At 35.4% G+C, this 72089-nt stretch overlaps 1 pseudogene; it reads right to left on the bottom strand.

Moving 5' to 3' along the window:
* Window positions 1–22724: 22724 nt before the first annotated feature.
* Window positions 22725–40776, bottom strand: LOC117717324 (large ribosomal subunit protein uL11-like; annotated as a pseudogene).
* Between the last annotated feature and the right edge of the window lie 31313 nt (window positions 40777–72089).

Below are 72089 nucleotides of genomic sequence, written 5' to 3'. Positions count from 1 at the left end.
GGAATGGAAGAAGACATGATAGATGTGAAGTCCTGGCTTTCTGTTTAAAATATAGTATGTATGTGATTTAATATTCATATATAGAAATAAAAAGTTATATGGGCATTGGGCTCTTAAAATTTATGTGTATTAGATTTCTGTGTATGAGTGCTTTGCCTGCATGCACAGAGTTGCATGACTTATATGCTGCACAGAAGAAAATGTGATATCCAATGGAACTGCAGTTACAGATTCTTGTAAGCAATTCTGTGGATGCTAGGGAGTGAACCCAGGTTCCCTGCAAGAAGAGCAACTGAATTTAACTGCTGATTCATTCTTGCTGGTCCCATTGTGTGCCTTTTGGGGGGCTTAAAGTCTCCTTCTACATCCACCAAGCTTTCTGGTTTGTAAAATAGCAGGTCTGCTGTAGGGGTTATAAATTATAACTTAACTTTCCTCTCCACATTTTTGACCATTCAATTATCTTCCAAGACTAGAGAACTCTTATAAATTAGAGGAAAAAAAGGCCCCTCAAAACATTTTTTCATCTTATCATCTTACTTCTTTAAAAACAAAACAAAACAAAACAAAGAAACAAACAAACAAAACCAGTAAGCTAGTAATTTTATAGGGAGGATCACACAAAAGCTATGGCAGCAGTGCAGGTAGAGATGTCTCAAGACATTACACTGCCACCATACTGATTGCAACAAAAGCTGAGTTAACCTTGCTTTCTGTGCAAGCTGTTGATTTTCCTCACTGTGTTAGCACAGTAAGCAATCAGCCTCTGTGAGACTGGGGTGCATATGAGAAACCACTCATTTCATAAATGCTACAAACAATTGTTGCAACACTAGCAAAGTCACATTGGCCATGTTTGCCAGTTGAGCTTATAAATATCTCGGGCTTTCTGGAGAAAGAATCATGTGAGTTTATCACCATGGAATGTTGACAGAGGAGCCAGATTGCTTCCCAAACTGTATGGAATGCAAATGAAAGGGTTCATATCTGATTGTGTTGGAAAGAAAAGGAACATGTTGGATGATGCATATCAATGAATGGAAATATTCAACACATAAAGCAGTTTGAATTGCTTTAGTGCTAAATGAGATTGTAACAGCATAAAATGCAGTGAGAGAAGCATATTTAATTAGAAAATTAATGGCATAAATTTGAGGCTTGAGGCAACAAACATATTCCTTCAGAATTCTTAGATTTCATTGTGATATTTGAATGGCTTGGCAATTTTTATTCTTATGAGCATAACATTTCATATTCTCTATATTTTCTATGTTCACTGATTATTTCCTACTTAATGTCTAATAAAATATGAATTTAATAGACATTAGAACTATTCCATTAATAAATATACTGTAAAATACTAATTCCTATATGCAATTTGTTATATTGAAAAATCCAATAATGTAATTTTAAGATTCTTTTACTTTATTTTGGGCACTGTTGTGTATTATCCTTGTTGAAGCCTTATGTGTTTTTATCTGTGAGAAGAAAGTCAATATTAATACACACTTTTCATTTTTTATAATTTTACCTCTCATATAACAATACAATAGAAGAAGAAAGGGAAAGAATAACAGTAGAAGTAGTACTAATAATACTTTGAGTAAATTGATTACATTTGTGACAGACCATATGAAAAAAAAACTGTATAATTTTTTTTGAAGAATTCTTATACTTCTGAGTCAGAACAAATATATTTTAGAAATATAATTAGGCCCAACTCTACAGATTATATTCTTAAAGATTTTGTTATCACAATGGACAGAATTTCTACACTGAAATTGGCACGTGTTCTGTATATTCTTATCTCTATCATTTCATGATAGGTTGGTCTGTTCATTCATCTGTTCATTAAACTCTCCCCATATAATAGATCTGTGCTAGAACAAAAAACTACAGTGAACAAGAGATAATTATTGGTGACCTTATTAAAGCTTAAAGTAAAGTATTTGGAATTCATATTCATATCATATTTATACCATATTTACTAATTTACTAAAAAGACTGTGTTTCAAGTGGATGAACATCTGTCACATTTGAAGTTCTGTGCTAGAGAAGTGAAACATGAGACAAGGGCCTATTTTCTCCAGAGCTTCAAATTACATATATCAGTAAAAGAAAATGAACTGGACCGCACTGTTTGTTGTTCAGGAATACACAGGCTATTAGGAAGATTCTTACAGGGTTACTCAGAAGACAATAACAGAGATGTGCCTTGAATTATGAGTGGACTCTAGGGACACAAATCTGAGAGAAGAAGTGGCAGAAAATTTCAGAATAAGAAATATGAGAAAATATATTGAGACAAGAGAGAAAATTATGGTTGTGATTTTAGTTAGGATGCATGAAGAAGAAAGGTAAAACATTTGAAGAAATGTTTGACACAACAGGGAACTGGTCCCTAGTTTTATAGAGACAATTGATTGATATTACTAAGGTGTGCGGGATATGGGAGGGAATCTTGTGGAGGAAAGAGTGTGATGGAGAACAATGCTCCATGGACTCTTGTGTCTCCTAGAGGAATCTTGATCCAGACCTCTATGGCCATTGTAGCTTCCAGCAAACCAGTGAGACAGAGCAAAGGACCCAAACCCAGGGTGATGGCTACTTCTTCTGTCTTCACAAAAATCCCCCTTAGTGATCAACCCCCTCCCCTACAGTATCAAGGGCAAATTAGCTTCAACTAATTGTGTCCTTGATTATATAACCATGCCCTTATTGGCTGAAAAGTTATATATAAGTTATTGTACTAGCAATATAAGTTACATCTGCACCCTGATGCTAGTCTCTGGAGTCTGACATCCCAGGCATCTTTGTATGCTCCACCTCTGCTCCCTGTCCCTCTTTCCCTGTCTCAGTTCTGACACTAAAAAGATGATATGATCAATTCTAGCTCACTGAAATCATCACAAAAATCGGACTGTATGCAAAGAATGAGGTGAGCACTACAGGCAGACTGGAAGAGAAAAAGTAGAATCTATTGCAATTGAGTAGAATAAGATATAGGATGTAAAGACATTTTCATTAGTTTATTTTTCTCACCTTTTCACTGAGCTTGAGTATACATGGATAAACGCAGTTTGATGTGGAAATAAATCAAGCCAATGTTAAAAAATGCATCTGGCAAAGCCGATTACATTTATTCAGTGAAATATGTAAGCGCATAATGTTCTATACTATAAGGAAGAAAAAGATTTAATCTATTACGTATCTTATTGCATACCTTCAATTAAATAAATATTGATTTCCTTTATTAGTAAAAACATTTTGTGAAATTTCCACATGTATATATATTTGTAATAGATACAGCTTTGTAATGGATTAAAATGTTGAAGCCTGTCTTGCAGATTGAAGATCACAATAGAAAACCATACATTAATTACAGTTTTATAATATCAATACATTGTTCTCTTTCATTTAGCAATTTTATTTCCATGACCTCATTCTAAGCTAGGAAGTCTTAATCAGTCTTGTTGTTTTATCATGTATCAAAATACACATAATCATTCCACCTAATAATTATTCGAGGACTTATCTGGTACATTCCTAGAGTGAAAACAGGCAAAGTCCTTACTGTCTACAGTTTACAAGAATAGCTTCAAGTGTAGCAAACAAGTCAGAAATAAGAAAATCTCTCCATGAGAGATGCATGTCCAACAGAAATTAAAGTAAATGTAAGTTTAGAGACTAAATAGTTTTGGAAATGTTGGATAGGGGTAGGTAGCACTAAGCTTTCTCAGAAGAAGCACCATAAAGTTGAGATATGACTAACCAGAGACATCTATTGTCAGAATCAGAACCTTCCAAAGATGAGAGGCTAGCTGTTGTCCTTTAAGAGAAAATGAAGCAAACATGACTACAGGAGAGAAGCAAATGACAGCATAGATGGAAGCAGACCATGATAAGCCTTCTGTTCGTGTTCTGAAATTAAATAGGAAATCATAATATAAATTAAAATTATTAAATATGGTCTGTATGTCTCCAGGTGTGAACACCAGGCTTAAAGTGCAGGCTTTAAATAATCTCATAATGAGCAGCACAGATCCAAGACAAGCTGGCCATTATTGTGACCAAGTTCATTTCCTATAATTCACAGCTTGGCTAGTTTACAGATTAGACAGTTCAAAAGTCAGTTCTGTTGAACTTATTTCCCATGAATAACTTCAATTTCTATTTGTAAATTTCTGCTAAAGTTCTTGGCATATTTTTCCACATATACGTAGAGGCTGTATTTCTAACTTATACTTAAATGGTATTGTTTATTCGCATGTGATGCTTCCCTCCATACAATTTATAAAAATCTATACATGTAAGTTTCATCCAGACCTATCCATGAGTTTATGACACCACAAAAAAATCCCTAGGGTAGAAAAGGACAAAAATAAATACCTTTCTTCCACTATCTTATTCCAAGTATTTATGCATACCTGTCATGGGATAATATGCCCATGATTGTGAAAAGGCAAGAAGCTCAAATATAAAAAGATTGTGCAAACCCAAGTTATGTATTTTCCAGGCTGGGTGGCTATAGTGTCTCCTCCCAGGACAGCAGTCGACATGTACAATTGTAGATTTCACACATATACTAATACAACCGCAGCCATGCCTCAGGCAGTATATTCTTAGAAAGCATGAAAAAAAAAAAAAAAAGCAGAAAAAAAACGCATATCCTTTTGTCTACCACAAAAGGTACAGCTGGCCAATTATGTCACTCTTTATAACATCAATTACTGTGTTGAGAGTTCTTCTTGTCCTATCTGATTATAGTCCCTGCTAGCAGAGGAGAAGCCAGCGGTGGGGGGTGATGAACATAGCCCCCTATATTTTGCCTTAAAGTTGTTATTTTGCTCAGTTTTCCATTGACAAAATCACAGAGTGTTTGTTACTAGAGAACATATGAGTTTCTCCATCAGGAAACTGCAAAGCTGAGGGAATGTTGTTGAGAGATTTTCACTGTGTGCATAATAAGCAACCAATAGTAATCACTGAATTAAGTTAGTCCTGATTACCTTTGTTATGACAAAATAGGAATTTCATACCTATCTTTGTGAGTGGTCCATTTTCTATAGTCTCAACTCAGCAGGTATAAAAAGGCCAAGCAAACTGTCATACAAAGGAGCCAGGCAAACACATTCTAACTATGTCTCTGACATTCGAGGAGTGTAAAGGAGTGTATATACGACAACTTTTTAAATATTATATACATATATGTGTTATAATCTCTTTTTTAGAAGTCATAAAAAGTGAAATGTTGCCAATCTAACTTCTTAAACATGGATAGTGTAAAAAATACATCCGTTTTTCTATAATAATGTTTTTCAAGGTGAGTTTTAAAGAGCACATGTGATGGAGAATGTATCTTGTAATGGTTTCAGTCAAGATTAATAAATATAACCCACTTTTTTTTGAAAAGCTTGTAATGCAGTTGTAGAATAACAAAGAAATTGTATATTGTTTTTTGGTATTTAACATAAAATTAATGATTAAAAAACAAAACTGTAATTTGATCATAAGGGTTACCATGTTAGTGTATTTTATTGAGATTATTTTTTTACTGAAATAATAAAATCTGTACTAATGTACTGCCCAGAAATTTGGGGTGAATATGTATTGTTTCAATCACAATTTCTGGAAAGATCATGAAGCTTTGTGACAGCATGCTTGCTTAAAATTGCGTAAATGAAGCTCTCCCTAGCACCACTAAGGACTATAAACACACACACACACACAGAAAGAGAGAGAGAGAGAGAGAAAGAGAGAGAGAGAGAGAGAGAGAGAGAGAGAGAGAGAGAGAGAGAGAGAGCGCACATGATAGTCATTTGGTTGATTAGATGTCCATCATATGGACATAAGAAAAACACACATGCAAAAAGTACTAGTAAGCTTCTACATGCATCCAGGTTTGAATAGTTAGAAGCAATAACATAGGAACCCCACTGACAAAAATAACCATGTTTAGAATCTCTGAACCCTGCTCTTTATCTTTGGTTTCTAGAAAATTTGTTCCTTCTCTTATACCAGTGCAATCATAACTGGAAAATATTTTCATCAAGGTGAAGTAAAAGCTACCAGAATTGAAGCAGTCTGCATTATATTGACAGTTCCATTTGAGAAAATGTATTGAGCATTCCAACCCTAAATCTACAGCACAGTTTATGCATCTATATCTGATACATAATAGTAAGGAAAGGTTCTAAAAGAAAGAATACCTGGAAGTCTGCTGTGAAACCATCTCTCCTAGGAACGGATACACAAATAAGACCAGAGCAATGGTAATATCATTTGACATGTTAACATGAAAGGAGGAAATTCTATCGGGAGCAAACTCTGGACAGAACTATAGGCATGTAGTGATGACTAGGAGGAAAATAACTTTGTTACAAGGATAATACACCTTCTTGGTGTCCAGTGCCCATTGGTCAGCCTTGATACTTTATACACACAAACAGCAAAACCAGACTCAGTTGGTCATATACACACATGCATACAAATATATACACACAGAGACACACATACACACACACATACACAAATACACTGCATACACATGTGTGTAAGAGTATATACATACATACATATATATGTATTATGTATATATTTTCATATATGCCTGGCATGCATATGTTGGACATAACAATATGCATGGCATGCATATGATGTATGTAGCAATAGTAAAGAAAACAAGGCTGTTAACTTGGAGGATTAGAAAGGGTTAAAGGGAGGGTTGGGGGGGGCTGTAGGAGAAAATGAAAGGAAGAAAATGATATAATTATTTTCCAATTAAAATACAAATTAAAAACTGAATACCATTGTGTAGAAGAATGATATTCGGCATTCATCTCTCACTCTGCACAAAACAAACTACCTCAAGTGAATCAAAGACTTCTGTGTAACACGAGAAACTGATAGGAGGAAAGTAGAGCTTGACTATGCATTACACAGACATGGGGGGCATTCTAAATAGAATTCTCTATGCTCAGGGAAAGAACAATTAATATCTGCACCTTATGAAACCAAAACCGACTGTAAAGACAAGGAAATAGTCCATTCAGTGAGGAGGCAGCCTGCAAAATGGGATAAAGTCTTTATCAGCTGTACTTATAATAGATGGCAGCTGGGATACACTAAGAACTCAAAAGCCAAAACAATAGGAAAACAGCAGAAACTCAGATAGAATATAAGTTTAAAATTGGTTATTATAGAAACAAACAGTTCTGGAAAGAAGAAAATGAACAGCAAACACATTTATAGGTGTTCACCACCATTAGGCATCAGGAAAACACAAATGAAAACTATTTTGAAAGTCCAACTGACCCCAGACATAATGGTTGTCATCTAGAAGTCAAATATTACCAAATGTTACTAAAGTTGTGTGAAAAGAGAAACATTATTCACCGCTGTTGAGGGTGAAAACTGGCATAGTTGTTGAAGAAATGATTGAAAAAATTCCTCAAAAAGCTGGGAATAGGACTTTTACATGACTTATCAATCCCATGCCATGTAATTAATTACCATATAACTTAGCAATTCCATGCCATGTAATTAAAGGCTTTATAACACCTCAGAGATACTTGCTTACATGTGTTCATTACCACTCTAGTGACAACACTAAGAATATGCCATCAACCTAGATATTGATTAACTGATGAATGAACAAAATAACTTAAAACAAGAAGTAATAAATATATTCCTTACATCATACATGGGCTCAATTTCGATGGGGTTAATTTTCTTCAACATGAAATCCGCAATGAATGATGGACGTCACCACTCTCTGACAGCAGCTCAGTAGTTTATGTCAGTGATCATGAATGATTTCCTAAGATTAATATGGCTGCATCATCAATGGTGTCAGGAATATTAATATTAATGAGAGTTCTGACTGGAAAACCAATTCTAAGGACAATGAACTCCACGTGTCTTAACTTCCACATGTCATGAACCCTTCCCTCCAATCATCATAAAGATCTCATCATAAACAGATATTATACAATTTGAAAACCAGAAGGTGAAATCTGTAGTGTTATGAGTGATCATTTCTCATGGTATATGTAACGTTCAATGCCAACATTTTTACATAAACACTTGAGCATTCTGCTTAAGTTTCTAGAAATAAATGAACAATTAAAAACACAGTCATGTCTAAATTCAGTCACCAGGGACATGATCACTTCTTCTGGTCTCCATGGGCATTAGGCCCCTCCCATTGCTGTATGTCAAGGCTATCCTCTCCTACATATGTATCTGGAGCCATGAACCCCCCAAGGTACACTCCTTGGTTGATGATCTAGACTTTGGGAGAACTGGGTGGTCAAGCCAGTCTCTGTTGTTTTTCCAATGGGGTTGCAGTCCCCCTCTGCTCCTCCTGTCCTTCTGCCAGCTCCCCCATCACATTTCCCGAGTTCAGCTTTATGGTTGGCTCCATGCTGCCACATCTGAATTGGTCAGCTGCTGGCCGGACCTCCTCAGGAACTGCCACACTTGGTTCCTGTCTGCAAGTGCCTCCTAACCACGACAACAATGTTGGGTTTGGTGTCTGCAGACATGATTTGTTCCCAGGTGGGGCCATTCCCGATTGGCCCTTCCTTCAGTCTCTGTTCAATTTTTTGTCCCAGTTCTTCCTTTGGACAGGAACATTTCTTTCTTTCTTTCTTTCTTTCTTTCTTTCTTTCTTTCTTTCTTTCTTTCTTTCTTTTTCTTTCTTTCTTTTTCTTTCTTTCTTTCTTTCTTTCTTTCTTTCTGTTTTTTAGGGGGGTGGCTTTGTTTTCTTTGGGGTTTTTTGAAATTAATTTTTATTGGATATTTTATTTATATTTCAGATGTTATCCCCTTTTATCATCCCCACTCACCCAGAAACCCCTTATCCCATCCATCCTCCTCCTACCTCCTACTTCTTTGAGGATGTGCCCCAACCACCCAGCCACTCCCACCTCCCTGCCCTCGAATTCCCCCAAAGTGGAGCATCCAGCCTTCACTGGACCAAAGACCACCTCTCCCAACTATGCCCAACAAGGCCATCCTCCCCTACATATACAGCTAGAGCCATGAGTCCCTCCATATGTGCTCCCAGGCTGGTGGTTTAGACCCTGGGAGCTCTGGTTGGTTGGTATTATTGCTCTCCTCATGGGGCTGCAAACCTTTTCTGCTCCTTCAGTCTTCTCTCTAACTCCTCCATTGGGAAGCTCATGATCAGTTCAATGGTTAGCTGTGAGCATCCACCTCTGTATATGTCAGGCTCTGGCAGATCTCTAAGAAGATAGCTATATAAGGCTCCTGTCATCATGCACTTCCTGGCATCCAAATCAGCATCTGCCTTTGGTGACTGCATATGGGATGGATACCCAGGTGTAGCAGTCTCAGGATGGCCCCTCCTTCAGTTTCTGACCCGCATTTTGTCTTCATATTTGCTTTCATTACAATTAGAAAAAAACATTTCTTCGTTAAAAAACGTTGAGATGAGTGGGTGGCCACATCCCTCAACCAGAGTCCATGACTATCTACCAGAGGTGGTCTCCATACGTTCTATCCACCCCTTCTCTACCTATTACTGCTAAAGTCAAGTACTTTGGGTCCTGGGAGCCTCACATTTCTCTGGTATCTGGGACCCTCCAGTGGCTCTCCCCAGTTCCTCATCCTTCCTGCTACATATTTTTATTCAATTTTCTGACCCTCTGTATCCCTCTCACATCTCCTCCAGTTTCTGATACTGCTGCCCTGATTTCCCCCTCCTCCTTTCTCCCTCCCTTGTCTCTCTCTCCTTACACCTCCCACAATCATCCTGTTCCCCCTCAATGCAGAACTGAAGCATTCACCCCATGGTCTTCCTTCCTTCTATGCTCCATATGGTCTGTAGGTTGTATCATAAGCATTACTTTTAAAAGAAACTTTAATAGTTATATAGGGTACACCAACTATAATTTTGGAATTCTATGGGCAATGTTAGGAAGACTAGTGTAAATTAAAAGCCATCCTGCTCAAAAGGAAATTTTTAGCCAGTATTGCCTAAGAAAACCCTGTCACAAAACAACAAAAACTTCATATTTTATACAACTGCACATCATAATTAGAAAATTTTAAATAGTTCACATGAGATTTCTTTGCTTTATTCTTCAACTCAGAATAATTAAATATAGATTCACATAAAATTGTTAATGCCTTCAGCAATGCTTTAATGTAACTGGACTGTCTATCACTGAAGTTATTTATATGTACAAAATATTTAGGTTTTAACCATGTGTGAAGACATGATATGATTGCATGCACTATGAGATTTTAAACCAGCTTTATATTATTCTCCAAGATTTATAACCTATTAGCCCATAAACATTAATGGTCTATGTTGTAATCAATCTTATTCTTAAACACAATCACTAACATCTTAATCTGGTTTTGAGTTCAATATTGTGTATTTTGCTGTTTTTCTAATCTAAAGACTTAAATTTACTTATTTGGGATAAAATGCTCATTATTCCCTGTAGGCTTATATTTTCCAAAATACACTTTTAATAAGGGTTCTCAAATGCATTGCCCCCCTCCCCTTCTAGTCCACCATCCAAAGTTGCAAAGAAAGGATGGTAACTAGGACAAGGGGATGTGACTTGTTTAGAATTAGTTCTTTGGTCACTTCCTATCTCCATGGTCAGGATACCAGAAGTCCAGGTCAGTAGTGTCAGAATACCAAACATGAATCAGTAACAGTGGCAAGATCCAGCAGAAACAGTCAGTCTTCCACCAAACCAGTGTGAGTCAGCAGAAGCAACCAGAATCAGCCAGGAAACCAGAAGTTCTCTGCTGTGCCTCTCTCAAAGAAGATCAGCGAAGACTTGAGACCAACAAAGTTTTGCAAAGCTAGCTATACAATCACCCCCTCACTGTACATTGAGTCCTAAATATACTCTCTCCAAATATCATGTCTTCCCACTGGTCCTGCCTCAGATAAAAACACCATGTCAGTCTGTCTCAGCAAAACACTACCTGAGTCTGCATCACATGACACATGCCTCAGAATCTTTAACTTCAATTCTCCAAGTAATATTCACAGCAATCAACATCAGGATATTTAACTGATTCTTTTTTAACTGGACAAGACATTGATAGGCAGAATAGAAAGGCAGGGTGGTTGAGGAAAACTTCTGCTGAGAGGATTGAAGACTTGTAGAATATTTAAAAAAATCTAAATTTAAAATACACATACATACAAATTAATGTATTCTAAACATGGAGCAACTTCCTGAATCTTCAGTTTTGAAAATTTTGTTTACAAAGAAGCACTGGCTTCATCCACAATTGTTTTAGAATTTTAAAGGTGACTCTAGCATTGTTTTCTAATTTTTTAATTTTTCCATTATCCTTCAAGCATTAAAAGAACGTGCAATTTTTCCATTATTCTTCAAACATTAAAATAATGTACAGTTTTTCTTGGGCTTAGTTTCCAACTCAAATATAAAATATAAATATGGTCTCAGAAATCGGCAGCTTCTCTGCCTGTGTGGGATTTTCTCTGATAAATGCTATGTGAGGATGACGATGAAGACAACACTGAAGTGTTTAATTGCTTTCTGAATAGACAAGTACAAATGGTGACTGTCTTCAGATTTAGAATACATCAGCTCACTCTCTTTTATTTGCTGCAGTCAATCTGTGTCAAAGTGATTCAAGTTTAGTCACCACTTAAATAACATTTCGGGAAACAAATCACATTAGGTTGATGAGATTTCTTTTCACTTCATACCACTCTTTTTTCAAGATTACGGATTGCCCGTCTTGACACCGAGGTGTCCACAGTGATTAACTTGGCTGTTTACTCAATTATTTCTTTCCAAAATTAGTAACTTCAAAGTGCTTTTATATTTAAATGACTAGCACCCCGGCAACACTGCTGATCAATCATTTCAGGCTAATGATTAGAAACAGTGACTGCTGCTCTCCATGATGTCCCAAAGAGTGTGTCAAACATAGCAGGTCTTCTATTTATTATCACCGGATTTTACCATGAGCCACCAAGTAGAGGATAGCATAGGTTGAACAATAAACAGAGAGTTTATAGTCTTCACTCAAAGTCTGTTTTGAATACTTTTGCAAAAATTACTAGTTCATAATTTAAAAAAAAAAAAACATTATTTAGTAAGTCATTGCTATTTTAGGATTTGTTTTCTTCTTAAAATAGACACTTTTTTCTGTGAAAAGCTGTATTTTTATGATTCTCTAATTCAGAGCAAAAATGATAATTTGCTAAGTGATTCTAAAAGTCACTTAATTGTTACAGAGAATATTGTGTGTGTGAAACAAAATGAGACAGTTAACATCTGATTGTAGAAACCATAATTTATATGTTATATAAATTCGTTTAATTTAATTAAATATTTAAACAATTAATTCAATCAAGGAATAATAAATGTTTTTTATTTCAGTGATACAAAATAGTAGTGACTTATGGCCTTTTGAACAATTAATGCATCAGTAGGTTTTTAATACAACAGCAGTCTCTACTGTCTTTATAATTTCCTGAGACCCACATTTGTTTTCTGTTTTTTTTTTTTCTCTGTGAGATTGGGGGTGCTATGTAAAGTGTACGTCTCAGACTTATGTTCTTCCTTCTCAAGTTCTGGATTCCAAATATGTTATTAGACTTGACATGGGACTCACATCTTAGCTGTTTCTTAATACTTCGTCGAGAAGAGTACAAGGTGGACATCAATGACATTTTGATGGATTTCTGTTTCTTAATGGCACTTTGTTGTCTTCCTTTTCCGATACTAATAATATGCGACTACTCCAAGGATCATACATGCAGTTCATCGATGTCTTATTCTAAGCGATTTCATTTTACTTTGTATTACCTCACCCACCTCTGACTTCATGGTAACTATATTTAACTAACAGTTGAATTAGAAATGGGTTTTCAGTTTTTAAGAGTTTTTATACAAGTGGTCTGATAAGCTGCCTGGCATCTGACGTTTGAACAGTGAATATTATCTACTATGTTGTCAATTACCAATTTAATTGCTATATGATTGATTTTACTATGAGTTCTTTATATAATTCAATGAATAATTTTCATTGTCTCTGGATATTGAAGTCAGAGAAAGTCTATCCCTGTACTATAGTTGAAGAGCAATTCATCAATGTTTTTAATATTTGCATGGATTCTTTCTTTTATGTCCTCACTTTATTAGTTTGTGTGGGGCAAACTTTATCTGCATATCTATATACTTACACAGTTGTTTCAACATTACTTATTAAAACATCCATTTTATCCTAGTGAGTAAAGGTGTCATTTTTCATATGCAAACTTTGAATGTACTTGGAATTACTGACGGTCTATTTATTTTATTACACAGATATGTTTACCTATTTTTTTTGGTCTGTATCACACTGCTTTAGTTTTAGAAGTATACTTCATTTAGCTATAGGCTAAGTTAGTTCTCAACATAGGTTTATTTTTGAAAATTATCTGATTATTTTAATACATTAGAATGTACTATCACAATGGTTTACTCTATGTAATATATTTTGGTATTTTATTAATGTTACTAATTTTATTCCTAGAACTTTTATTAGTAAAAAAGAAAAAGGACTTATGCCCTAGAAACTAAAACAGTTTTTTTGAAATAAAATTATTAGAATTTTTATATTAGCCATCTGTTGTAACAGAAAGCTGAATAATTCAGAAAGTATATAAGACCATTGTTTTCTTTAAAAAATTCTCAGGGGTTGATCCAGTTCACTTTAAACAAAGATGAACAATTCCTACATAATTAAGAAAAATAATTACACCAGGTCAAATATATGAGTTCTCAACATTTCCAAATTAATTGTTCATTCTGGGATGCTAGTAATTGAATATGTTATCTAATAATAGACTATTTAAAATAAAAGTCTCAAAAATTATTTTTGTTGACTGTATGAATACCAGTTAGGAAACAACCGTAGAGAAACTTTCTCTTTTTAGAGGTATTTCATCTAATCTTTTCCTACCTTCTGGTAAATTAATGGATACATATACTGGAATTCAAAAGATAACAATGAAGTAGAGAGAGGTGGCTGAGGTTTGACTATGAATGGAACAGCTCATATATCAGCCTGAACATTGGTTTTATTATCAGTACACTTGTGTACAATTAAGCAAAGCTCTACAACTCACAAAATGTAGTACTTCCTGTGGTATAGAATGAGAAAAATGTAAATAGTAAACAACTCTTTGAAACAAATCACCCATTTTTTTCAACACATAAAGAGACAAAGATTCATAATGATAGTAGAACACACAAATCTAAAGAAAGAAAAAGGCAGATCAAACAATACCAATATGAGAAAGACATCAAGTTCCATTCATAGAAGCACAGGTCTTCGTAGGTTTGGCTTCCTGACATTTCAAAGACAATGGATCGAACCTTGAAAACATTACACTAAATCACATAAACTATAACAATAGGTTAAATGTTGTATGTTTTTATTTATACAAGCAATCTGTAAAGATCACACACACGTGTAAAATGCTTAACACTGGTTGTCCACAGCTGAGAGTCAAGAAAAGAGGTATTGCTTTTTAATTGTCATTAAAGTTCTTACACATTGACAAACCTATGAAAATACTCCATACAACAAAAGAATGTCCATTCATATACATATATGAATGACACACACACAAACACACACACATAATAGTTTTTAATTTTTGATGATTTCATGCATGTACAAAATATATTCTGTCACGATCACCTCCTATATTCTTTTATCATCTTCCCAACTCATCCTATTATTAGGCATGGGGGGGGTGTTTCTATTTAGTTCTTCTTTTGTAGCCCATTGAATGTGAGTGTAGAGGTAATCATTGGAGCAAAGTGTACTCACTAGTGGTTATACTACTAAAGGAATGATTTTCCTATTACAAATATTTTTTGTTAAGGGATTGAGGGGCTATTTCAAAGAGGGTCATCAATCAGGATATAAAGTGAATTTTGAAAAAGGAATATGTATGTCAATATATGTTATGCAATATATATTCTTAGCATCAAATATATTTATAGCAACACTATTCATACAACTGCATATAGAAGTTGTACACAAGTCAAGTGTCCTTTTTACACTAAACACATTTAACTTTAATGAGGTAATTGAAATACTTCCCTACAGAAAAAAATAACATTCTACCCAAATCCTCATAACTAAAGTAAGTTATATTATAGCAATATTTTAAATAAAAATTTAGGCAAAACATGATGAAAATGTAAAAATCTTAAATAAAAATATTTCATGTTACTCATCTTTTCTTTTGCATGAAATTCCAATATGACATCACATAAAATTGACAATAGAATAAGTGTTGATTTGTAATACACAGAGAAGTGCTACACAGTAATGAAAGTAGAGTCTTTATCCTCTGTAAGAGCATCAATGAATCTCATTGATATTAAGTTATATAGAACAGTCAAGACAAACAAAGAGCATACTAGTAATTATATTACTTTTAAAATTTTTTAAATGTGAAATAAATCTAGATGTTAGAAGAAAGGCTATCTGTTCTTTTCAGTAGAGAAAGTGGGATTATTAGTAGTTCAGGTGGATTCTGTGTTTGGTCAGTATACTTTTTAAGTGATACACTTTTAGAGAAGTTAACAGAACATTTACATAATTTACATGTTTTATATATACCGTATACTTTAGAAAATTTTAAAAGGAAATTATGAAATTTTTAACATTGTCTAGGTAATTGACAATACTGTAAAACAAATATAAAAATGCCACAAGTCTTTTATTTTAAAGTTATCCAAAAGGAAATTTTATTTTTTACCAATAATTGAACAAGAACAGATAGCTCTTTGATGTTTTATATCGCTAAATATCAATGAGACGAATTGATGCTCTTACAGAGGATATAGATAGTTACTCCACCCTCATTACTGTATAGCACTTCACTGTGATGTCATATTGGAAGTACAGGTTTTTTAAAAACTTACATGGATACTGAAACAGTCAGATGGAGAGTACCTGAATAAGATTGGGCATTGGTGCTTGTGGGTAAAATATATATTGGGTGTACACAGAAGATACAACATTAAAGATTTCAAATTTCAGAACTACACTCATCTCTCAAAAGAAAACAGAGATATAATATAGGCTAGGGTGTAGAGGGAAATTTTTCTCGCAAGTTGGGAGGAGCTAAGGTGGGAGGGGTAAGGAGAGAAAGAGGAGTAGTAAGGAGAGGAAGAGGAGGAGTAAGGGGAGGAAGAAGAGGAGTAGGGGGAAAAAGAAGGAGGAGGAAGATGAGGAGAGACGAGGCAGAGATGTACTGCCATTGATGACCACGCATGTACTGAGAGCAGTCCTGGGTAACAACTGATATATGGGTTAGTTAATTGGGAAACACCTCCAGTTGTGTGGGCATATTGTTATTGAACATTATCAAACTTATAAAGCCTTTGGATAATCTAAACATTAGAGTCTTATTTATACCAGGCCCACATGGATGGCAGGATGGTTTGGGTGCAGCCCAGCCTTTTAAAGACAGCATGGAAGACTAGCAGAGCCATCTCCCACGTGTGGGTGGCAGGGCTGGTGTTTCTGACTGGCCATTTCTAGCTGTGGCGCACATGTGGCAGCGGAACATGGAGGCTGAGCTAGGCAGAGCCACTGCAGCTTAGATAGTTGACTTGACCAGCGGCCATTTTTAAATAATTACCTCAACAGTAGGGTGTCTTGTCTCTGCCAGCACTCCCCTTCCACATGATCTCTACAGAAGACTATTATAGGTCTCAAATGATTTCTTGCTGAAAAAAGAAAGAAAGAAAGGAGGGAAGGACGGAGGGAGGGAGGGAGGAAGGGAGGGAAGGAGGGAGGGAGGGAGGAAAAGAAAGTGAAAAACATTTGATGCCATTGACAGAAATCATGCAAAATTATGGTGTCTGTTTAGATGTGGAATGTTCTAATAAATATTACAGAAAATTTACTTATAATAAATTAAGTAAGTGATTTGAATCTTTGCCCCTAAATTTGAACCAGGTGCTTTATTACAAACAAATGTCAGATAGAACTTTTCAGATTTAATCCAGATGTGTTTTGCTTGAGTGTCAACTGGTCCATTTGAATTTAAATGGTTTTGCCTATGGGACAACTGTAATGAAGTTCTATGTGATATTTAGAAAATGACAACAATTGTTTCTAAATTTAATCGTTTGCAGAGTCACCTGGGAGTTGTGTTTTGGTTTGTTTTAAAAACTATCATCTTAGAAATCACACTTTAAAAATTCTTGACAGCAGTAGAAAAAATGTAGGCTCTAAAGCACTTAGATTCCACTGGTGTTCAGTTTTAGTTCATTACTGTTTCTATTATTTGTAGTGGGGAGAAATAATTGACTCATTAGGTGCCCCAGGAAGCACGGAACAGAACAATTTGAGTCAGACTTTGTTTAGTAGCACCAGATTTATGAAGACTGCTTAGGGTATCCAGAATCCTATACTTACCTATTCATAGGCTTGGTGGTTCAAACAAACAAGGTGGTTGGATCCAAAAGACTGAAAGTAAGTTCTGAAAAGGAACCTGTGCTTTAAGCCTCTTGTACAAACACTGCTAGTGAAACAAGTTACCTTTCTGCTAGTTTGGTAAAAGTATCTCCTTTGACAACAAAAAGCATGCTTTCTTTAATAAATACTCTTCCATATTATTGCTTCACAAAATAAAACTGTTTTCAGTTTAAATAACTATGTGCACTTACTTATTGTTAAATTCAGCTGCTCTGCTCATAGTTTCAAACCAAGCAGTTATACTCTACATTTTATGACAGTTAACATCCAACCAGTTGAAAATTACCTCTCTGATATGGCAACATTTAACTGTCAGGTTCACTCCTCCAAAAGAAAAGAATAAAATACAAATGTATACTTTCATGTGCCATATGCAATTAGTGTGCTTTCTGCTCAATAAACCTGAGAGTGGAAACTAGATTTTTAAAATGAGTTCTAATGACTGTTCAGTGTCTTGTTGCCTGCACTAATTTTAGGAAACGTTTAGTCTCTTCCTTTTGTATGCTTCTAAGCTGGCACCCAAAATATATGTCAGTTCCATAATCAATTGGTATGCATAGTTCATAACATCTTCAGGCTCTGCTTTGATTTGAAGACAACACTCAGAGTACAGCATCTCTCAGCATTGCTAACTGCCCTCACTCACCTTGCATTCTCTCTATTAGACTTGTGCCTACCCTATTTGTTTCTACCCTGCCTGGACTCTCCATCTATACTACCCATATACTGCAAACACATTACCTCACACAGCAGTAATAGATGGCAAGAAATAATCAATATATCAAGGTCTGGCTGGCATCAATAAAATAAAAACAACAATGAAACAGTACAAAGAATCAAGGAAACATAAGTTCTTTGAAAAAGTCAGTAAGATTGACAAACACTTATACACCTTAACCAGTGGTAGCAGAGGAGGCTCTGAATCAACAAGAATAGAAACGACATAACAACATACACCGAGGACATCCCAAGAAAATTTAGGACAACCTTTTAAAATCATTTATGCCACCAAATTAGAAAATGAAAAAAAAATAAGGATAATTTTCTCAATATACCATTTACCAAAGTTAACTCAAAATCGGATAAATAATTTAAACAGATTTAATATCCTAGTTTTTAAAAAGCAGTAATTAAAAACTTCCTAATTAAAAAATGTCTAAGATCAGAAGGTTTTAGTGCTGAATACTCCTAAACTTTCAAGGAAGAGCTAAAAAATACTCCTCAAATTATTCCACAAAATAGAAACAGAAGAAATATTGCCTAACTTGTTTTTTTTATGAGATCATAATTAACCTGATACCCAGACCAAATAAAGACCCAATGAAGAAAGGAAGCTATAGGCCAATTTCCCTTATGAACTTAAATGCAAAAATTCAAAATAAAAATATCTTTAAAATGAATAAAGAATATACTAAAAAGGTCCATCCTGATCAAATAGGCTTATGACAGAGATTCAGGGATGACTAAACAAATGTAAATAGAGAAAAGCCATTCTCTCTCTCTCTCTCTCTCTCTCTCTCTCTCTCTCTCTCTCTCTCCATTCAAACAAACAAAACAAAAACAATGATCCTATTGTTAGATTCAGAAAAGGCCTCTGACAAAATCCAACACCCCTTTATAATAATTGTCCCGTGAAGGTTAGACGTAGAGGTGAGTCAGCATGTTCTGACTAGAGGCCCTTCTTGGCACATGCATGCGCAGCAGGTGCATCAGCATTTACTAACCCCAAAACCTGCCTGACATCCAGAGTAGGGCAAAGACAGAACATGTGATCGGTGCAGCCCGTTGGCTGGTGTCACATCTGAGGGGACATGGGCAGACAGTATGAAGGCATTTTTCACTAAATCACCAAAGAGTCTGCTTCTCATCTGGCTCCCTGGATCTGTGTGGTTGATTCCGCTCCTTCTTACTCCCCACCCCCAAAGACTGGCTGGGGAGCCAAGGGCTAGGGCAACAGTTAGGGATCCAAGAGGTATTCCTAGATGAGATAAAGGCAGTTTATAGGAAGTCCATAGCTAACGTCAACTTAAATGGTGAAAAATTTAAGAACCTAATCCTACTAAAGCCAGGAGAAATAAATGTTTCCTACTTGAACAAGGAATTCTGAAACTTGTCTTTGCAGAGTGAAAAAAAATAATACTTAAAATACATTGTCTTTCAATCCTTTTTAACATGTTCAAACTATATATAAATATTAAAATTGTTTCCGAAACTGATTATTTCACAGACATATAAGAGATTATATTGTACCCTGAGCCCATTTGCTTGCAGGAACAGATTCTGAGCATGGAAGTTATCAAATAAAATACAACCACGAGAACGTCATAACTCACTGATTTCTCTTTATAGAAGACAGGCTAGGTAAGACTGAAGGTCCAGACACACAGGAAGAATTAAACCATGTGGTTCATTTTTACAACATGGTTTTATGTTAGCCTACAAGATGTTGCTAGGTCTACTCAGGTTGTTGGCCCTGCAGAGGTGAATACTTCAGTTAAGGTTTCTATTTCTGTAGAAATGAGCAGATGAATGGTGTGATGAGTAAAAATCAACTCTTCAATTAGGTAAGATAAATACCAAGAATAAAATTTCAAAGGAAAATGGCATAGACACTGTGATCAACTGCATGGCTTTTCACACGTGCAGCTACATAACAATTCTGAATGCAGAACAGAAGTGGTCCGTGCCTGGTGTTTTCCTCCATACATGTATATATGATGCTCATTATTGCAGGTGAGAAACCCAGTTTCTTTGAATTCACAACCATTGTCTGGTTATGATCCCTATAACAATGTGCACACATCAAAGCAGAACTCATTTCAAAGGCTTTTTGAATTAAATTAAATATCTGAAGCACCACAAAAACGCCTGCCTAAAAATAGCCTCAGCTTGCTGAACGCCTTTCATCTAATGCTGTGTTCTGACAAAAAGGTAATCGAAGTGTTCTTGCATGACTTCTCCCTCTCATATTCATGTCATCTTACTGGTGATGGTTCTGCCTGACTCTGGCTGCTTCCGTTATCGTCCTGCATTGTATTATTTGAAATCAAATTTGAGACAGTAAATATTACCCGATACAGAAGATAAGCTTGAATGAAGGATAAGGCTACTTTAAGCTATTTAATCAATATATCATTTATAAATTAAGCTACAGAACACAGAAGGAAGAACTACTATGCAAAACTAAATATATATTCATTTTGACATTTTTAATGTATATTAAAATATATTATTAATCTGCTGTACATCATGAAAAACCTGATACTCTTCAGTTCAGCTGTTGCTTGCTTCTTCTGTGAAGTATCATTTTGTTAATGACCAAGAAATAACATTAAATCTTACCAACCTGTGAATGTTTACAATCCAATTTATTCTCTTTGGTTGCTGGTTCAGTCTCTGGGAGCCCCCAAGGGTCCAGGATAATTGATTCTGTTGGTCTTCCTGTGGAGTCCCTATCCTTTTCGAGTCTGGATAACCAAACTATAATCCACAGACCTAAAGAATACAAATAACAAGGAGGGCCCAATGGAAGATGCTTGAATCTTTCTTAGAAGGGGAAATAAAATATACATTGGAGGTGGCAGGAGAGAAGGAACAGGGTAGGAGAAGGGATGGGAAGAGAACAGTCAGTGGACCAGATTTAGGAACAAGAGAGGGATATGGATAATAGGTGTGTGTTGGGGGGGGGGCGGTATCTCTATGATAAGTCAGAGACTTGTGATGTTATAGGTCCCAAATAGTCTATGGTGGTGACACTAGCTGAGACTCCTAGCAACATGGGATACAGCTTCTGAAGTGGCCACTTCCTATAGCAGGGAAGGACTTCCAGTAGCTGTATGAGGAAAATAACCTACCCACAAAACTTTTGACACAAAATGTCTCCTGTCTTCAAGATGTGCAGGTACAAAAAAGGAGAGACTAAGGGAATGGTCAACCAATGACTGGACCAAATTGAGTCTGCACCATCCTATGATCAAGAACCAATCCTTGACATGATTTATAATACTTTGTTACACTTGCAGAGAACAGCCTAGCATAACTGTCCTCTGAGAGGCTCCATCCAACAGCAAATGGAAACAGATGGAGAGACCCACACTCAAATATTAGAACAAGCTCGGTAAGTCTTGTGGAAGAGTTGGGAGAAAGATTAAGGAACCTGAAGCCCAGTTTTAATTTCCAGCACTACACACTGTAGGTATGGTGACACACACATAATGCCAGTAGTCGGGAGGGCAAGGGAGGAGGGTCAGAAGTGAAGGTCGCCCTCTGATACAAATAGACTTCTTGGCTAGGTGAACCAGCTATCCCATCTCAAAATGAAAAATGAATGTAAAAATATATTTGACCCCTCAGGATCGTCATATTTCTGGTGTTACCGTATGGGGACTGTACATATACAATTCATGAGTAAACCTCCACAGCTTTGGCTAATGATGTTAATGCCAAAAACTTCTTTGAAAATATTAAGATCAATCCTATGATAGGTTGGAAATTAAAAGGCATGCTGTGCTCCCAGTCAGCAGGGAATACAAAATGGCTTTACCTTTATAAAAATGTCAGCATGGAACTCTCCATGGCAGTAGATTAAAGGTGTCATATAATATGCCCCTCACATGCAAAGTCAATTAATGCCTTACTTGTAAGTGTCACTGAATGCTAATTTTAAATGATTTTAGGATCTTGTACATTTTTATTGATGAATGTGTCAAGGAGGTGCAAGTCCTGAATAATTGTACAAGCCTTGGTACACCACAAACAGAGGCTTGTAAAGTGGGCTTACAAAGTGAAGAGACTAAATGTCAGTTTTGTTTCAATGTCCCATCAAGAATAGATGTCTGGTCTGAGCATGTATGGTATCTAAGCATTGTGGTATTATCTTCAGTGTATATGTTTATTTAGTTATTTGATATGGTCAGTGTTTTACAAACTTTTCAAATACAAAAAGGGAGTCATTTATATGTGTGTTTGGGGCAAGCAAACTATCCCACAGTTGTTTATGAAGAGATTGTTTCTGCTTCATTATTATAATTTCTCTTGCTGTATTTTCTACTTATAAAAAAATAGAATTATGAATTTTCTGTACTCTGTTGAGTCAGAGAAAGTACTTTAAGTGGTAATGGACATAAATGGATGCAAACATTACAGAATAACATTTTTGAGGGTTATCAGCTAATCCTTTATTGAAATTTTCTTCTTGATTCTTAATTAGCTGGACACATCACTGCACCACTGTTGATGTCATCCATGATGTCATGAGGGTGGTGGCCATCCACATTGCAGCCCACAAACTGTGCAGTACCCAATATCTCCTTAGTATTTCCAGAAAGTATTCTGGCCAGAGACCAATGTCTCATCTGCCAGGCAATGTTGACAATCTCATCAAAAGTGATGTTTCCACTGTATTTAATATTTTTCTGCTTCTTCCTGTCTCTTGGTGGTTCCTTGAGGGTTTTGATGATCAGAGCAGAGGCAGAGGGCACCCCCTTAGTCTGGGCCTGTCTGTTCTGGGTCTTCAGTTTCATTGTAATCCTGAGACCTTTCCAGTCACTGGTAGCCTTGGCAATGTCATCACCAACTTTTTTTTTTTTTGGATATTTTATTTATTTACATTTCAATCATTATCCACTTTTCTAGTTTCCCCGTTGCAAACCCCTATCCCATCCCCTAACTTTTTTTTTGGAAACAGACCCAGGGGACCAATCTTAGGGGCCAAGGCAGATGTGGCACCGACCTCGTCTCCAGTGCACTTCAAATAAATGACTTTGGTCTAGTTGGGGTCAAATTTGAGTGGCAACTGGTGTTGGATGAACCCAGATTTGGGATTACCAAAGAAAGTTGCACCATAGCCTCTTCCGAGCAGAAAGCTGAAAAGGTAACTTTTTTTTTTTTTTTTTTTGGCATATGCATGTGAAGGCAACTTAAAAGAATCTGGAATCATTTCAAAGAGCATTAAATTCCCAGATTTGACTAATTCATTTGGGAGACTGACCTCAAATGTGGGTAGCATAACTCAATGTGCTGAGATCCTTGATTTAATATAAGAAGAAAGGGGGCACCGTCATTCACCACATCATCCTTGCTTGTGGATACAATGTGACCATCCATCTCAGGCTCCTGTTGCTATGACTTCCACAAGATTTTCCAGTGTACCTTAAACTGAGATCCAAAATGCAAACCTTTCCTTCCTTAAGTTAGTTATGTCAGACCTTCTTTGACAACATTGAGAATGGGATGTGATACACAAAATTGGCACCAGAAGTGGAGTTACTGTGGTGATAACTCACACAATGCTCTATTTCTTAGGCCGTTGGAATTTTTAAATATATTTCCCATTGTTTTCTCTTCAGTTGAAAATTTTTTTCTCTCACATAATATATTCTGCTTATGGTTTCCCTGCCCTGAACTTCTTCCTCTTAATTATGACCACTTCCTTACACATCTAGAGCCTCTCCATTTGTGTCTCTCATTAGAAAATAAAAAGGAATCTAGGGGATAGCAATAAAATATATAAAAGTATAATAAGATAAAATAAAAACTATCACATCATAGCTGGACAAGAAAAACCAACAAAAGGAAAAGTGTCCAAAAGAAGGCACAAGAACCAGAGATCCACTTATTCACATACTCAGTCATCCCATAAAAACAGTGAACTGGAAGCCACAATATATATTTATGATGTGACTCATGGCTAGACCCTGTGCATGCTGTCCCAGTCAATGTGAGTTCATATGAGTTTTTCTCATGTTGATTTAGAAGGCTCAGTTTCCTTGTTGTCCTCTATCCCTTCTGGTTCTTATACTCTTCCAAATCCTATTCTCTGGGATTTCCTGAGCCTTGGTTTGAGAGATTTGATGGAAATATTTTATGTAGGATTGAGTGTTTCAAGTGGCTTTGTGGTATGGAGGAGGATCCCTCAGGCATGGGCACAGAAGTGGTATAGCTGATCTTGAAGTAGAACCATTTCCAATTTACTAAGACTATTACTATTTTTTTTAATAAGACTATTACAATTTTATTACTATTACTAATAAAATTGATTTCCAAAGTGGTTGTACAAGTTTACATTCCCACCAGCAGTGGATGAGTGTGTCCCCTTGCTCCACATCCTCACCAGCATGTGCCATCACTTTGAGTCTTTTATTTTAGCCATTCTGACAGGTGTAGATATAATCACTTTTATGTTTTGATTTGTACTTCCTTTATGACTAAGAATGTTGAGAATTTCTTTAAATGCTTCTCAGCCACTAGAGATACTTTTGTTGAGAATTCTCTGTTTAGATCTGCACTACATTTTTAATTAGGTTATTTTGTTTTTTGATTTGGTTTATGTGAGTTCTTTATATATTTTGTATATCAGCTCTCTGTCAGATGTAGGGTTGGGGAAGATCTTTTTCCACTCCCTTAGATAGTCTCCTTTCCCTAACAGAAGCCTTTCAGTTCCATGAGGGCCCATTTATTAATTGTTGATCTTAGTGCCTGAGCTGTCAGTATTCTGTTCTGGATGTTGTCTCCAGTGCCAGCACATTCAAGGCTATTCCCCAACTTTTCTTGTATCAGATTTAGTGTACTTTTATGATGAGGTCTTCAATCTATTTGGAGTTGATTTTTGTGCAGTATTATAGATATGGGTCTATTTGTATTCTTCTACATGCATATATCCAGTTAGAGCAACATTAGTTGAAGATGCCTTCCTTTTTGTCGTTGTACAGCTTTGTTTTTTTATCCAAAGTTACATGTCTCTGTTATGTGAGTTTATTGCTGCCACCAAGATATGTAGGAATGAAGATGGAGCAGAAATTGAGGAAATGACCAACCAGTGACTAACCCCAACTTGAGACCTGTTCCATCAAAGAGAACTCACCCCTGATAATATTAATGATATTCAGTTATTCTTGCAGTCATATGCTTAATATAACTGTCACCTAAGAGGATTCATCCAGCAGTGGGTAGGAAACATAGAAGAACACACAGCCAAACAGTAGGTAGAGCTCAGGGAATCTTGTGGCAAAGGTTGAGGAAAGATTGAAGGAGTCAGAAAGGTCAAGGACATGACAACAAAACCTACAGAATCAACCTATGTCACACAAACTGAACCACCAACAAGAGAGCATGCACGGGACAGACTTAGGCCCCATATCCCTATGTAGCAGTTGTATAGTGTGATTTTCATGTGGGACTGACTCCTAACAGCAGGAGCAGGGCCTTACCTGATCCTATTGGGTATTTGGATTCCTTCCCCAGAACTTCAACTTGATATGACAAGGTCTGTTGAGATCCACAGGAGGCCTGTGCTTCTTGGAGGAGATAGAGAAGGCTGGAGACTGAGGGATGAGGGCAGAGGCAGGGGCTGGGAGGAGAAAAGGGAGTAAAAGCTTTGATTGATAGGGATGTAAAGTAAATTGATTAATCGATAAAGAAAAACGGTTTATTTTTATAATAATCAAGAGGACTCAACACTTTTGTTACATGTATATCAATTGTTAACTGTGTAAAATCATTTAGTTATTTTATAGTTTTTTCGCCTATACATGTTTATAAAATTATATTAAGAATGAAGTATCTGGAGTTAAATATTGTAAAAATACAAATACTGTATCAAGTTAATGAATATTTAAATTGCTACACTGACTACAGTAGGGCCAGAAATGTCTCATGTTTTATAAATGATTATCTGAGAACTCTCAGTTTCCTCCATTGTTTTCAGAATAAGTAGCTCAGAAACTCAGAAGTTGCTATGTAAGCACTCAGTGTGAAATAATACAATGACTTTGATACTAGACTACTGTAGAATGATTGTCAAAATCTTACCATAAAAGCCTAGGTCTTATTTGTTCTGTATTTATTTAGTTTTATCCCACTTCTCTGTATTCCAGAATACTGTCCATTGTTGGGGTGTCATATTTTTATGGTGTGTGTGTGTGTGTGTGTGTGTGTGTGTGTGTGTGTATTTCTTGACTCAGTAGAATACCAGCTCTGCTCTCTCTTCCTACCCCATTCATTTATGTGCTTGACCAGTGTTTTGTATCTAATTATACTTTCTATTCCTTCAACTTCAGTTGCATTTCCTAAAGGGAACTCCACTCATTCTGCCCTCTACACTCTGCAAGCAAATTTCTTGCCCTTTGTTCACGGTCATGATGATAGTCATGGTGGTGCTGGTGAGTGTATACTGTGTGTATGAGTATTCATGTGTGTTTGTATATGCATAGGCCAAAAATTAACTCAGCTTCTTCCTTGGTGGCTCCTCTCTCTATTGATGGATGCAGTGCTTCTTGCTCATGTGTCTGGCTGGTATAGCTAGCCCACCTGTCTAGGAACACTTCTCTCTGTCACCTGAACACTGAACCTGCGGTAGGCTCCCACATCTACCCAGCTTTTACTCACATTCTGTGGATACAATTCATAATCCTCATGCTTACATAGAAAGAAATTTATGTGTCAAGCCATCTTCAGCTCCCACATGTCTCTTTGTCAAGTATTTCTATAATCTCCCTGGTGGTGAGTACAATATGTTTAAAATTAATATTATTAATTTATTGTTAATGATTACTTAATAACAACTAATGTATAAACTAAATATGAATTATATCCCTGGTTCCTACTAAATTACTATTATACATAATAGATGTATGTACTATTACATGTAAGTGAGGCTAAATTTGTTAATTAGATTGTTAAATATACAACTAACATTCTGCAACTACTGTTGATTTAGGCAGTCCTAACTTTCATCTTATCAGCTTTTCCTCCTTTAATTTCCATTCCTCTTTCTATTCCAAATTATGTTTGGTATGCTTAATAAAGATTAAAATTAATGTGTTCATTCATAAAATTTGATATAAAGGATGAAATAGGTAACCTATTGTTTCTCACATGTTATCAAGTTACTATTTTCAGTTGACTCTTGTGTGGATGTTTGTGTATTGGACTGACAATTCACACATTAAATTAGATGTTGCTTTATGTACACTTCACCTTGTTCAGCCAAAAGCTTACCTTGTTGACCAAAATCGCTAATACTGTGGTAGTAAGGTCACTCTTCATCTTTGCTTCTGCAAATGGCACATCAGCTGTTGAGACACCGGAAAACAGAGCCAAAGGTGGATATTGAAAAATCAGCTTGAACTATGGAAGATGATAAGTATTAACTGGAGAGTTAAAGTTAATTAAAATAATAGAAATTAAAACAAAATAAAACAAAAACAAATTAAATAAAAAGTATTTTTTTTTTGCTAAATTGTTTATCCTCTGATCTCAGTATTGCAGGTATCATTATTTCTTTCAAATAGTTGGTTGCTAAAATCTGTTTCTATTCTCTACAAAAGACCATTTTTCTCTATGATATAATGACAATTATTTCTTAGCACTTTTGAGCAGAATTTAGTAGATCATGCTTTAATAAGATTTCTATCCCTCGATTCCATCCATTCTTGCTAATGTCCTTGGCACATGAGAATTTTAGAGTTTTCACCAAGATCTCCTCCATCAGTGATACATAAAGAGATTCATGTGCAAAAAAATCCATTAATATTAATGAGATTAGCACTCATAAATCTGATGTTACTGCTGATAGAGTAGATTCTGGAAACAGTAAAACTCTTAACATTAATTATGGAGCAAATCTAGTTACTTTGTCAAATACATAAATACGTAAAACAGTTAAGTAGTGAAGTAATTAACATACAAATAATTAGTCAAAGTCATAAAATTCTACTAATTATGATAATAAAGAATTTTAAACAATTACCCTTTTCATTTTGACAACTCTTTTTCTTTCCAGCTGTGAGCTCATTTTTAAATGGTGAAATGGTAGAGCCTCTCTAGATACTAGGTCAAGGACTGGCCCTCCTCAAGTGTCTTCATTAGCAAGGTGTTGATTTTCATTCAATTAGAGGTGTAACCCAATACGCAACCTAGATATACCAACTATCTTTGACTGTCATGTGAACATCCGCCTCCATGTTCCTCTATCTCTTCTCCTCTCTCCTAGCTCCTCCTCTTCCTTCTCTTCCTTCTCCTCTTCCTCTCCTTCTTCCTCCTCTTCCTTTCTTTACCCCTTTCCACCTTAGCTCCTCCTACACAAGTTAATTGGTATGGAGTAATAAAAATAGCATGCATTGCTATATCTAATTATGATTTCAATATTTCTTCTGATATGAAAATCTGTCATTTCTTGGCATCCTCAATTCTGTGTTTACACACACACACATTTGTATAATTTTATTGTTTCATAATCCACCTGTCTCTGGGAAGATAAAGGTTACAGAACTAATAACAAGTCATTAATTTGTCATTCTATAAATGTGCTTCCACATTTATTGAACAACTATTGTTTACACACAGGTAAGAGGTTTCTTACTGCCTTAAAGAAGTCTCACACTAGGAAAGTGGTGGAGCAAATATATAGTGATAATTGTGTATAATGGAAATAATGGAGAAAAATAATTTCATGGAATTTTTATGCTGACAAGATAATTCTGGAGAAGGCAGACACAGCTGAGAGAAGCTTCTTAGTTATTATTATTAGTCAAAGATAGTTGGTATATCTAGGTTGGGTATTGGGTTACACCTCTAATTGTATGGGCATCTCATTATTGATCATTACCAAATTTATAAAGCCTTTGGATAATCTAAGCATTAGAGTCTCATTTGTACCAAGCCCATGTGGTTGGCAGGATGGTCTGGGCAATGCCCAGCCTTGTGGAGACATCGTGGAAGATTGGAAAAGCCATCTCCCATGCTGGTGTCTAATGGGTGGCAGGGCTGGTGTTTCTGGCTGGCCTTTCTAGCTGCGGCATGCATGTGGCCTCTGGCCACAGAACATGGCGGCTGAGCTAGGCAGAGCCACAGCAGCTTAGATAGTCAGCCTGACCAGTGGCTGTTTTTAAAATATCACCTTCAACAAACTTGCTTTTATGACAGTAAAGATTTTAACTTGTGGATGTTTAAAATAAACTTATCATTTAAAAAAAACAAATATAATTTTATTCTTTTACCCAAAATCATGTACATTTTGGGGTCTGTGGTGTGTGTATGTGTGGGTGTGGGTGTGTCTGTGTCTCTGTGTGTAAGGAAGTTGCAGTAACATTTACTTCTGTTACTCTGACCTAATATCTTACAAGAAGTCAATGGAGAAAAAGTTAGTTTTGGTTATGGTTCCATCATGGAGATGAAATTCTGGCCTCAGGAACTTGAAGCAATTGATCACATTCTGCCAGCAGTTAGGAAACAGGAAAAGATGAATCCTGGCACTCAGCTATCCTTCCAGTTTTAGTCAGTGTAGGACCCCATTGCTTGAAGTATGTCACCTATGTTTAGGATGAGATTTCTTCCCACCATAATTAATCTCATCTAAATATACTCTCATAGCTATGACCAGAGGTTTCTTTATCTAGTTTCCCCAGTTTAGGAAACCATCCTTAAAATGAATTTGCATTTTATATGGATTCTCTAATAGGTGGAATTTTGCATGAGAATAATTTTCCTGTTTTTCTAGTCCAGGGCAAAGCATCATGTTTCTCTTCAGTAACTCTAAGGGCATAGCAATTATAGTAGTTTTGCAGTATCCTTGTCTATAAGAGTAAGCATTGTACTAGATTGTACATTTCGTATTACTCCTATTCCCTCTTCTCTGTTGACCTAGATGAGATCAGTAGTCACTAACCATAGCAGACCCTGAGTGCTATCTGTCATGTTTGGAAACAGTTTCCACCAGACAAGTTAGCATATTTCTCTTATAATCATGCTTACTCAGAAAGTATAGATCAGCAAGGCAGGTCCATTATCAGAATTTAGCAAGAATGGTTTCTAGCCAAGTTTCTGATGGACTGTTTTCTCTCCCCTCCAACCTCATAAAATGGGTTTCTACCTTCTACATTCTTCTGAACAGTCTAGTCTTCTAACTTCCCAACAGAGATGCCTTTAGACTCTGCTCACAGAACTCTAGGACTTTGCAGGCCCAAAATCCTTTTCACAAACCAGTTTCAACTGTTAAGAACCACCTGATCAACTTTGTCATTTCAATACCAGATTTATGTATCGTGTATTATCTCAATGTTCTAACTAAACATACAAGAAACAATTGATGGAGGAGGTTTCACTTTGGCCTTCACTTCCATAAGAGTGAAAAATGTTATGGTGATAAGAACTTGAGGCAGCTGCATGCAATGTATCAACCAAAGCAGAGAGAGATGAATACCATTGCTCAGGCTAGATATCTCTTTTTATTCAGTCTAATGGTCAACTACTAGAATGTGACATCCATATTTCCAGGTCTCTTTCCAACTCAGTTACCATAAAATCCCTCACAAATAAACCCAGAGGTCTGCTTCCATGGTGATTCTAAACCCTATCACATAAACATATTGAGCACAGAAAGAAGATAGAAAATTATTGGGTCTGCTCATGGAGACACAAAAGGCTAACCAGTGCATGTAATAAGACCATATTCCATCTTATCCCTCTAAATGGATTTCTCATTCCTAATCCCCAATTCTATTGCTCATGCTGTCTTTCTGTTGGTATTCTGAAAAATATGCATATCTGCATGATACGCCTATCTAAATCTTCCCATCAAGCCTCATTGCAAGGATTACCTGGCTTCAAATGGCATTCCCAGACAATGCTTATGGGCTTACTTGTACTTGGCTTTCACCCCTTATCCTGATACTCCAGACAGAAGATCTCCCACAGTTACTTGAGCCTGCAAATCCTTTGCATGTGGATACAGTGAAAGCTGCTTTCCAAAATTCAGTTTATTGTTTTCTTGGTGACTGTTCTTTCAGCCTTCAAATGCCAGCTCAAAGGTCACTGTATTCATTTCTTTTTGCTGATATAACAAATTACCATAAATTTTGTGTCTTATAATAAGAAAAAAATACAGTTATAGAAGTGAAGTCTGAAATGAATTCAGCTAATACAAAGCCATGTGCCCCTGGCAGTTCCCTGACTTCTAGGATGAAATCTTTTCATTGTACTTTCCACTTCTCTGGAAACAAACTATGCATTTGTCCCATAGTCCTTTCCAGGCTCATCAAATACTCCATATTAGTCATTCAACTACTAGGTTCTTTATCATGTTTTCACAATCCATGCTGTAAATTCCAGGTAGTCCATCACATGTTTTAAGAGTTGCTTCACAGAAACCATTTGGAACAGGTACTATTCCCCACCATAGCCAGCATCTCCGCAAAGATTTATTTCACTTAAATATCTCCTCATATTTTTTCTCTCAATTAGGGAATTTCTTGCTCTCCGTTTGTAAAGATTCACTCCTGGAATACACATGTCTACCCTCCTTCTATATTCTTAAAGAAAGAGAGTGGTAAGTGTTCCTCTGATTACCAGGTAACATGGCCTCACTGAGCTCATTAGTCATCCACTGAAAAGATAGATAACCAGATTGGTCATGTGGGAATGTTTCCACAAGGAAATACTACAATTCATTCCATAGAGAGACATGTGTCTGCATACTCATAGACATGTGATTTTTCCCTGTACCTTAAATAGCTTTACTCATGTCTCCCTGAATCAGACATTAAAGTTATTTAGGTTGTGGTCCACACCTGTACAATGTTGTAAATCGAGTGTCTTAGACTGATATGTTTGTCCAACCAGAAATTTTTATTCTTAGAAAAGAATATCAGCTATCTTTGAGGGAAAAGTCAACTTTATGTTTATGAAATTAACCTCAATAAGAGAGATAGCCAATACAGACTGGATAACATGCAGTCTGTTAGAGCCTTGGTGGCAGGAGAATCCCTACAAATCCATGTGGGGGTTTGACATATTTTTAAGCTCGTTGTCCTAAAACATCTCTGCTATCAGTATAAATTCCTTTCTTTTACCTCCAAAAATAACAAATGGAAAAATAAAAGGACACAGGGTCCTAAAATGAAATGAGAGAAGGAATGAGATCCTAAATGAATAACCTTTTAATTTACTTCCAGATTACAGTAACTGCAGTTATCAGAATCCATTTGGCTTATCATTGATCTCAGTTATGAATTTCTCTCTCAGTTCACTTTAGAACATTCGAATGCATGACAAATTTAAAGTCAAATATATCCCAGTGGCTTAATGAAGAATCATACAATGAAAGGTTTTAAGAATACAGTAAGGTGTTTTCAATTTGTTTTACATACACAAAAATATAAATTAATTTATATCCTTACTTGATATTTCTATCTACTAGTAGTCAGAGATGTTTTTTATTAAATATTTTAATGAACAACATGCAAATTAGTATCTGAAATAAGAAGACTCTGTTATTTTTTAATCTCATTAAGGACTGAAGTGTATCATGTGACAAGGTTTTGTGTGGCAGGTTCACACAATATTATACTGTCCCTCTTTATTTTTGATAGCAAGAAAAAAGGAAAGATAGAAATTTTCACTCATATCAATCACCATACATTGCTATATTTCCCAAATAAGATTTATGATGATATAAACACTGACATGACATTATTAGAGAACCAATCTTCAGTTCATTTAATTATTGCTCTATAAGAAAAATTATTAGTTTTAATAATTTAAACACAATTTCTTCTGTAATCTATAATACAATAAATGGTTAAGTTATGAAACTACAGAACTGCTCTTTGTTTGCTTTCTGTGACTTTATTCAGGGAGAAAGAATTAAGAGTGTCTGTTTCAGTAATTGAACAGGATTTTCTAGAACATAAAATGAACACTGTACAACAGAAATATATTTGATCGATTTAGCTATCTGAAGCTCTTAAAATTAAGGATTATGACAGATGAATTATGATTAACAGTAAGTTGTGGAACTTATAACACTTGCCTGGGGAAACGGCTGTTGGTTGCCCCAATGATTCAGTTCACAGCCTACAAGTTCAACCTTGTGAGCTAAGCAGAGGGGTAACCAGCACCAAAGAGAGTGGACAGTTGTGCGCAGAACAAGGGTGGTGTGCAGTTGACTGGAGCTCCCTTGGAAACATATCTTAATGGAATAGGGTCAGTTCTAGGCATGTCAGCTGGCAAACAGAATAGAGCCACTGTAGCCCATGCTGTTTGCCTTGCTGGGGAGATGGACAATGCAGGCTACAAGCACAAAGGTTGAGCCTGGCAAGCTTCAGGGCAGCAGACATCAAGAGCAGAAAGGAGTGCATCAGACAGGAGCTCACATAGAACCTACCCCCAGATACCCTGCCTAACTATAACATCATCCTGACTCTGAACAACAGCAGGATATCTGAGACAAATTTTGAAAATAGTCCAGAATTTGTGGTATTTCAGAAAACAGAAACCTTAGAGGAGACCAATGACTCAACATGATAAATATTTGCATATAAAGTTGTTTGGGCAATATAAATACAAACATACATACATGAATGTATGCATGCATATATACATATATATGTATATATACACTGCAGTTTGTAATACCACTACAGTGAACAAATATTTGATGAAGAAGTGGGGCTGATAGAGGAATATAAAGGTGAGTGAGCAGTGGAGAGAGGTAGAAGTTGAGATGTTATAGTGGTGACAAGTGTGACAGAAGCCTGTGGAGGACAGAGAAACATGTTATTATGGAGTAGGGATGATAAGGCATATGCAGAAACCTGGAACTTGAACAGAATAAGATCCTGAATATACTTCCCAGCACACAATTGATCACCCTGGTTTTGAGCAACAACAAAACGTCTGAGATGAAAAGTTTGTTTTCTGGATTGGACCTTCTCAAAAGACCACTATGGTCTATGCTGTCCCAAAGGCCAATTTTGTATCTGTGGTCTGCTGCCCTAGGCAGTGATGACCAAGATATGTAGGAATGAAGATGCAGCAGAAATTGAGAAAATGACCAACCAGTGACTAAACCTAACTTGAGACCTGTTCCATCAAAGAGAATTCACCCCTGGTAATATTAATGATATTCAGTTATACTTGCAGTCATGTGCTTAATATAACTGTCACCTAAGAGGCTTCACCCAGCAGTGGGTAGGAAACAAATAGAAGAACCCAAACAGTAGGTAGAGCTCAGGGAATCTTGTGGCAAAGGTTGAGGAAGGATTGAAGGAGTCAGATAGGTCAAGGACATGACAACAAAACCTACAGAATCAACCTATGTCACACAAACTGAACCACCAACAAGAGAGCATGCATGGGACAGACTTAGGCTCCATATCCCTATGTAGCAGTTGTATAGTGTGATTTTCATGTGGGACTGACTCCTAACAGCAGGAGCAGGGCCTTACCTGATCCTATTGGGTATTTGGATTCCTTCCCCAGAACTTCAACTTGATATGACAAGGTCTGTTGAGATCCACAGGAGGCCTGTGCTTCTTGGAGGAGATAGAGAAGGCTGGAGACTGAGGGATGAGGGCAGAGGCAGGGGCTGGGAGGAGAAAAGGGAGTAAAAGCTTTGATTGATAGGGATGTAAAGTAAACTGATTAATCAATAAAGAAAAAAGGTTTACTTTTATAATAATCAAGAGGACTCAACACTTTTGTTACATGTATATCAATTGTTAACTGTGTAAAATCATTTAGTTATTTTATAGTATTTTTGCCTATACATGTTTATAAAATTATATTAAGAATGAAGTATCTGGAGTTAAATATTGTAAAAATACAAATACTGCATCAAGTTATTGAATATTTAAATTGCTACATTGACTAGAGTAGGGCCAGAAATGTCTCATGTTTTATAAATGATTATCTGAGAACTCTCAGTGTCCCCCATTGTTTTCAGCATAAGTAGCTCAGAAACTCAGAAATTGCTATGTAAGCACTCAGTGTGAAATAATACAATGACTTTGATACTAGACTACTGTAGAATGATTGTCAAAATCTTATCATAAAAGCCTAGGTCTTATTTGTTCTGTATTTATTTAGTTTTATCCCACTTCTCTGTGTTCCAGAGTATTGCCCATTGTTGAAGTATCACTAGTCTGTGAAAGTGATCACCATAACATTATTTTTTACAGAAATTGCTGATTTATCAGAGAAGGTACCATAAAGAATTATATTTAGTGCCAGACTATTTAATTTTTACTAAGCACACATTACAGATAGCTAACCAGATTTTAAAATTTGACTTTACATTATCCTATGAAAGTACATTGTCTTTATAGTATAGTGAATTTTAAAAATTTATTTTTTCTTTCAATACAATCACAAAGAAATATAAAACAGAATGGTCATTTGCATTACTCAGGTTTAGTAATCTCTTTTGATTTGCTTGTAATGACAGGAAGTCCATAATTTTATACATATTTTCTAGTTTTATACTATATAAAATTTTAAGTGGATAGTCTAGAAGAATTTGTATGGTGAATTACTGTTAAGCATCTCTGTGCCACAATTTTGCTTAGTGCTAATAATTTACTTTAATAGAACTTTTTCCTTTCATCTTTCTTGATAAATCCATATTCTAACTCTAGCATCTACAAAAACCACAAATGTAAGCCTGTTTTAAGGATGATGAGGATTTCTTTTTCCTTTTAAAAGCACCCAGGAAGGCACTTTGCAGTAAGCTTTAAAAGTAAGAAGGGGACCATGCTAAAAATAACACACTGTGACACACTTATATATTTAAGAGTTCTAATCCAAACCCACACAAAATACAATATTATTTAAATCACAGCAAATGTTAATAAAGATGCCAGAACATGGAAAAATCTGAAATTGGAAGACAAGTGGAAAGATGACTTGGACAAATTGTTGCTAGTAAGAGGGACAGAGTTCTGATCCCTAGAACCTACTCAAAGTTAGATGCTGTACTACACATCTGAAATACCAACCTGCCTATAGTGAGAGTGATGAGAAAGACAGCTATACATCTAAAAGTTTGTGGGCCAGATTGCCTAATTTACACAATAGTGAACAAGAGGCCATACTTTAAACAAGGGGGAATACAAGTGCCAAAATATGTTTGTCTTCTTACCTCCATATGTACATCAGAGCATGAACCTGATCTCTCTCTCTCTCTCTCTCTCTCTCTCTCTCTCTCTCTCTCTCTCTCTCTCTCTGTCTTTCACACACACACACACACATACACACCAACATGCAGAAAGAGAGGCATGAACACAAATATTGATGCACTTTCATACTAAATACACATCACACATAAAATAATCGAACAACAAAAAACAAATTAAAAAGAAGAGAAAAGAAACACAGGATATGGTTCATTATAAATGATGAGCCAGCATAGCTTTTGCTGTTGACTCTCTATCAAGTGTTGCCTTTAGTGTTAGTACACTTGACATCATGTACATGTGTGCATACATGAAGTTCAAAGAGCAAAGTCTTTATGTGCTCTAAGCAGCTTCAGTTTTCATGTCATATTCCACACTAACCAAAATAACATTCAATTTCCTCAAAAACACATTCATACCATAGTTTATTAGTTTGTTTCTTAAAATATCATAAAAGCCATGTCAATGGATTACTTCCTTGTACACCAAGAAGTCATATATTAAACAAAACACTTGAACTTTCCCTTCTAAATATTAATTCTCTCAAGCGGTCATGGAAAAATGGGAAATTTAATTCATAGCATTTGTGTAAGTGAAAGCTATTAACAGGTAGACAGAAGCCATTACTTATTATATCCAAGCACACTCGTCAGCACAGATGAATATAGGAGAAGCTATTATTTGAAGGAACATTAATTTACTTAATTAGTATTTTTAACAAACTCAAACATGCCATGTGATCTGTCAGTGAGATGGATGCAATAAGTTAACAAAAATAGACCCTGACCTAGTTTACATGTTATTGCAGAAAATCATAATTAAAAAAATGACTATGGCCCAATAAGTACTATAACATACTGAAAGGAAATGTAAGAATTAAAGGACAAGGATTATCTGTGAGAATGCAAAGGAAAAATTTCCAGAACAAGTTTAGCAAATGAATCATTGCTGTGACCACGTCTCTTACTCTAATCCAAAGCTTAGCTTTTAGGATCTACACATCCCTGCCAAGGGTTATTTTCTTCCATGAAAACAAGAAAAATTATGTTTCTTGAAGATGATAGGAACACATCATTCTCATGCTAAGCCCAGGTAGAAGAGAAGTACTGACCCACCATGATACCTATTGTATTTCAGACTTAGTTACAATAGAAATTACAGTGGTTGAGTTGTTGCATTGTTGAAGAATAGGATAAAGCATTGAAAGAGAGAAAGCATGTGCAGACCAGTGGAGTTTTAACTTGAGGCTCAAATGCAAGCCAAGGGCTTTTGCTGCCTTCATGGACCATTCCAGAATACTGCCCTCATCAACATCCAACATGCAGAAAGAAGTCAGGCTGGTGGAAAGTCTCGTTCAAGACCTGATTATTTACATTAATTTGCAAAGATAAAGTAGAAGGTTTTTAAGTTTCTCCCAATATAAACCCCAGTCACAGTAATAAAAGAGGAGACACACCTATGATAATTAGAATCAGTGAGGGCATTTTCAGAAAACCAAGAATAGAGGGCCTACCCTGAATGTGGAATTAACCTGCTTATGAGCTGGGATCCAAGATTGGGGGGCGGGGAAGAAGGAAATTGGATAAAGTAAACTTAGGCTTATTTTTCAAGTTGTTGACTATATATGCAATGCAACTAGCTACCTCAAGTTCTTACTGTCCTACCGTTCCCTCCACCATGACCTGTACTCTTACAATTTCAACCAAGAGTAAATTGATCTTTTTTTAACTTTTGTTATCAGAAAGTTTGTCAAAGAAACAAGAAAATTAGCCACTAAAATACCATAAGAGATGGCTTACTGCCATATTCCGAAATCCAAATTGGTCATGATTGATGACAATGGAATACAATACTCCTATCAAACAGCAGACCCAATAATATTCATGCTGGATGTCACATCATTTTATATCATAAAACTAAGTTGTACCAGTGTGACTTCCTAGGGACTGAACAACATTGGATAACATCTTTTCCCAAAAATATGTATTTATGCTGTAACCCTGATACCTGTGAATGTGATCTAAGTTGAAATAACAGCTCCTGGGAGATGCAGTTAAGCTAAGGATTTACACTGGATTAGAGTGGCTACTCTATTGAATGATAATGAGTTTATATGAGAACTAGGACACAGAAACACAGGATGGGAGTTATGTGCAAATAAAGACAGAATTTAGCTGTACTCACAAAAGTCAAAGCACTACCAGGAGCTGGAGGAGGCATAGGTGTGTTCTTTACCTGCGGGTGCTGACATCAGTTCTTGGACTACTGACCAGTAGAACTGTGGGAGAACAGTTTTTCATTGTTTTGAATGAACAGTAGTAAAACCTAAGAAAGTTACTTCCAACTTTATTAATATCACAAGTGGCTCTTGGGAATATTTTTAAAGAACATGGTTACCAAATGAAGTGTTGTAGAGGTTTACAGTCAGAGTAAACATGTAACTTCACCTGATATGTCCTCTAAAGCAGTAGCAACTTGGAATGAAATATAGTTTTTAATACATTTAATGAAAGTTAGACTCTTCTGCATTGAGTCTCCAAGTTTATATTATTGTCGTGAACTAGTTATCTAAAGGGAAATAAATCATTACCCCTGATACTAAATTTCTTCATATGAGGAACTTCAAAAAGAATGGTGTACTTGTTTTCTCCCATATATTCTCATTCTAATTAAAAAATAAGCTTATGCATTAAACCCAGATAATTTTATCACAGAATTAAGTTGATCAATAAACATGGATAGGTTATCAATTTGACTTAATTTTTATTGTAGAAACTCATTAGTAAGTCATCTACATTTAATTTTCTGTATTATATTCCATCTCTTTTTATTTGCTATATAGTAGTACAGTGATTAAAATTTGTATCTTCATACAAAATCCGGCAAATGTTAAGTAAATGAAGCTGTCTCTCATGGGAATCCACTTAATGAACCCTTCAGAACTAAGAATGGGTATGCTTAATACACTGAAATATTTGCTACCCATTTCTGTGTAAGCAGCAGCATGATGTGGACTCAGCACTCTGCCTGTTCTTGCTCATGACAGGATGTTCTATTTCTCATGTACATGTATGATTGGTAGATCTATTTGGAATATTGTATTTGTACATATCTAAGCCGATTTTAAGTATTAGTTATAAGCACTATAGTTTCTTTTTCTTCAAGTAAGATTGTACCATGTGGGTGTTTTAATAAAATACAATAGTAACTAACTATGACTGGCTACTGAAACTATAGGTTAGTAGGATCTGAAATGGTTACAGTAGATTAAATGTGTAAATAAATACCAGAGTATAAAATTTATTGTTATAGAAGGAACAAAAATTGTCTATGTAATTTTATATTGACAGCATATTAAAATGTAAACATTTTCTCTTCATTGGGTTAAATAAAATATTGTTCTGAATTAAATTTATTTAGTGATTTGTATGTATTGATGCTTACAATGCAGTAGAGGAGGCATACTAGAGGGCCACATTTTTAGCTCCTGTTTTAGCTCATGTAATTTTTCTATCACACAGTGCTGTGATCTGATTTAATCATTAAGATGAAAGACTCTAAGGCCCCAAGCTTCCTTATAAAGAAAAGTTCTATGAACAAGGAGGAATGTACATTCTTGACCCTGTTTCATGCCCGGATATATTCCCTTTATATGATTGAGCCTCACCATGGCTTTTGAATATTGTCATTGAACCCATTTTTTATTAATATTTTTCAATTCAGATTGGTTTAGTTAAATATCATTTTTTATTCTTTAATCTTTTTTTTTACAGTCCAGTCATTATCCCCCATTGTATAAATGAAGCATATTTTCTGTATCCATTCTTCTGTTGTGGGTCATTTGGGTTCTTTCCAGCTTCTGAACATCACAGATAAGGCTGCTATGAACATAATGGAACACACGCCCCTGTGGCATGGTATACCTTTTGGGTATATGCCCAAGAGTGGTATAGTTGGGTCTTCAGGTAGATCTATTTTCAGTTTTCTGAGGAACATCCAGATTGATGCTCAGAGTGGTTGTATCAGTTTGCAATCCCAAAGGCAGTGGAGAAGTGTTCCTCTTTCTCAACATTCTTGCCAACATGTGCTGTCCCCTGAGTTTTTTATATTAGTCATTCTGATTGATGTAAGGTGGAATCTAGGCCTTGTTAAAAGTAAAGTTGTACATTAAAGCATTTACTGCTTCTTGCATAGTCCTTAGATTAAAAAACAGTGATTACTAATAGAAGTGCCAGAGACTGCTCACCATTTCAGTTTCCATTTTCATCATCATCATCATCATCGTTGGTGTCATCTTCATCGTCATCTTAGTTGTCTTCATCATCATGTCATCATCATCATCATCAACAACAACAACATTATCATCTAAATCTCCTGAGCAAGACAGCTCTGGAATGTCTTAACCCAATACACAGAGATGGAAGCCAGAGGGAATCTTCCTCCAATGTTAGTACCTTTTGTGATCTCTTCATTAATCCTTCACCCTGAAATCTTAATTTCTATATTCAAAGTTACCATTTTTTACCAGAGTGCATCTTTTAGGCTAAAACCTACCCCTGGGAAAACAGTTATACAGAGCAACTTGGGTTTCCAGAAAATTCATAGGGCAGAACTAGCAAATCTTGAGCAAATGGCTCATTTCAGATTTTCACATGTCAAAAAAACATTTAAAGAAGATATTTTAAAGGAATTTGAAACAGTCTTTGGTATTTTCAAGCAATTGCAGTCCCATTTGATCCCAATAAGTCATTAAATTGAACAAAAATGGTCCTGAAGTAAGTTTTAAATTTAGGACTGAAGAACAACTGAAACATCTCAAGAATAATAAATAATTTAAAGTAAAAAATAAGAATATTTTAATCAATGGACTTTTTGAAATCTGTTGCTATGCTAAGAATCAGAAGAAAGAGAAAAATAAAGACCTCAAGAAAATACATGTCAAGCAGAAAATTATAATCTGACATAGTTCTTTTGATTGCAGTGGAACCCTTCCACTTGTATCTCATGATACTTCCAATTTGCGTTTTATCTAGTGTTGTGTGGGACTGGTTTTGGCAGCATCACCTTGAGATTAGAGCCAACAAATATATGCCTATATATGCCAAACATAGCTTATAATTAAACAAGAGAGGCATTTGGTGTTTCTTTACCTAAAAGAATCATGATAAGAAAAGAGATAAAAACTTCCTACACTGGGTTTGTCTCAGTCATAAAGTCAAGGAGTGTGAAAGATATCACAGTGAAAAATTCATCCCTGCTCCATCTAACACAGTGAAGCAAAAAGCTGAAGACAATCTGGAAAACACCAACAGTAGCCTGTCCAACAGTTTCACCTGGCACCAAATGAAAAAGCTACTTAGGTTATTTTGTTACATGCTCAAAGCTTGATTTTCATTTTCCTGCTTTCAAATTTCTATTTGCCCAGGAAGTTTTCTATTAAGATTTTAGCTGACAGGTAAGTGATAAGTCTTCAAGTTCAGAATTAGGTTTGTAATAGGAATCTTTGCTTTTGGCTGTGTCTACCTTTCCTAGGAAGAGTGGCAAAGAATAGTTCTGCCAGAAAGGGTTTTATAGAGGTGAGAACAGATGCCAGATGAAGACCCCTCACCCGGTATGGATATGGTCTGTCCACCCAAATACTGCAGCCCTTAAGTTCCTTTAAGTTAAAGCATAAAACCTGACAACCAGGATCCTTATCACACACCGTGACAAGACCAATAGCATTCTTTTGTAGGTTTATCTACTTAGTGGATTGTATGTATACATTATTATATCCCTGAAGGTCTTGCTAAAATTGTTTCCATAATTTTTAGCAAGCATCCCAGTTGTATGTTTTTTATTAATACTCCTTATGTACTGAAAAAGAAACATCCCCTAAAGAAAACATTGGAAATAAATAGTAGATAAAATAAAAACTCACATGGGTTGTTTTTCTTCATGAAATAAAGCTAACATTTTAATAAATGGGAATTTGGCTTTAAAAGAGTAAGTTAAACAAAAACCTAAGCGAGGTATAAATCTGTAGTTTCGAGAAAATTGAGTTAAAGCATTAAAACTAAGGAACGGAGAAAACAAATTTGATAACTTAGAAGGCATCCCGTCTGTTTTCTCTCAATTATTTTAATTAATGTTATGAAGGTAAGGCCTCTGCACAGAAGGCACTGAAGGAAAAAAATCTGTTCTGCTTTAGGATTTAAAAAATCATTGTCAGATTTCGGCATTCCTGGGATGTATCTTCACAAAGAGCCTATAAATATGTCTCAGATGACTTGAATATATGAAGTGACTCTAAGCTAATGAAAATTGAATGGGGGCTGGAGTTTTTCCCCAAAGCCTAATGTTTAGAATTTTAATCTACCATATTCAGTCAGCCCTAATTAGAGGACTTCAGCACTCTGCAGACATCTATCACCATGATATGACTCTGGGGAGGCATGTGTGTAATTAATCACCATGAATACCTGCCGTTCGCTCTCTTCTCTTGTGGTGATTAGAAGGAGAGAGATGAGTAGAGTCACCACATTGTGTAAACAACTGTGTGTGCTATCACTTTAATTATTTTACTTCTTAAAAACAATCTTGTTTTTAAAAGTTGCGAAATTCTATGTGTTCAGCTTTTTAAATATATGCATTTGTGGGCAGCTTTATTTCCTCACTTTAAAACAATAAAACAGCCTCTTTGAGAAGCAGTGGGGGAATTAATGATTTCTCTATGAAGTGTGTGCTGTTCAGTCTCATGGGCACACTTCCTCCAGGTGAGTCCCTGGTGCCTACCTGTAAAAGACATCTGGCTTCTCTTTGGAGATTTTCATCTGCAGTTATGGGAGAAGATGACCTTTTCTTCTTTTCATTTTTTCTTTTCTTTTCATTGGTGTGTGTGTGTGTGCATGTGTGTGTGTGGGTGTGGGTGTGTGTGTTTAAACTCAGGATACAGCAAGGCTGCCAAACATTTCTTGTGTCATTATTGCATTTACAGATGTGTGCCATGAACTTTGATTCAACACTAGGATAAGGGTCTGCTTGAGGAACAAATGCAGAAAAGGGCTGTTTATGTAAACAATGGATGTATAGTTCTGTAGTTCTACGGTGTGAGATACAGATTTGGTGGAGAGTGGGCACTTAGGAACTTTGCTTGTTGATGAATGAATGCTTCCTGCAGGGTCATCAGTTCCTGAGTGGATGGCTGCTTCTTTGTAGTACATCCTGACATTTCTTCTGGCCAGGACAGGGGCAGGGCCATCTTCCAAAGTCCAGTAGTAAAGGGAAACAGAGTAAGGCAATCACTGCACTATTCCAAAAGATCGCATGTTTCAAAGTATTCCACATCTTAGAGTGTTTCATTGGAAAGTTCTTAATTTAATTTCTTTTCCCATCCAACACTTCATGGTAGAAACATACAACATAGGTCAGTGATCCTGTTTTAAATTCATTGAAATTTCAGGATTAAACAATGAAAATGGCAGACTTAAGCATCTAATGGCCTTGGAGCAAAATTTGCTCTCTAGAAAATTCCTCACAGACAAAGAAATGCACCTTAGGACATGATATCTAATTTTTATATGTCAAACATGCAAACATGCACAACTGAGAACCAAGTAGAACAACTGGTCATTGAAAAAGCTCCTAGGGCAAAGGTGAAAAACTCGTAACCAAGGCATCATCGTAAGGGAGAATGTGCCAAGGGAAACTCCAACCAAGACTGTTGGTGTTTGGAAGCAATCGGGGAAGACAGAGGGCAGAAGTCACTGGAATTTGAATTTAGAGGAGTGAAACCCTGCAGCAAGACCAGAAGTCTCAACTAACCTAGCCCCCAAGGCTGCCCAGAAACTGAGCCACCAACTAGGCAGCATATACCAGCTGATGTGAGGCCCCCAATACTTATACAATAGAGGATTACAGAGTCTTGACTCTGAGAGAAGATGCACCTAATCCTCAAGAGACTTGAGGCTTGAGTAAGTGGAGAGGTCTGATTGGGTAGAGATGGGGTACTGAGGGTGTGGGGGCATCCTCTTGGAGACAGATGGGGGAGGAGGTATGGGATATGGAACAGTCAAATGGTGGACCTGGAGAGAGATAAAGACTGGACTGTAAAAAAAAGATTAAAGAATAAAAATAATAATAATAAGGTGAGACAGAAGCAAGCTCTTAGAACTTGACTTAAAAGTCACACCATGATGGGGTATGACATCACACTCAGCTTCTTATCTGAAGCTAGGCTAATTAATGAAGTCCTTTATAAAAAAGGGCCCATATCTACATTACTAAAGCCAGATATTTTGACAATTTAGGCTCCCAGAGAAAATCTAAAAAGAAAAGAATAATTATTTCATGTCCTCTTAGCCAATTTGATTTAACTTTTGGCTTTGATCCTACTCAGCAAAGCAAATTGTTACTGACTCAAAGTTTGGTCCAGGCAGAAAACTATCTAAGAAGACTACGTCAATTTTTATCCATTTAAAATATTTTACTATACTTTTTTTTTCCTGTGACCTCCAGTTTCAATGTATTTCTCATTATATAGCAATCAGGGAAAATAGTGAAAATATTTTAGGTAGTCTTTATGTTTGTTTGCCTTGGATATAATATTCCTAAAGCTGCATATGACATTCCATGGTCCATATTCTTCCTAATATGGACCCTCCACATACCCTGTTAAACCTGTCACACTGCATTACCATTTTTACTACTAACAAAGATGAAGCATTGTTTTAATTCTGTCACAGAAGGCGAGTAGAGTGACTACAAACAACTATATCCTACATTCTTATTAATGCTTCAATTTTTTAATTTTTCCTAAAAGAATAAAAACATATTCATGAGCATAGAAAGTTTAACTCAATATGAAACTTTATTTTGATGGACAGTAAATCCGTTTGTTAATAGTTATCCTTAGAAAGACTACATGTGGACTTTGTCTGGTTTATGTATATATATATGTCTAAATAATTGAATTTTATAACTAGTACAGAAAACTTGTGGGGCAGTGGGCTGTGAGAGGCAGCTGGGTACTTGGTCGAGCACAGGTCTCGAATCCCGGATTCCCTAAAGAGATGGTAGGTGTTTTCGGCCTTGCTCCTGGGCCCTGGTTCCTTTCACTCAGCTTCAGGCATCCACAGCTCTTCCCAAAGAAAGGTTTGTGGCCTTTGATCACTTAGCACAGGTAGAAGACATGACTACAGGCTGCAGAGCCTCAAGATATTTCCATATTAATGAGATACCAAAAAACAGAGGGCGTAGCCAATTAAGCATTCCTTCCAGACCCTCCTACTTACAAAAGATATTTAACCTCAGGCCCACCCTGAGGACATGGGGCACGGCTTCATCCACTTTTCGCCATGACAATAAACCTTTTAAACTGATGGACTTCCTCTTGTTTGAGGGGCCACCGTGGAGAACCATAGGGGGACTTTCAACCAATAAGCCTCTGCCTAATCTAAGGACCTCTCTTCGTTCCAGCCACAGAGGCCCACCAACTCAGACAAGCTAGCCGAGCCAGCTATGACCCAGCCAAGCGAGCTGCAGAGACCAAGAGTCTCATCGACCCTGCAGGGAACCCCAGAGTTTTTCTCCCTCGCCCCTATTGCCCAGTGGGTCCAATCTGTATGCCTCCTCACCCCCATCTCAGTCCTTCTGCAATCTCTCAGCAGCACCTGGGAGCTCAAGGGCTGAGACCAGGTGGTCTCCTGCCAGACACCTTGGCCCCCACAGGACCTCAGACTGGGATATCCCCATGCCCTGAGTGGATCTCAGTGGCTTCCAGAGCCTGGCTGACGTGGAGTAAACTCAACTGAATTCCCTCGCTTCTGTCCCCCTGAGCCGTGGCAGACATGCAGGATCTACAACTCAGCCCAACAGGACCCACAGCCCCACAGAAAATGGTAACATTTTATTGAGAAAAAGATGTACATAACCACCAATACAGGTTATTTAATGACAAGATCCTGTAACTCCCCGCTATTGTGCATGACTCTGTACTGAATACTTCAAAGTCAAGACACAGACATAGAAAATTATTATACGAACTCATCCTGCCAAAAAACAACACATCAAAGCTTCATACTTTAAGTCTCGTTTATTAATTTCCTAAAAACTCCCCACAGCTTCTATCAATTCTGCTCTCAACTTCTATAAGATCAACTCTTGACAATTACAAACATGGGTGAGATTATATGGCATCAATTTGTGAGCGTCCGTGCGTGTGTGTGTGTGTGCCCGTGTGTGTGTGTGTGTGTGTGTGTGTGACTTTTTTCTTTTATTATTATGATTTCTAGCTCCACCATGTTTCTATAAATGATGGAATTCCATTTCTTTTGATAGTATTCCTTGAGATATAGACTATATTCCCTTTCTCCACTCATTTAGCTGATGGAGAACACCAGTTGCTTTCCTCTCTTGGCTATGTGAACAGATCTGCAATGAGTACAGCAGCACAGATGTCTCACCAAGAAGCCAGTTTCACTTTGTTTGAAACCATGTTAGTATTAGGGTTGTGGAATCAAACTGTTTTTCCATTTTTAGTGTGTAAAGGATATTTCCTTTTGTAATGGCGACCCTATTTACACTCTCTCCACAGTACTCTTGCATTTCCTTTTGTGTTATAAGTTTCAAAGCCATTTGCCAATTGAATCTACAGAAAAGATTAGGAAAAAAAGGAACTAAAATCCAGGAAGGATTGTTTTATCAGTAAAACTAAACAAAGAAAGAAGTAGATTAAATGGTTGTGAAAAACAAATTTTTCCCAGAATGGAAATATATGAAAAAATAATGCTTAGCAATTTATAAATTGGGAATTGATAATTAATGAAGCACCAAATACCCTGTGGACCTCAGTTGTTTTCTCTCTTAAAACAGCAGAAAGATAGAATCAATCCTATTCTTTGCAAGAAATGTGTCTACTTATATCTCCTAAGAAAGGCCAGCAGGAGTAAGAAGGAGAGTGATAACCGTGGGAGGACTGCAAACACAGCATTTTGTGGAGTGGAACAAGGCAAAGACAATGCCTGATTGCCTTCTCCTTAAGGACAAAAATATTGAAAAGGAGAATGAATTATCTTAGCTGAAAGCATTTTTTTCTCCTTGTGGAGTATTCACATTTTAGGTCACCCTTTCATTTGAGGGTGCTGATTCATCAGCTAAGAGAAAAGATTAAGTTCAATGCCAGGTGTAGTGGCACCCTCTTTGTGGAAACTCAGTAAACATTAATCAAGGAAGCTGATGAGAATTTACCAAAGCAGAAAAAAAGCATCGTCTACACATTTATCCTACACAATAGAAACTGTCGCAACCCTGGCCTTTAAAACGTGCTTTAAAATGTTTAATAAAATATGTGATTTTCTTATTTTAGCAACTTTGTTTGTGGCACAGTTGATCCCTTTGACAGCTGGCTGACTCTCTGCACCTTGGATTGAGAATTATGCTACGCTACAAAGTCAACTTTGAAATGAAAAAATAAAGTGCTAATAGTTACCTATCCAAGCTGTTTAATAGTTTTAACAACTCATACACAAAGAAAGTCATACTGAGAACTTTGGCTATAAGCTATAATTAAATTTGAAGTTTTAATTTGATTGCATATATATATATATATATATATATATACACATATATACATACACACACATATATATATACACATTTAACTCAGTAAACATTAATCAATACAATGACTGTGACTGTCATTAGCACTTACTATAAACCAAACTATAAAATAATAATGCTCACCTACAGTAACCTACTAAAACCATCTCTGTTAATTAGCTGGTAACAGGGTCTATACAATCAGAATCAGACACACTGATCCCCCCAGGAGAGAGGTAGGAAAGGCCACTATCCCTCAGGAACCCAATGGATTCTTTCTTACACTTCATTTTATCTCATCTTGTAACTTCATGTCACCACCCCAACATTATATTTTGCTTAACAAAGATGATTGTTTGGCTTGATCACAAACTTCTCTTATGAATTAAGCTAAAGGATAAGTGTGAATTTTATTTCTGACTTTTCAGTCCAAGATACATTGTATTAATATCTGTTTAAAGAAGAATGATCCTGTTTAAACATCTGTGTTGATGAACCTTGTCAGTATCATTCCTATCCTTGAGACAGATTAAATGGCTACAAGGACCCATTAGGAATTACAACATAACCAACCACTATAAGTTCTTTTGTTTAGCATTGTTTTACTCCATCATACAATCTTGCTAATTCGTTTATTTAAGGATGTATAATAATATCCATTTCTGCTTTCTAATAAAGGTTAGAAATTATAACAACAAAGATCTTGACTATTCTGAATGGGATCTAGATATTTATCTACACTTGCCTATGCAGACTAAGAACTTACAAACTATTCGTTAGGTTCAAAAACCAGACTATGGCTCTCATGTGTCATAATTACCTAAAAGAAAAAAATCCAAATGCTTAGAAAAAGAGCATGTCATTAAAGACCTATAAAGTTTCCAAAAAATAACACTTATGCAAATGGGAAAATGCTAGTAATGTTTTTAAAGTAAAGACAAGAATAGAAAAAGGTGAAGAAGAAAATGAGGCTCACATTAAAACTTAGGTGTATTGAGGCAAATACTATGTCTTACTTTGGAAATTCTAGTAATTTAAATTCAGTTGTATACGGTTTCTCTACACCTCTTAGTGTTTTAAAAATAACTGACTGAAAACATTTTGTATATTAAATACATGATTTGATTGAAAAGATACAGTTAAATAATTTTTTTTTCTTGCAGGTTGACCTATTCCTGGCTTACATGGCCCTATGGCATCCTTTGTCCTGTTTTGACATTCATTATATCATGAAACACACCAAATGGACTATAGAACTGTTTCTTCCCCTCATATGTTCTTTTTTTCATAGTTTATGCTATAAAAGTTTCCCTTCTGTCTATTACTTCCATGTTATTTTTTCTACAGATTTTATTCTCAGGTTTATTCCCTGTTTGTGGAACAAATCTCTCAGAGATATCTCAAACCACCATCATTTCAAATTATTATATGGACACCAAAACCTTTCTAGTTTATATTTTAGGTATCTATTTCTTTTGATTTTACAACATATATGTATCTGATTGCCTTGGTTTTCAAGTAGATGGAGATAGCACATTATCACCTAGTCATGTCTATTTCCTTTGTTTTTAAGTAGGAAAAATTAAATCTATTCATATGGTTAATAATACCCAATATGTCATAGTTATTCTGTATTTTGTCTTCTAAATATGCCCTATAATCCTTTAATTTACTCACATTTATGGGCATTGCCATAGTTCAGGCTAAGATTAGCTGATATCTGAGTGATTCTATAGTGTCAGACAAGTCTCTCCACTTCAGATAAGCTTTTCTTTCTAAGTTATTCTCTATGGTGAATTCTAAAAGATATTGCTAGCATTTTTAATGGTCCTTTTATATCTTCTCATTCAATTTATCATTGCTCATAAATGACACCAGCTTTTTGCAATGTGATATTTTGATTATCAAAGATATTTCTATTAAAGAAAATCATATTTAGTTTCAGGAATTGCCCCATAAATGTAAATGACTTTAATAGTTTTGAGTAAAGAGTTCCATATTTCTGTTTTACACAGTGTTTTTTGAATTACAAAGCCATCCCTGCCTTAAAATTTCAAACCTTAATATATCTTATAATATTTATATATTTAGGCCCCTATCCTCTGTCCATATAGCTGCTCAAGTCAAGCTTTGCATCCAAATACACATACACATAAAAATACAGTGATTATGTTTTATTGATCAGATATGCATATCTACCTAAATTCCAAGACACTAAGTGCTTAAGCATTCCATTTACAAATATTTTAACTATTATTTTAGAAACTAGAACTTCAATATTTAAGATGTATTATCTATCTTTGACTGTGATCTTTATTCACTGTTAAAAGTATAATCTTGTATATTCATGTAAATTTCTTATAGCCATTACTATGAAAAATAATGAACTCTGTTGCTACATAAACCTTGTGATAAAAACTAAAATAAATAAAAGTTTGAAGGTCAGTTTTCTTATCTTACAATGTTAGTAAAATAGTCCATATTTGTTCCATAAAAGTAAAAGACAATGAGAAAAATGACATTATCATAAAATCTGGAGAATGAGATATATAACACACTTATGTAAGTAAAACATCAGAGTGGTACATGATGCTGAGAAGGTTAACAAGGAAGTTTTGCAGATGCAGATCAGGTTAGAATGTCCATCAACATTGCCATCCTAACTCAAGTTACACAAAACAAGACAGATATAAAAGGAAAATTATATTTTTTCTTCATATTAAAAACACAACACTGAAATAAAAGACTGCTACCAAACAGAAGAGTAAGTATCTAGAAAAGGATAGAGGGGAAGTGAGTCAAAGTAATATGGGATGGTTATGATCAAAGTGCTCAGTTATTGTGACACAGTGTCTTCTGTAATTTCTATTTCATATTTTCTAATGTCTATTCTTATGACATTCTTCAGACTTATTAGATAAAATAGCACTGAGTTGGTGGCATATTTAGTAAGTCATCTGAAACATGCTGTGCAAAACATGATATTCTTATATGAGTACATGACTTCCAAGAAAAGGTAAGATGACATAGTACAATGAGGATTGATTTTTCAGATCTCATGTTGAGTCTAGGATGATGGATACATGGTGTGAAAGGCACTTTGAGGCATTGAACTCACTGCATAAAATACTGTAATGGTGTACACGTAACATCTGGTTGTATCAAAAACCAAATTTTATAGTGAAAACATAAACTAATTTTTACCAGTAATAATTAATCCAATAGTAGTTAAATTTTCTCTTTGATTAAAACCATCTTAGAGGAATCTCCTTAAGAAATGGAGTGATAAAGGTGAAGTAAACTCCACTGAATATTCTGAAGGAGAAGGTCATTAAGACACAGGATGCTAAAAGGGAGGTGAACATTACATTTTTCAGGGAGTATCCATAAGCCTTGAAAATAAACTGAATGTCTTCAGGAAGTCCTTGAAACTTAGCAGATTCACTAGACCCCTCGCCTTGCTCTTCAAAGATTATCTAAGGAGTAAGTATTGATAAGAGACACTCTCAGAACAATGTAGTGGCTTAGAAGAAGCAGAGTCCAGCTGAGCTGTTTGGAATACATTAAAAAACCCATCAGACTATCTGGAAAGGACACTTTCTAACCTTATATAATGAGCTCCAGATTTCTTGCTTTTATGTTAAAATGGGCTTGGGTAATGGAGATGTCTTTGGTTCATTTCTGCTCTTGTAAAAAATCTTTTTGCATATTAATGGAATTAACCCCAATAAAACTTACTAGTTCACCAAGTTGGACCATAATGGTTATCTTTCTTTGGTTTGTTTCCAGTTCCTTATCTGGGATGAGTTTGACTTTTCTCCAGTAATAGTACCATACCACAGTAGTCCACTACTTTGAAAAATGTATCCACTGTGAATCTTAATTACAGAAAAAAATATATATTAGAAAAGTAGTGTCGCAGATTTGTACTACTTGCTCATTTTTTTTCAATCCTAAAAAAGACTGTAAAAAGAAATAGCCTAATCTTAAAATAATCTTTAATTTTATTAAATTGAATTCTAGATTTATTCTTTGTTAAACCAATACAAGTATGACTTGGCTTTGTACAACCTTCTCATTGATATGTCTGCTGAAAATCTATCTTTGATGACCTATGAGCATTTCTGAGCTATTTCAAGAAAGTAAACAAAAAGATTAGATTAGGTGAAAACTCATGAATATTAGGAACATTAGTGAAATTTATGCCCAATAAGAGAACATAAAATCATCCATGAAACAATGGATTCCAAAGTCCAAAACCACCATGTTTCATAGTACTAGAGATACCCTTGTCATAATCAGCTCTGTCAGTAACACTTGACTCTCCTATATATGGACACAGAAGAGAGTGTTTTCAACTTTTGTAAAAAGTCTAAGTGCTTTCCTTTGCCATATTCTAAAATAAATGGAAACTGTTTCTAAGATCTCATGTAGGCCATGATCTACAGTGAAATTTTAGACTTACTCTTCAGTGTTACGTCATTTTTTTCACCTTGTCTGACTATATGTGTTTTTGCTCCATGTGTTCAATGCTGTTCCTTTGGCTAACTGTAAGAGCTCATTACCTTTAATGAATATTTTTCTTAAAAGAAGTAAATAAGGACAACTCATTTCAAATCCCTGATATTCTAAGCACTGTATAGGTACGCAAATTAGAGATGTATTGGTCAGTCATTTAATGTTTGATGAATTGTTTCCCAGACTTATTCAAGAATAGTGATAATATGTATCCCTTCTTTATAGCAATATTGTGATTATTAAGTATGGATTAGGCATGCAATCTATACAGACCCTGAAAGGTGCATAATGATAAAGTACAGGAGCAAATGCAACAGCTCTATCTCCTTGATAACAATGATGACAGTTAGGAAGAGCTTGCTGCCCTGACCCGTTGCTGTTCCACACTGTAGAACTACAATTAATATGCCATTTCTAAAAGGTATCTTGAAGTGACTCTCGGGAGTGAATTTTCTTCAGAGGTAGCAGGTTGAGTGGATATCGGAAGACTAGATTCACAGTTGCTTGTGTTACTGCAATGTAACATAGCTGCCCTGTGAATTAAGAGAATAATGAAGATATCAACTGAGTTTACAGAATAATCTGAAAATAGAGCAATAGAAGGTGAACAATGTTTTGAATAGAGATGTCAAAAGTAAAGATATGGTCAGCATCCACATTTCCTGAAAAGTATTAAAAATTAAGAATTAATGACACATTTAATAAAACCACCACTAGATTCTTCTCAAAGAGTCGTGTGTGTGTGTGTGTGTGTGTGTGTGTGTGTGTGTGTGTGTGTGTGTGCATATTGAGAGCAATGAACAAAACTGGTGACAGTTTTGATGGAATGTGGCAGGAGGTAAATGGAGAAATTTCAGTGTAAAAAATTGAACTCTATTGAGAGAGACTGTTCTTCAAGTTCATGCAGATGCTTGCTTTCCTATCACTTTCTGAAGCTCATGTCCTCTGTAGTCTAGAAGTATACACAAATCAGACTTTGCCCTCCTAGAAAATATTCAAAGGGTGGCTTTGGCATCTTCTATATTCTGTGTGATTTCAAAAGTGGACAGGAAAGTTAAGTTGCATAAAAATATTTAGCTAGAAAGATCGTTAGTAATACTAGATTTTTATAAATTCACAAAATAATACAAGGCTAGAATACTTTAAAATGTTCTATTTGAATAGTGATATTTGTATAAAAGTTTTTCTGTTTTTTGTTCATATGTATCTCTGTATTTATGTTTGTGTGTGTGTGTGTGTGTGAGAGAGAGAGAGAGAGAGAGAGAGAGAGAGAGAGAGAGAGAGAGAGAGAGAGAGAGGGAAAGAGAGAGAGAGAGAGAGGGAAAGAGAGAGAGAGAGAGTGAAGGTGTGTATGTGTGTGCTCATGCATATGCATGTATATGCCACATGCATGTTGGTATCTACAGAGACTAGAGAAGGATGTCAAATTGCCTGTAACTGGAGTCAAAGGCAGTTATAAACTGAATGCCTTGGTCCTAGGAACTCATCCCAGGTCTTCTTGAAAACCAGCTTCACCACCGGCCGTTTCTCAAATCCCTGCAGCTACGATTTAGGAATATAAACTATGAGCTCACATTTCACCAAATGAAACTTTTGTTTCCTATCAAAGAATTATCAGACAGAGGCTCTGTACTTTGTCTTGATAACTGACATAGTTTCAATTAATGCATTCTTGTTCTTAAATAAGCAATGGCAACCTTAAAATTCTCTAAAGTTATCTGCATCTCCTTTCATTCCTGAAGACCCAAAATTTATATTACATGCTATTATTGTATATATATATATATATATATGTATATATATTTTGAGGTATTAAAGATTATAAAAAACATTCACAGGAAAATTTATAATGTAATCTATCAATCTTACTAACAACAGTAAATTACTGTTGACTACTTGATGAAGTTATAATTATTATGAAAATATTCTATGAATACTCAGACTTTTAAAGTATTAATCAAAACTTTTCAGGCTTATCTGGTTAGATATTTTTATTTTTATTTTCATTAGTTTTGGAATATATTCAGAATTTTTTTAATGCCATTTTTAAGTAGCTGAACATTTCTATATATGCATGTACCCTACGGATATTAGAAATAGAAATTCCAAAAAATAATAATAAGTTCCAGATTGTCTTGAAGCATAAACATAAGAAGTGCAATTTTACCTTTGGCTATGTTAATGCAAATCTGAGCTTCTTCCTGAATACATTATTTTTATTGTTCTGCATCTAAGATTGTCTGTATCGAAAGAATGTTAGCTCACTTATCCTGTGGATATACAAGTTACAAATCTACTACTAAGCACGTATTTTGGATCTTTTTCCTTTTTTCCTGGTATTACAATATTTTAGTTGGTAGCTGATTCTTCAAGTGTCTTTTAATTCTCTCCAGCTCTCAAATGGCTATGCTACTAAGTCGCTATCATGCTGAGGTAAACCAAAGCAGAGCTTGGATATCTGGTCCCTTTTTCTCCATAGTTATCCTAATTTTAGCAAAAGAAGAAGAAAGTTATTGTGTAGTCAAACTCAAACATTCAGTATTTTACCCTAGACTCCACTGTGTGTGTGTGTGTGTGTGTGGTGTGTTTGTTCTCATGTACACACAGGTACATATGCACATGCATGTGTTTTAAGATACTGAAGTTTTCAAATAGCTTGCATTTTATTGTATAATATTTTCCTCACTGCTATAGTGTCAATATACAGATAGTATAGATAACAACTAAACATGCTATCAATCAAGAAAATGTCACAACTTTTGTCTTCTTTCTAAAATAGAAGTACTTGAAGAATGTGTAAAAATTCTTTACTAATCCTTCAGTTGATATTCTAATTTTCAATGTCTGTACATTGGAATATTGCAATACTTAGAGTATCACACTTTGTTGGTGTTTGTTTTCATAAATCCCTTAGCATAATTATAAAATCAGCACTCTGGATCACTGTGTATACATACTGGATGTCCCATCCAGGACAATCGTATTTAATCTGCCTTGCAGTAAGAGTGATTACATAAGTCACAATCAGAGTGTGATGTCTTGGTACCTCTAGATAGCTAACAGTTACTGAGTGGTCATATGTGCCAAGTAGAGTCTAACGTTTTATATGAAATATTTTCTTGGGTCCTTTCCTCAGCTCTATTGCTTAAACACCATTACTAATGATCATTTGCACACAGGATAGTAGGTCTTGAAAGGATAAATCATTACTTTTAATTTCGTATTTTGTTTTCCTGAACAATGTAGCACTCACTTTGGTTTCAGGTTTACTTGAGATGCAAAAGTACATTTATCCCATTACCAGTAGAAAATTAAAACCGAGCTTATATTCTCATTGTCATGATAGTGTATGAGTCAGCACATCATCATGTTGCCAGGGACAACAATATTTCTGCGCTCATTATATGGTTATAATGTTAAAATCAATAGAAGAGATGCAGAAAGAGAACCCCAGTATTTCTTAGGCTTCTATCATGCTTATATTTGAATCATCAGACAATAGGCTGTAAAGAATCTGAGATAATAGGTCATCCCATTTCTTTACATTAAGCATGCTTATTCTTTTCAGATATAAATTAGTGCAATCACATTAAATATCATGCACTGTGTGCAGAGTTGGGTAATGATCTCCATAAAATAATGAGTGCAGAGGGTACACTTCACTCCAAGTGCCTTCTGTTCCAGCTGTTTCTACTTATCTTAATTTTCCTAATTGGGTTACAATTAGTCTGTGAATGAGATGTTAACATGGGAATTGAAGCTTTTCAACAAAAGGGTTTACTTCTTTTATTGTTTTGTGGTTCTCAACTTTCAGAGGCCTGCTTCATGCTACATGTTAATTAAAAAATATTACACCATAGTTTAGACTAGCTAATGGCATATAAAGAGTAGCCTATTTATTTGGCCATAGATTTAAGAATTAGGGTGTAAGTATGAAGAATGTTATTTAAAGCCATTGTAATACCTCATATTGGTTTCTGGTCTCATTTTGAGTTTCGATTTTACTTACTAATGTGAAAGCTGTCAGCTGGCCAAGATTGGAATTGAAATGGTGAAACTGGGGGGTTTGTGACTAATTAGCAGCCATTGCTATTCACAGTAAAATACTCAGATCCACACAGAGAGAAAGTGGAATATCTGGGAGTGTGCTGAGATAGCAGAACTCAGGCCCTACTTTAGTGTTACTCTGTCCAAATCAATTTCAACCAGATACCCAATATATGCATTTTATACTTTGAAAACTTATGATAAAGTGTAATTTTAACAACACTAAATTTTAAAATGTCATTTCCTCATCTACTTTGATTATTAAGAAATTATAATACCACCTTGCTAATATATTACCAAACTACCGATACTTTACAATTTTTAAGAGCTAAAAGATTTCAACATGAATATTGTAAGAAGATTGAGTGTCAAAGTGTTGCACTGAGACTAGGGAATTATATTGGACTTTAACCTGTTCAAAAAAAAAGCTAGATCATGCCATTTCTCCCCTGTCTTCCCTCTTCCTTTCCAACTCTTTCCTGCTTGTTTTTTTAATCTAATTTGAGACATGGTCTCACCCTGTAGCCCAGCCTGACCTAGGTCAGGTTATTTTGGACATGGAGATGATTCTCCAGCATAGGTATTGGTTTATAAGCCCGACTACCACACTAGCTGACAATCTAATTTTCTTAACCTTCTGTGAGCAGTATCATAAATTTTAAAAGTGAACTAGAAAGCATTTCAAATCTACACATATCTAATCTCACATTTTTTGACAGTCCTTCTAATAATTAAACCCATTTTATCATCTATGTAAATCACTGTATTTTAGCAGTTTAAAAATTATAATCAATAACTGGTTTTTTTTCCTAAGAGGAACTCTTTCCTGTAGAAAACGTGCTTTGTTCCTCTTTCTGAGGAGCCACATACAAACAGGGCAAGCATTTTCTTTGGGAAGCATTACTGCAGGGTGATTGATTGCTGGTGCTCACTAGGAAATAGCCTGGTATGGGTCCTCACATCAGTGAACAATCTAGTGCTATTATTAGTTTATATTGCATATAATTATAAACACTAAGTATTATAACTACACAGATTCTTGTCTCTCTAGTTCTCTTCATTCTTTACTTATTTAAAGGAAGTTTTTTAAATACCTAGCAAATTTTTGAAAATGTATTGAATATAAGAAGCAGAAAATAGTTGCTATAGTTTCTGTACTACTGAAAAGCTGAGATTATTTTACACTATAATGATTTTAAAATATGACTCTTGTATTAAAATAAATTTAAGAATTGTAAATGGAGAAAATGTCTATTCATTATAATATTTTTCCTACCTTTTCTGAGCTGCTATGCCTGAACTTGGGTGGGGAACTGTAACAGGAATACGTCAGTTTTGTGCTAACCTAAGTTTTTCTTGCAGTTTGATCTTCCTGGATGCTTTTTGTCCTCCCAGAATTAAATTCTGTAGCATTTTCTGATTTCAGATATATGTAATAGTCTCAATGAGGTATTTCATGCCCAATACCTAAACCCCCCACCTCCAAATCTTTCTACATGAGAATGTGAAGCCCACAGGATTATGATGGGCAATATTTTGATGTATGATTAAATTTGGTTAGCAAATTTCTTACTGAAAATTTTTGTGTCTATATTCATTAGACATTTTGTGTCTTTGTTTATTAGAGAATAAAGATATAATTTTCTTCTTTGTCTAAGTTTTGATATCTAGGTTTGTCTGGTTTTGGTATAAGAATAATACTCACTTCATAAAATTTGAAATGTCACTCATTTATGTATTTTAATAAAATATATGTGTTTTAATTTGAAATACATGTGTTAATTCTTCTTTGAAAGTTCTGATAGAGTGCTGAACTGTATCTCACTATATCCATAGATTTTGGGTGGGGCACTTTTATGCCTGCCCTTCATCATTGGTCATTTGGAAATAATATTTAAATTATTTCTGTCACCTTTTTTTTAATGTTAGTAGGATATGTGTGTATATATATATATATCTATTCACTTTTTCCAGTTTAGTGAGATAAAGTATATCCTTTAGTATCTATTGTAATGTTTCCACTTTTATCTCTGATCTTATAAATGCAGGTCCTCTTTGTCTTTTGATTAAGGTCATTATGCTGAGAGACACTGGATTTTATTTAAGGATGTGGCTTCCTTAAGCAGACCTCATACTCAAGGGTATTTGAGCAGCTGAGAGAAGAGAGAGAATAGAAAATTGGGTGGGTGTGGATGAGGGTGAATCTGGTAGTAGTTGGTGAGAGGAGTTAAAATACTGTGAATAATATTCTTAAATAGTTAATAAATATAGTATTTTTAAATAGTTAAAAATATAGTATTTTTTTAAAAAATAGTAGCAATGGTAATAGAAATTGTGAATGTATCACAGTCAGCAAAGATCAGACAGCTGAAAATATAGGCAACCATATCCTAATGTTGATTGTAGTTTTTTTTTTATTCATTATAAACATTGGACTGTGGATTAGTTGAAACAAATTTGGGTTCTTTCTCCTAAATCTATACAACACTTAACATTCATTACCAAATAAAATTAGTAGTTGAAACTGGTAATGGGAAGAAATGACAAGAACTGAAACTATTTCAGTAGAGATGGCAACCTGGGTGCTGGATCCCATGAGGAAAATGTGTTGATGAGTGAGAATGTATTTTGTTTTCTTTTTTATTATATGTGGCTTTAAGGAAGATGTCATATACTGAGCAGATGGTCAGAAATCTATCCGTTCTCTAGTTCTCTAACAAGGTAACTTCAGTTAAAATTGCTAATTCACATTAGTAATTCCAACTTCTGTTAAAACATCAAACTGACAAGAGTGCCATTAGAGGCAATGACCTGGTGAAGATGGAATTGGCTCCACCAGGCAGTGGCATTACAGTATTTCCTCAGATGTAAGGGAGGTGTCTGACCTGAACCCTGAAGCAAAAGCGAGAAAGCAATAGAGTTCTCACATTACCAGCTACATTTGTTTCTAATCTTGTAGGGAAAATATGTTTTTCTTTTAAGTTTCTTTTCAAGGAACATGGAATCTCAGTGATGCCCCACCCCCCAAAAAAAGAAAGAAAGAAAGAAAGAAAGAAAGAAAGGAAGGAAGGAAGGAAGGAAGAAAGAAAGAAAGAAAGAAAGAAAGAAAGAAAGAAAGAAAGAAAGAAAGAAAACCCTTAGCCTAAGTAAAAGTATGCATTTTCTTTCCTTCTGAAGTAGAGATCAAGAACAAACAAGGCCTCCAGTGTTTAAAGGTGAGAAGCAAATGGCTTTATGTTGGAAGTACGAGGTGATATTTGAAAAAAGTCAACAAAAATGAAGTGAGAACCAAGACATAAGATTTAGAAAGAGTTTTTGTTTGGTTTGTATTTTGTTGTTGTTTTTGTTTTGTTGTTGTTCTTGTTTTTATGTGGCATATATATTGCTATAGAAATTATTGGCTCACTATGAGACAATATTTTATTTCCTTATAATACCATATTTTGTTTGTCATTTGTTTTTACAATAATTATTAAGAATTCTATAAGGCATAGAACTTTGATATGTGTGGGTCCTTTCCCATCGAGCTATATTTTACAAGGTGTATATTTTAGACGTGTATTTATTCTATACTCGAGATTATAAGCCTTATACGAAGTTAAATGATAGTGTAAGCGATATTTTTCCTGTTATATTAACTCTCATGAGAATTATCCATTTTTTTCTGATTGTTTGGTTGGTTGATTGTTTATTGTTGTTGTTGTTGTATTTTGTTTGTTTGTTTGTCTGATAATCCTTATTCTGTCCTAGTATTAGTAGGACAGCTCATTTTGCAGGCAATAAGACTGTTTCTTACTGCATGAAGGATTTAGATGAATTAACCCAAGTCTGTATCACTGACTTTGCATAGATCAAGTTACAATTATTGTTTTTTAAAACCATTGTGTTATGTATGTTATTATATTTGAGACATATAAGAGAAAGTGGTTGTTAAAGTCAAGTGTGGGATCTCAAGATAATGTCACTGGTCTCAGTGAGGATAGGCAAGCAAAAGAGTCCACAATCTCTTGGCAAATACACATCTCATTGGCTAAAAAACAAGCTGTAAATGCATTCCATTTGATTCTATACAAGTACATCATACAACTTTTCTGAAAGAGTGTGTTTTGTCCAAGGAGTGATGATAAATGTCAAGTGATAGATTCCAATGGTGCTATATAAAAATAGACTTAAGATAAATGGTTATCAATATAAACTCTCTGTTTCCCTGCCAATAAAATAGGAAAATTATTAGTTGTTTGTAAAATAATATTGTCTTACAACATCACTTTTGAGATAAACCCTGGATCTGGAAACTCAGTTCTGACCATTCTAAAGATGTGATGTATTGGGTTTTGTCAAATACAGTTTTATTTGAGACCTTTCTAGAATTTTCTACATTGATCGAAGATGAGACCATGCTTTAGTCACCCTAAATAGCCTTATTAGGCTGTATAACCAGTAAAGAGAACAATACTAAAACACATTAAGCATTTGCTCAACAATGCCAAAAACAAGAAGCCACATACTGGCTTATCTATTTGCTTTATTATCTGAGAACAAAGTCTGTTCTGTGCATTTGAGAAATGAAACTGGGCTACATCAACAAGTGACAGACCTATCTTTCATGCTGTGGTCTTTATGTCAGCTCACAAAGGCACATGAGTTCTTTCAATTGCTGAAGCCTGTCCTTTCTCAGATAAGATTGACAAGCCAATTTAAATAATATATTATGACTTCAGTGCCCCTCTTCTTTGCACAAACCTGGATTAAGGGACATTTGAAACATAGAACATTGGAATAGTAATAAAACATTTGATCCTTTTCCAGGGTTGTTCAGCATGTGAATGATTTCTGAAAAAAACATATTTCAGAATGTGAGGACACATAATTTCCAAGGAAAAAAGTGTTTGCCATCTGTCTTGATTCAATAAGACAGAGCGTTTTTTACTTCAATACTTTGGCTGTGTTGAGGATTAACATCATATTATTTCCTGAAACTTGCAAATAACAATATTATCGATGCATTAGCAAGCAGTCGTTCCCAATTTACAGATAATAATTCAAGTTCCTATTTGAGGCATAGTCACTAGGAGATTCTAAAAGTGCATAGTTGGCTTCACTTCACTAATACCGTAATAATTTAACTTTAAAATACCACCTACTTAAGACAGGCAAAGAGCTTGAAGTTTTAAAATAACCATCACTGATAGGAGTGAAGCCTTGTGAGCTAGCAGAAAGAATGGGAACAGGCAAATTCCAGAGGTGGGAGGGTCCTCTAGAATGTACTAGAGACCTGGGAGGTGAGAGACACTCAGTACTCAGAGGGAGGGATCTTAGATGAAATGCTCAATAGTGAGGAGAAGGACCTTGTAGAGTCCACCTCCAGTAGAAAGACAGGGTATCAAGTGGAGGAATGGGGTTGACATCCCACAATCTAAAACTGTCCCTACCTAAAAGAACTGCAGGGAAAAAATGGAGACTATACTGAGGGAAAGGAGGTCCAGTGACTGGCCCATATTGGGATCCAGCTCAAGGGGAGGCTCCAAGACACAACACTATTACTGATGCCAACCAGGAAGCAGCATACATTTGCTGATATGAGATCCCAGACACATACAGCAGAGTAATGCCTGGTCTGACCTCAGTGAGGCAGATCTGCCTAGCCTTGGAGAAACTTGAGGCCCCACATTCTGGGAAGATCTGGTGAAGGTGTGTGGTGGTGGTAGGGCATCCTCTTGGACACAGGGTAGGAGGAATGGCATGAGAAACTCTAGGAGGGTGGACCTGGAGGGGGTAACTACTGAACTATAAAAAATATTAAAGAATATTAAAAATATATTGCTTTATTTAATTGTTTATAGCCTATGTGTTCCCAAATGAATTATTTTTAGTGATTCTTCCTGTTGTACAGTAATATCCTTCCAGCATAACATCCATGGTCTTCAGAGCAAGTAGGACTACTTGCAAGAGACATTGGAGATTGGGTCTGTTGAAAGTTGATGGTTCCTCATAGCTAGAGGGATGAGAAAAAGTCACTGGACCCTCACCTAGTCACTCCCTCCCACACCTCTGGATCATTTACATGCAATTCCTCCCTAATTGCATGAAATTTAGTATCTAGGGTTGGAACACAGTCTAAAACTCAAGGCATGCCAGGAGAATTTTGAATGTTTGTGAGAAAACTCCAAGTAACTAAGACAAGAGCCTTATGACATCAGTTTCTTCAAATACATGACATTGTTTATGGAATGTGCTTTTATGTCTCCCTCATGTATAGAGAACAGGAGTGAGTTTACTTCAGATTATTCAACACAACTGGCTATTGTTATTTGTTCATATGCCCCTATGGGAAAAACAAAATATTTCTGCCACATACAACTTGTCCTTCTGATTAAATACAGCTTGAACTCATGAGACATCTCTAAAGCCTCAAAGTGTAAAATGTCTGATGCTCTGTATAAATTTGCCAATTGCGTGAGATTTTAGTCGACCGTAATTTTTGCCTTTATTCTCAGAAGTTCCATTGCTTATAGCATGATAAAAAAAAAAAAAAAAAAAAAAAGTCTTGTAATCTATCGTGTATAGACTTAAAATTTACCTGAAGTGAAAACTCTATCCGTTCAGCTATGAGGAAGGCATTATCATGCTGGGGTAAAAATTTGGAGGGATGTATGCTTTGGAGTCACCTGAAGTGTGAGCAATCTCTGACTCATGCTTTGTAAACTAAACTAATTACTGGTTCTCCTAATTGGACCTTTTGAGATTATAGTTTGGTATGGTATTGTTGTTGCATAAGGAGGGTTGATGTCTGTTTATATCCTTTCAAGGAAAAACTTCTGATGTTTTCCTAAACAATTTGTACTTGGCCTTTCTAAAGTAATTTTAGTATTTGAAAGTCACAATATTATTTTAAAGCAAAACTATAATTAAAATTTTATTAAGTTATCATTAAATTAAAGAATATTATGATTTCAACACTGACTGTGAAATTTCCCATTGGTAATAAATAATCATACTATGATATATTTGTGCTCTGTATAGATACAACATGAATATATACTGCTTATAGAGTTTTTAAGTTTTGAAATAAGAGCACAAAGAAAAGAGATCAATAAAAACAATTTACTATTTTTATTTTTCTATATGTTTCAAATTTAAGATTTAAACATCACCATTGTCTTATTTTCATTTATCTGTAGACCCACATCCACAGTGAATTACCATTTCCTGTAGTAACCTACACTGTAATTCAACTCTGATACCTCCATCCTTACAATTAATTTATACTTCATGCAAATTGAAAATGTTTTTTTGTCTTTAAAAAATCAACCATATTTTAAGTAAATAATTCCAATACACTCAAGTACAAAGAAGCTAGTCTGTGACAGTTGTTAATGTGTTGAACTTCAGTAGATGAGGATTGACTTTGATAGGTCTATTAGCACGCAAAAAGACAATTTTTATTTCTCATTTCTATAGGATTCTCTTTTAGAATTATGTTTATAGATGTTGAATATCCAGTTCTTTCATTGAGGTCAAGTTGGATAAATTTGAGTGGTACTTGCTAATAAGAAACAATCAGATATGTTCTCGGTACCATAATCCATGCAAAGCCAGCTTATAGTAGTTGTGTTTAGATTCCCAATGAAGACAAGAATTGTAGCAATATGCCAGGTCTGGCATGGGTACATAAGGGAAGGTATGACACAGTTCCTGCCCCTGGATCATTACCAGGTCATAGATCCCATGATCCCCACATGTGCTTATGGTTGATTTTGCCCTGAAGCTGATCTGCTGTCTTTACTACTCAATTTTTCTTTCTGGGGAATATACTTCCATTATTCAGAGCTAATCACACTATAGTAATTGAAACAGATGCAATTTTCAGGAATGAGAAATGGAGAGAATCATGAGGCTGTGGAGGATGAGGAACAGACCTTCCACTTGGCCTTTAGAGCCATTGACTGTATCTAGACAATATGACCACAGGGCCATAAAAGTCTACATGGTCCTTTGTAGAAATAGTTCATTACCAGACTTGGTTTTGAATGTGGAATTATGAGATACATGTACCCTCTGGACCAATGACTGCTACTTAGCCAGGGTGAACTTGGGGACATCATGAATAGAGAGTTAAAGTGGTCTCAGGAAGAAAAGGTATAGATAAAAACTAGAAAATTTTATATTATTTAGGAATAAATAGTATTAGAAGGCGAGTACATGAGGTTATGAAATTGCTAGGATGAGGAAATGAAGATTAGAGAATTAAAAGATGATGTAGAAGCATATAAAATGTTAATACTCTTTTTCTAACTGTTTGAAAAATTAGAGATAATAACGCCTGAAAAGATATTAAAGAAAGCTAACCATTTTACTTACATAAATTCAAAACTTTGTATGAAAACATTTTAAAATATAGCAGTCTGTCATTTTCTATTTTTATATGAAAATAGTTACTAAAGATTGCTGTCTGCTGTACTAGGAACCTGCAAGAGCTGTGCCTAGCTACCCACAGAGAATAGGCTGTATAAACCTATAAGGAAATTTGCTCTTGCTTTATGTTTAGTTCTTTTCTAAGGAAATGGGGTTGAGACTACTGATCCAGGACTTATAGATTTTATGTAAATTTAAGAATTTTTGATAATTATTAACAATGATCAAAGCCTTGATGATGTACCTTTCATTAATAAAAGACTGAGCTCAGGCTCTCTGGTAGGAATATGGCAACAGCATGAGAAGGGAGAAAGCAAAAGAATGAGAAGAAAGAGGGAACTGAGCTGAATAATGATTAAGCTGAAGAATAAAGAATACTGAGAATATCAGGGAACAGAGAGAATACCTTAACTAGCAGTTTGTGTCTACTACTAACTCCCTTCATGTCATTATTGAATCAGCATCCTTCCCATTCCCTCCTTTCTCAGGACCATCCTCACACTGATGCTGGACCTCGGCAGCAATGTTAAAAGATACAACATGGAAAATATTAAGAATGTAGAGAAATTTTAATCCAGCAACATGGCTGCTCTGGCAAGGGATCACTTCCAAAGCTATGATTCAGCCAGAATGGAGACGTGTGTTGAATTATGATATAATCTGGCTGGAATATAGACATGTCCTTAGTGCATACCTACTATGCCTAGTAACAAAAGTAAGGTTATTTTGTAAAAGAAATCAGTTTCATTTGAAAGTAACATATAATTGAGGGGCAGACAAAGTGATGAATCAGAGAAGGATTTGACAGACTATTTCAGATATAGTATAATCCCAACTAACATGAGAAGAGCACAGTAAAGATAGTTAAGATAGAAAGATACTAAAGAGCAACAAAAATGGTAGTGTGTTGTTTGTGATGTGTGGTGTACAGTCTGTGTGTTGTTTGTGATGTGTGGTGTATGGTGTGTGTGTATGACACTTTTATTAGGTCAGTTTTACAGAGACAGGTTGCAGAAAAAAAACTAGACAGAGGTGAAAATAGAATGAACCAGAGAATGAGGAGACAGAAGTTTATAACATATTGCCCAAATTAACATAAGGCAAGGCAGAACACTTCAGGAAGAAGATGGGAGAAATCAGTCATCTTGGAAGATTACATTGTACAGAGGCTAGAAATTTCCAGGCCCAGACTTATGAATATAAAAGAGAAAAAAAATGCTCTGGCCTCAGCCCTAGGCGTGTGTTAGCACAGCTTGTGTACAACTCTCATTTCATCACTTCATCTGAGGAAATAAAAGCTATATTTACATAAGAACAAGATAATATTGATGTCTTTTGTTCATAAATCAGAAGACTAATGGAGAAACAGAAGTTTTCAAGTCACCTACAAACCCAGGCAATTTTAGTATATAAAAGAAAAAAGATCAAACAGAGCAAGACTCTAGTATTTTTCATTATAACTATAGATGAAGTAAAGCTAAAACATAAAAATCAAAGGGCATAAGTCATAGTGTACACATCTGAGGTCCCCAATCTCCTGACAAATGAAGAGTACATATATTTTAATGAGTTATTCAATATATTGTGAAATTTTAGCTGAGTCTGTGTGGATTTGATGACTTCCACACCTTTCTGATTTATGAGTGGTGAGCCTATCAATAAACCACACTTCACTGTTTGACATGCTTCTAACTGCAAAATATCCTTCCATCAGGGACAATACAAATAGGCTTCAAAACAGTAGGTTAACCAGAATATTGCACTGTTTGGGATTCTTTTCTACTCTGTAAAAGTAATTTTATCTTTAATATAAATATGTCATTAGGTAATTTTTATTATCTGTATGGCTTTGTGTAGCTTAGTGCACAAAATGTTCACTTTTCCTTGAGTTTGCCTGTGAATTTATAGTAGCATAGATATATTAAGGGAGTGGCTGTTTCATAGTTTAGATGTTGTCAGCATAAATATTTCTCATAAGAGGATGACTAAAAAAGAAGCTGTGCATTTATTTTATATGTGAATGCTTTTGTATATATACAAATGCAGTAAAAAGAATAATTAGGCTCATTGTTTTAACAATCCTACTTAGTAAAAGTATAACAGAAAGGTCTGATAATACTTGACAAAAATGAGTTGACCAATACGTTTATATACATAAACATCTGAATGCATTATATATTTGAAAAGAAAATAGGAATGTGCTCCTAATATAAATTTAAAATGACTGTGGTATTTAAATTTGTTGAAATTATTACTAATATACAAAACTCATATTAAAGATTTTAATATTTATGAATCTGATGTTGCCTGTCACCAATAATTTAAAAACATCTGATGTAGTTTGTGCTTCATTTGTGATAATGAAATTATTGCAAAATATCTCTTAATAAATCCGTAAAATAACCAAACATTAAAAGACATATGAAGTAAGAATGAATATATATATACATATGTGTGTGTACATATATACATATATATGTATGTATATGTATAAATATTTATATATATAAACATATATATATATACATTTGCCTAACATTCTTAAGGATAGTGCTTCAAATATCAATATCAGAAATATAAATTATTTAATCAGTTTAATGACTAAAAATAACAAATATTGCTTTAAAATTTAGAAGCTATAGAAATACCTCAGCAGTTAAGAGCACTTGTCACTCTTCAGAGGACCTGAGTTCCATTCCCAGTCCTTAAAATTGATGGTGAAGTTTCTGGGGACAAGATGAACACTTCTAGCTTTTTCAGATACCACACACATGGGCACACATGTACATGCATGCAGAAATGCAAGCGTGGAAGAATCCTTTTTCTGGCATTTTTACCTTCTAGAAGCTCCCCTTAGCCCTTCCCATACATTTCTTTGCTCATCTTCAGAGCCAGTTAAGGCTAGTTGAAATTTTCCTGTGGTGCTATCTTTCAAGTTCTTATATGTCTGCACCTTTTTCTTTCATATCTTGACTCTTATTATTACATTATGTTCAGCAGCTAGTTTAAACACAATACTTTGAATACAAAGATTAATTGATTAGCAACATCAATAGCATCTGTCCTCATCTCATTCACTCTGTGACGTATCTTTTATTCTGTGAATTAGGATATGTGGTAGATCTGAGAGTGGGGAATATTCTGTCACATTCATTATGTGTTTATGTTGTATGCTTTGTACATATATATGTGCCTGTAAGGGGTGTGTGTGTGTGTGTGTGTGTGTGTGTGTGTGTGTGTGTGTAAAATATCTCAATCACAAGGAAATCAAACTAATTATCTATTTAATTACTCCTTACACATTTATTAACTCCAAGTTTACCTAAAGAACACAAGAAATACCCAATCATTAAAGTACTTTATACAAATCCTTTAATACCTACATCAAGATTCCATACCCATATCAAAAGGCAGGCAGATAGTGAGTGTCTATAATCTCACCCTGAAGGGGCAGAGACAGGAGGATCCCTGGAGTTTGTTGGGCAACCAAACTGTCAAGCAGCGAGATCAGTAAGAGACCCTTCTTCAATAAATTAGGTGGACAGCTACTGGAGAAGGCAGCAACTGTCTCTGGGTTTTGCAGGTGCAGAAAACACATCTATTCACAAATTATATTCTAGTCACTGATAGAGTGATTCTTACTGAAAATCACCATAGGATCAGAACCTACATCAAGTCATTCTGTCTGCTAAGATTGGAATGCACAGCGGGAAGAGGAAATGATGGTTAGAAGGAGCATCCGATGGTTACTATGACTTTAGCCATGAGTTTTTGATCTTTTGCGGCTCATAGGGACTATACTGCTATTATTGTTACTGGAATAATTCACTTGTCACTACAATTTAAAGTATTAAATTTTCAAGATTAAACTTGTAAGTCCTTTTAAAAACTGATTATATTTTATGACAATTTTCTGCCATTATTCTGGGACACTGGCTATATTTTTGTTCTATTTGATTCATTTTAATTTCCCCCCTAACAAGGAGGTACATTTAAATCCAATTTACGCAAACACATGTACTTGCTTTTCTTCAAAAGTTGGATTTAAATTTATAATGGCATAAATTGTATCCTGCATTAGAAAGTAGAGGAATGGCCCCTCATTGTGTATCATAAAAAGTAAGTCAAAATCAAATTCTTTTTCTTTCTTTTTTTTTTATTTTCAAAAGATGGTCTTATTCATATAACCTAACTTGAAAAGCAAAAGAAATATCTGTAGAGAAGCAAATTAGGAAGAAAAATAATGTGTGAATGCCAATCATAACAGAATAGATAATGATGACATAGCATCAGTGGAAAAAAAAAAAACAACTGAACAAATGACACTGTTAAGACTTATGAACCAAGATGTGAAAATACTCACTGACAATGCTTTTCAATTACAAGAAAGACTCTCACCTCCAAAGAACCTTCACAACATAGCTTTTTTTAAAAAACCAATAGTTCTTATTATTGGTGTGTACCTGTATGTATGAGGTATGTATGAGTGAGTGCAGGCAAGCATTTGCCACTGTGTGTATATGTCAGGGGACAATTTACAAAAGTTAGTTTTTGCTTTCTTCTTGAGGTTTGGGAATCAAACTGGGTTTCTCTGCTTGCAGAGAAAGCAGATTTGAGACTCAATCATCTCACTAACCCACATTGCGCATTTGTTCATCATACCCTCTTCCTGTAGTTTTTTACACCAAAATTATTATGCATCTGGTTATATACGGTAGTATTTTTTGAGGTCACAGACAATAATGATGTCTATGATGTCTCTTCCTAAGGAAACAATTTGCACATCATTGAAAATAATTTCATCCACACTGAGACTCTATAGCATGGTGTGCAACAGTGCATGGAAACACAAATGCTGTTGCTCCAAACTCCTCGTTTGCTAACAGGGGACCTGGATAGCAGACAAAAAAAACACTGATAAGTCTAAAAGGATTTATACTTAGCAGGCATTGTGGAAAAAATAAAAGAAATGTAAGACCGTGAATTTGGCTGAATTGCTTTTGTGCACAACTACTCCTGATGAGAACAAGAAGCACCCTGGTAAAGCAAAACACCTTCTACTGTGTAGCTGATGGTTAAATGATGCTGTAGCTGTCAGCATACTCCAGCCTCTCCTGCTTACCCTTATTCACATAGAATGTAACATTATGTGATGATGTATAAAATAACTATTTTATTTATGATAATACATCATAAAAATCCTTTGAGAGGAGTTTGGCCACAGAGACTTAAAATATGCAATAGAAGTCAAGATTTGCAGAAAGGTCAGACCCTTGTATATACTTGGTATTTTCAGAGTCGAGCTTGTTGAACAAAGTGAGGAGTTTATGGTTGTCAGAGTCTGGCATTTCGGAGGGTAAAAGACATCTTTATGAAGTAGTCAGGACAAAACTGTCTTCATGTACAATCATGTATTGAAATTTTCCTCCCATTTAGGAAAAGTACCTTCTATCTTAGTATATTGAAAGTAATGAAAAGGAAGAGTCACAATCAGAGAGTACAACTCTTCCATGAAGTCAATGCTCTCATAATCCTAATCTATGTGATCAAAACATTTAGCACATTACTAAAGCTAGAGAGAAAACTTAATATATGTTAATATGATCCCATTGTTTAAAATGAGAAATATCACCCATTTTTCTTGTTCATAGGAAGAGATGGTTTCTGGGAGATTAAAATGCAGACCTTTTTCCTTACGTGCATACAAACAATAATGAACACCAGAGTAAAGTGTCCTCAACTGCTTCACTTGGCAAACAAGTTGGGTTCTGAACCCAGGACCTTGCTCACATAGAGTAAACACTCTGTTATGATTGCTAGGGCTGCATACTCTGTTTTGTAGTCCTTGCTTTATTTATAGGAGTATGTCTTGTCAAGTAGCACAAATAATGGAGGCCTAATAGGAAAATTTATCTTAATTCTAGAAGGTGATGTCACATGAGTTATTCTGTATTCTATAGACAAATAACATATGACATGGTCTTGGTTGTTTTAAGGAAAAAGAGGCTTATTCTTGTTCATAGTCATAAAAGTGCACAATCAATGAAGACCTTTATTTAGTAACAGCCTCCTGACTGAGAAAGAATGGTGAGGTCACATGGTCAGAAATACAAGCACTTGTGTGTGCTTCTGATCTTTCTCTTGCTTCTTATGAAGCCATCAATAATTAATGGAAGGTTACCTCCACCCTGAGGGCTTAATATAATGCTAATCACCTCCCAGTGACTTCAAAGCTAGAACCCACCATTTGGATTAAGTTTCTATCCTCTTAACACCTTCCTGAGAACACTCTAAGCCATGACAACAGAGAACTGCAGGAACTCAAAGCAAATATTCAAAGTTTGAAGAAAATGATGATTGAGTAGGTTTTGTCTGGTTCTTGGGCCAGAACATTGAAATATTTACTTTCTATGGAAATTTTTTTCACCCTCAACAAACTTTTCAGTCCTAAGTCTCATAGTTGGTAACATCAGGTACCTATCTTGTATTCCACCATACCAATTTCCAAGAGCCTTCCTGCTGTTGTTTTTGTTGTTGTTGTTATTATTACTATTATTATTATTATTATTATTATTATTATTATATGTTTAGTCTTGTTCCCAGCACATTCCTCAATTCCACAGGTTCACTGATGCCTAACTGCTATGTCAGGGTAGTTCCCTTACATTTCATTAAGTGCCGCCTTCTGCCTTGACTTTTCATTTAACATTTTCCTCCTGCGTATCTTTATATAACATCCTTCTTCCAACTTCAGTCACTGAGTTTCTTGAACTGACATCATCGGTTAGAGTGCTCTAGCTAAACCTGCTTTGCAGACATCAAACAATAATGAGCAGATAAAGCATGCTCAATTCTTGGATTGGCCAACATGAACTGAGGTTGAAGGAGGCATCTGATCTAAATTCCAGAAAGTTGTCCTTTGACCTCTGCCCTACTTTGTGTTTCCACTGATGTGGAGAGACACCATGACCAAGGAAGGTCTTACAAAGAACATTTAATTGGAACTGGCCCACAGGTTCTGAGGTGCAGTCCATTATCATCATGGCGGGAAACATAGCATCT

The sequence above is a fragment of the Arvicanthis niloticus genome, chromosome 11, assembly GCF_011762505.2.
Source record: "Arvicanthis niloticus isolate mArvNil1 chromosome 11, mArvNil1.pat.X, whole genome shotgun sequence".
Taxonomy (NCBI): domain Eukaryota; kingdom Metazoa; phylum Chordata; class Mammalia; order Rodentia; family Muridae; genus Arvicanthis; species Arvicanthis niloticus.
Note: the sequence above shows the minus strand (reverse complement) of the source record. Positions and strands in the feature narration are given on the sequence as shown.